This window comes from Phascolarctos cinereus, unplaced genomic scaffold, assembly GCF_003287225.1.
Source record: "Phascolarctos cinereus isolate Bilbo 61053 unplaced genomic scaffold, phaCin_HiC Scaffold_7;HRSCAF=346, whole genome shotgun sequence".
In the NCBI taxonomy this organism is placed as follows: domain Eukaryota; kingdom Metazoa; phylum Chordata; class Mammalia; order Diprotodontia; family Phascolarctidae; genus Phascolarctos; species Phascolarctos cinereus.
Genome location: NW_027556180.1, coordinates 31833466 through 31905554, shown reverse-complemented (window position 1 = coordinate 31905554; position 72089 = coordinate 31833466). Strand labels below are relative to the sequence as shown.

Genomic DNA, 72089 nt, shown 5'->3' with positions numbered 1-72089 from the left:
GAGCAGGAAAAGATGTCCAAATAAACCATAGTGGTTTCATGGTGGCTTCTGGAAAGAAGGTTTTTGAACAAATAAGTTAGAGGTAGAGTCTCAGGGATAAATATAGCTTTCAGACATCAATGTCTAACTTGTCTTCCACTGACTCAGAGGATGAAGACTTGGCTGTATAGAGACAGCATTAAGTCTTGGTATTAAGGACTTCATTGTTGTGACCAACGAAGTGCCTCATCATCATTATCATGATCATCGAGCATTTATTAAGCACCTACTGTGTGCTAAGCACCAGGGATACAAGGCAAAAACACAACCCTCAAGTTGCTTACCCCCTAATAGAGGAGATGAAATACAAACCACCACACGTATACAAGCTACATACAATGCAAATGGAAAGTAGCCTCAGAGGAACAAATATCATGACTTCAAAGACTCATAATGAAGCATGACTCCCTCCTCATTGCATAGAGGAGATGCATTCAAAGTTCGGAATGTCCCATGTATTTTCAGACATATCCAGGATATTGATTTTTTTTTTTACAAAGGAGAGCTTCTATTGGGGGCAAGAGAGGTGAGTTAGTAGAAAGTGATAGAAATACACACACATGGGGCATCTAGGTGGCGCCTAAGTTAGATACAGCACCGGCCCTAGAGTTAGGAGGACCTGAGTTCAAATCCGGCCTCAGACACATAACACTTACTAGCTGTGTGACCCTGGGCAAGTCACTTAACCCCGTTGCCTAGCCAAAAAGAAATACACACATACACACATATATGGGGTGGGAGTGTAGGGGGTGTGTGTGGGGGTGGGGGTGGGGGTGTATGAGTAAGTAGGACAGAAGCCTCGGGGGCTAAGTGGAATCCTGGCTGTGAAAGATTTAGAGTTCAGATGCTCCACGGTCACAGAAGCCTAAGGCATCACTGTTTTCCTCAGAGATCACAATGAAGTGGGGAGGAATAAATCATGCTTCCACATGTGCTTCCTCCTTCCACCAAATCAAGTCTACATGAGGGCAGCAGGAAGGTACTGGTATTGGGGCTAGGTTAGGGATCTATTGCAATTAGAAAAGAAAAGGAGAGGGAGGGAGAGAGGGAGAGAGGGGGAGAGAGAGAGAGAGAGAGAGAGAGAGAGAGAGAGAGAGAGAGAGAGAGACAGAGACAGAGAGAGACAGAGACAGAGAGAGAGAGAGATAAGGATGATGGACAGATGGATGGATAGATAGATAGATAATAGATCACTATTAAGCACTTATTATTTGCTAGACTCTGTGCTTAGTACTCAATACAAATACAAGCAAAAAGAAATAGTCTGCCTTCAAGGAGCTTACACTTTAAAAGAAGAACTCAACACACTAATCCAAATCTCTTAAAAGACAATGCACTAATCCAAAAACATATCCCCAAAGATTATAAAACCCATTTCTTTAATATATAAAATATAATTACACCAATGATTCTCTTACAATCAAGATGCAACATAGACCTCCAGCCCCACCTCTGTAATATATGCCAAAGGGCTTAATGATGTCAGGGGGTGGGGGTAGGGATGGTTTATATTAAGCTTAACTTCTTGAAATCCACAAAGGACTCTTCATGAATTGTAAACTCTTTCCAACTTGCTCAGTCTATATCTAATCCTATTCAAGCCCTTGCCTAAAGCCTATATTCCCCTACTCAATAGTCTGAACCAAACCTGAAACGCTAGGAAGCCCAGCACATACTGGATACTTCACAGTAAATACATTTATTTTACTCAGTGCTGGCAAAATGCAGTGTGATTCTTTTTGTCTACTTTAATGTGTCTTATTGCGAACACTCTTTAGAGGGTCCCAGAGGGGAAAGCTGTCTTTGAGTGTCAGGCTCAGCCTTTAAAGCAACAAATAATTTAAATGAATCAATACCAGCAAAATGGAGAAGAATGTTTCTCAAATCTGTCATGAAGCCAATTTTAATCCGAGAGTTGTGGGAATATTAATTCATCTTTTGAAAGTCAGTGCAAGACAGGAAGCTCGTTCACTTATCTGGAGCTATAATTCAAGGTAAATGCTACCAACATTTACCCCAGAACCTAAAATCAAATCAGAATTTAAGGTGTTTTTGTCCAAGTGTTTTTAAAATGCAAACCAGAGTCCACCTGTAGTAACAAACACATAAGCAGTCAATTTAGGGTTTTATCTAGATGCTTACATCACAGATGTGAAAATTTTTTTACTGTTCATTTTCATCTATCCATTGGAAAGAATTCTAAATGACAGAGTAGAATCACTGGGGCAGAAAAATCTGAATTTCAGAAGGCCAGGCATTTCTATTTTACCCTATCCCACACGAGGAAAGGAAAAAAATCCTAGAAGACCTAGGGTCCATCAAAAATGTCAAGGAAAAATACCTGTCAGTACTTTTCTCCCCACCTCAGAAAAAACTATTTGTTTTACCTTTATTACTATTATTTATTATCTTTATTTCTAGTTATGAACAACTTTGCTCTGGGCCAGTCCAAGCCCCTGTATAAGACAGACCTCATGCAATATAGAGTTTAAATATCTTGCACTTTAAATTTTGGACCAGGTTTATAATCAAGCCAGGTCTGGAAGAGAATAAGAAGAAATTGAGCAGATAAATATCTTCTAAATCACGTTTACTTAACAAATGCAAATTGTTTGCATAATTCTTCATTCAAGTCCTACTCGAATACCTCGTCGTCATGAAATGGAGCTGTACCGTAGCTCCCCAAAGCAAAAACAATCAGAGCACAGTCTTACCTCTAGAAAGGCTTTCAGAACCTTGGCACTGTGCCTTCCCTGTGAAATTACCTAGTACTGATTGACTGACTGATTGATTGATCGACATGCGCACGTGTTATCTACCACCTGCAACAAAGGAGTGTGGGGAGGTGACCTCTCCCATCTCTTCTCTGGAGTCACGTTTGTGCTTCATAACTTCACAGCGTTCAGTTTCTATTGTTCCGTGATGGTTGTTCTTTCCACTAACATTCTTGTAGTCATTGCGTACTTTCCTCCTGGCTCTGCTTACTTCACTTTGAATCAATTCATGTAAGTCATTCCATACTTCTCTATATTTATCATGCTCATTGTTTCTTACCACACAACAGCATTTCATGACATTCGTGTAACACAACTTGGTAAGCCATTCCTTAATCGATGAGCATATAACTTTGTTTCCTTTAATGGTACAAAAAGTGCTGGTAGAAATATTCTGGTGAGATTTATTTTTGTCATTGACCTATTTGGGATATTTTCCTAGCTAGCAATGGAATCTCAGTGTTAATGAGTACGAACATTTTACTTAATTTGAATTATTTCAAATTGCTTTCCAGAATGTTTCTACTGATTCATAGCTCCACTAACAATGTGTTAGTGCGTCACAACATCCCCACTATAGACTATTCCCTTCTTTTGTCATATTTTCCATTTTTTGGCCCTAAGGCATCTGAGTTATTTTGATTTGCATTTCTCTTATTATTTGTGACAAATTACTGTTAAATATGCTTGTTGATAATCCATGGTTCTTCTTTTGAAAAGTGTTTTTTCAATGGCTAATGCATAAGCACATTTTGACTGATTTCATATATATGATAAGTATCCTATTTCTTACTTTTCAATAAGTTGAGGAGTAGAGAGAGAGAGAGAGAAAATTTGGAACTGAAAATAAAAATAAGTTGTTTGTTTTTTTTAAAGAATTATTTGTTGTTATTCTTTGACCACTTCTATATAGGGGAATGACTTTTGATCTTATATTTCTGTTAGCTGTCAAAATATCCTGGATATTAAATCCTCATCAGAGATGTTTGATACAGATTTTTCCTCAGTCAACCAGGTTCCTTCTCATATGTTAATTTTGTACCTAGAAGGTTTTTCAATTAGATTTTGGGGAAAATTTTAACAATGAGAGCTACTGGAAAGTGGAATGGGAGGGGCAGCTAGGTGATGCAGTGGATAGAGCACCAGCCCTGAAGTCAGGAGGACCTGAGTTCAAATCTGGTCTCAGACCAAACACTTGACACTCACTAGCTGTGTGACCCTGGGCAAGTCACTTAACAAGGAAAGAAAGAAAGGAAGAAAGGTGGAATGTGCTGCTCCTGGAGAGCTTCAAGCACTGGTTCTAGAATATCTTGTCAGGTAAGATGCAGAGAGAATTCTTCTGGTACAGATAGGACAAGATGGCCTCTAAGGTCCCTTCCAACTCTGAGGTATGGGATGCTATGATTATTTGGGGACTTATCTCTTTCCTTCTCAAACGTTCATCAGGCATGCCCTTGACGAATGGACAAAGAATTCATCACCAGCCAACTGATATTGAGTCTATTATACTTAGCTCACAATAGTGAGCATAGTCTGTCCACGACCAGAACTCTACCAGGAGCCTTTCCAACATGACAGAGCCAAACCTTTTCAAGACTTCATGGTCTCTACCTAGCTCCTCTAAAGCATCAGAGTCAGATTTGGTGAATATTAACATAATAATTTAAAATTTAAAATAAAATTGAAAGGCAGGGCATCTGGCACTCCTTTATGAATTGTTAAGGGAACTGAATATGATATTATTGATACAAGAATTGAGATGGGAAACACTGAGCTCATTTCAGCTTGAGCTGGTCACAGAAGATGTTCCTAGAGAGGGGAACTTTTAGCTGGGTAGAAGGTGGACAGAGAAGAGTAAGAAGGCCAGGGCAAAGGGCATCCCAGGTGGGTGGACAGGATGATCAAAGAAAACTGAGACTTATCTGAGTAAAATAAATATTTGCATTACTTTCCTGGGGCTTGTTTTCATTGTTCCTGAGAAGCCAAGAAGGCAGAACATTTCACAGCTTCTCTCCCTTCCTTGTGAATGGTAACCCACTTGAAATCGGCCCCCAAACCGAAGAAAAATGATTACTAGATTTGCCCTTTTGTTGGCTACTCTAGTGGCTTCATCTCGTGCCCTGGCTGTGGGTCTGCCTCTATAAAATCAGCCTAGTTCAAGTGTTTGTACTCATGGTAGCCAAGCTTTGAGCTTGTCACATGATTCTACCGAGGTTGAAAATCAGCCTGTAACCTATGTAAATTTCCACCATTTAACAAACCAGGGAAGGTACTAAAATCTCATCATAATCACTGAAATTTTAGATACTCAAAGATTATTTCGACTGTATTTTTTCTGGATTATAAATGTTGGGAGTTCTTCTTTTTCTTTTTTAATGTGACTGGCAACTCCTGCCAATGTGATTGAAAGTGCCATCTTTAGATAGTATCTAAAGCTGTTGCTGCTGCCCACGATATCTCTTGCTGTTTTTCTCCTGGCATAATGATTTTGCTCAAAGTGACTCATGTTATTTCCAATTGCTACATGACAAGTGGTCACTGTTGCTCACATTTTTTCCAGTTTTGAAAGTCAGTGATACTAGAAGTAGTTCAATAATTCACCTATTTTGGTAATGATCAACTTATTAAGCCAGGATGGTTGTTTGCTAGCTGCTGCAGCTGTACACAATGGCATTGATGATGTTTATTTGAAAAAATAGTTCATCATGGAGAAAGTCTGGCACCCATTTCATGTGTCATAACACAAAGGTACACAATGTTTAGATGCTCACTCCTTCCTCATCTCCCACCCCCAAATAAGTGCAAGTTCAGGTCTGCCTAAACCAAGACCCCTTAAGACCATTCCCTACTAAGGCAAGTACATAAGAGTCTTCTACCTGAGAAAGCTAGCGCCTCAATCTAAGGTTTGCTTCTAAGTATGCTAATTGCCAAAGCTTGAAAGTAAAGGCTCTGAACCTTTTCTGGGTCATGAATTCCTCTGTCAGTATGGTAAATTGTATGGACCCCTTGGGGCAGCTAGGTGGCACCAGGTCCCAAGTCAAGAAGATTCATCTTCCTAAGTTCAAATCCAGCCTCAGATACTTATTAGCTGTGTGACCCTGGGCAAGTCACTTAACCCTGTTTGTCTCAGTTTCCTCATCTGTAAAATGAGCTGGAAAAGGAAATGGCAAACCACTCCAGTATCTTTGCCAAGAAAACCCCAAATGGGGTCACAAAGAGTCAAACATGACTGAAAAACAACTAACCACAAAAATGGACTCAATGTTTTTAAATGCATAAAATACATAGGATTACAAAGGAAAACAATTATATTGGAATATTACAAAATTTCTTCTCATCCAAGCCCCTGAAATCTATCCACAGATGCCCTTCCCCTGAGGGGGCCTTGCTTTGAACTGACCCCTTTGTCTTGATTCTCCACCCTTCATCCTGGATTTCTAAACTCCTGCCTACTCTGAACTCTGATTGCTGCATACATCCATAATATTGTCGGACTTCCTCAGTCTTTGAATACCATTGCTGGGGCCTAGGGGAGAATAGGGTTATGCTCTCTCAAATCCTACTATTAAAAGATTCATGTCTTTCAGTCTTGAGGCTTTCTTTAAGAGACCCCTATAAAATGCAAATACCCCTAGAAGGAATAGTATCTGAAGCCATATTAGTGGAATACATATTGAAATCAGTTCATAAATTCACTTTCTAGACCTGGCAACTATGCAAAAGTGACCTTTTTAGAGGCAGCAAACTGAAAGATAAACTCCAATTGCTTCAGTCTTGCCAAGGATCAACCAACCCTAAACAGATATGGCACATCCAACATAACACTTGCTGCCATTACATATATGGAATATATCTGCAAATATATCATGAGCAAGACACACCCTAAGGTCATGAAACTGTGCTGTGACATTCTTGGGCCAATCATCTGAAAACAATCCAGTCCAAGCCAGCACTATCTACCCCAGCTGCTTGGCTCCAATCAATGCTAATGGCTAGCTTTCCCTGTGCTTTATCTTCCTACCCAGCCTAGCCTTTCATGTCATATACCTCAGATCCTCCTACCTAGCTCAGCCTATCTCTTCCCATTGTTTCTTTTGCCTCAGCTCTGGAAACTCATTATAGTCTCAGATCTCTGTAAATACCTGTTTTATGCTTTTATGTCCTGAATTTTGGCCTCCCAGGAAACTATCTTCCATTCATAACATCATTCCTTAGAACTTATTTTCCCTTTCAAGGTTGTTTCACCTAGCATGAGGGAGGCTATACTTGCTCAATATTTCATGACTTTATGACAAACTCCTTTGTTTGGCATTTAAAGTCCTTTATGCCCTGGCTCAAACGTCACTTTGCAGCCTGCTTAGACATTACCTCCCTTCATTCACACATGGTAGTCTAGTAAAATGAGTACTCATGTTGTTCCTTATACAGTGCTGCCCATATTTTATTTCCATGATTTTGGACAGACCATGCCCCATACCTGGAATGTATTTCCTTCTCACCTAGGCCTCCTAGTTTTCTTCAAGGTTTAGTTCAAGCACTACCTTCTCTGGGAACTTTTTTCTGGTCCCCCCAGTTCCTAGTGCCTACCTTCCAAAATTGCCTTTTATCTATTCTGCATAAACCCACATAGGGACACGTTCTCTGCTTCAGAAAGACTGTAAGCATGTCCAGGGCAAGGATGGTTTCACTTTTGTATTGGTATTCCAAGGGCCCAGAATGGTGTTTGTCTATAGTGGGTGATTAATAAATGTTTGTTGATTGATTGATTGACATAGACTTGCTACCTTCAGGATAGAATTGTCTACAATAGAAGAATCCTAGAATAAAAGTCTCATCTGAAAAAATTGATTCTTTATAACCATAGACTCGACTGGCTGTAAGATGAATGAATAATTAATTGCTTTTATAAGATGAATATGCTGTCCTTAGTACACCAATGGGATCTTGAATCTATGTTCTCAAATAGAATGTTCTAGGAACAGCAATGTCTTTATTTCAGCCATTCTTTCTGTTGTTGTTGTTATTAACTAGAAAACCACCAATAAACACAAACATGTCCATATACAAAGGCAGAAAAGGGATTATATTGAATCTATTATTTACAGCTTGTTTTGACAGGTGAAACTCAAATGTGTGTTAAATTTAGCGGCATCAACATTGCTTCTCTATATCTCCTTCTGCTCTCTTTTGTGGATTTTGTAAAAATGCTGTAAACCTTAGCTTGAAAGGCCATTTGTATGGGAGTCTATCCACAATGGTAGAGTTTTTAAGAGACAGAGGAAAGATCTGCTGTCTTTCAGTGCTGAGACACATGCTCCGTTCCATCCTCTCTTCAGGTCACTGAAAGGTGGGAAAGACTCTGGAAAGAAGCTGCCATGCAGAACTTCAATGAAGTCCCTATTCCAAGCTTGCTTAATTTCTTTTTTGATATCAGATTGGATGAGTGGGTTTCTTTGCTATTTGCTATGCGATTTCATTGTGGATGGCATTGGTATATTTGGTTGGAAGGTCAAGTTTCAGGTTATAGCTTGGGGCTCACCTTACCCTGTTAAGAAATAGCAATCAGTAGCTATAGCTTGATCCTAAAGATTATATCCTCTAGACTAATAATATTTAAGGAAGCAGATAGATATAATTCTAGCCCTGAACACACACAGCTCTCCCCTAAGGACACCAGAGTGGCCAGCCTCTGATACCAAACTCTTGCTTTCCCTCCTGGCAAGAATCAGTCTCCCTTGGAGAAGAATGGGAGGAAAGAGACATTAGAAATACCTATTCTTGCTTCCCTACGAGCAACATCTAAACAGACCCTTGTAGATATGCACAACACCCCTTGCTACAGTGCCATTCATTCTTTTCAATTTCTGTGCCTGTCAGTAAGACAGCCAATGTGAAGTCCAGGGGACAATTTCCCTCTGCACAAAGTTAAATGGCTAATATGAGGATCAAACCTATTATCTTGGCCTCTTTAGCAACAAGTCCTAAATACTTCTAGTAAACCAGGCTAATAAAGAATGACTAGATGAATAGAGCATGATGCATTCCTAAGACTCGTTAAAATGAAACCCAGAACATCGTGGTGTTTTGTGAAGAGCACTACACTTGGGGTCAGAGGATCTGGGGTAGAATTGGGGCTCTGCCACCTACTGTTCACTGTACTTGTGTAAATCACATGACCTCTCTGAATCTCACTTTCTTCATTTGCAAAAGGAGAAAGCTAGACTAAACATTTATAAAGTTCTTTCCAACTTTAAATCTATGGTCCTAAGGAGGAGGAAAAGGAGGAGACAAAAGAGGAAGAAGAGAAAATTATAGTGATGATGGTGGTGGTGGTGGTGATGATGATGATGATGATGATGATGATGATTGGAAGAAGAATGTGACCCAAAGAGAAAGAAAAGAAATACTGAATAATTGGACCTGTTCAGCAAACAAATCACAGAGGCAAGATGTAGTAGTGATGAGGGAAATTTCAATTATCTAGACATCTGCTGGAACATTCTCTCTGTTAAAAGCTGAGTAGCTAATAAATTATTGGCTTGTTTCAATAATTTTATTATTTAGAAATTAAGAGAAAAAATGAGGAGAACTTCTATATTTATTCTGACCAGCAAAGAGGGAACTGGTTGCCAGAATTAAACCTTAGTAGGGGTGAGGGTGGGGGAAAGTGACCAGTTTTCTCTTAGAATTTGGGAAAGCAAAGGACAAGCATGGTAAATTTGGGAGAAGCTTTATTTAGAGTTTGAAGGAAAGGATAGGCAGGTCAGCCCAGGAGGAATGGGAAGTTCGAACTCATTAATGAAGTTCTGAATTAAAAGAGACTGACAGAGACACAGAGACAGAAAGACAGAGACACAGACAGAGAGAGAAAAACAATTACAATAAAGAAGAAAAGAGAAAGTTGCATTAAAAAAAAAAACTAGGTTACCTGTCCCAGAACCCATCTAATAACAGAAATGTTTCAAGGATATGATGATGGCGCAGAAGCTGGAAGCAAAGGTAGACAACAACAAACATAAGACCATGACGAACTCCGTCCAGGACAGTTTGGGGAATTCTAAAGCTGACAATGCACTGAAGTTAATAAGGAAAGCCAAGGAAAACAAAATAAAAAGGATGGAATGATTAGCTGTATGGGAGAGAGAGGGACATAAAGGAAGAATCAATTCACTGCTTGAGGTGGATGGGATGATGACAACAGATGAAAAAAGACAGAATTATTTATTTTCCTTCTGTTTTCTCTGTCAAAGAGACTGATTCTTGGGTGGGAAGGGATGGAAACAAAATAATTCTGAAGGAATTGAAACCTAAGAAAAGTAAAGAGCTAGGAAGGGGAAGACCTACCTGCCACGGAGGAGCTCAAGTCACGTAGCCCAAATGAACTACATTCCACGGTAATAAAAGATAGCATGATGCTGAGCCACTGCCACTCTCTGGGACATTTTAAGATCCAAGAGAATGGGAGTGGCAGCACAGAATCAGAGGAAAATGTTTGTTTTGATTTTCAAAAAAGGGAAGTGACTAGCTTACAAACTCTAGGGCAATATACTTGAGCTCTGTCTGGTGAAACTCGAGAATATTATTAAAGAAAAGGCAGTAGCTGCTGTTCAATTGTTTGTCATGTCCAAATCTTTGTGACCCCATTTGGGGTTTTCTCAGCAAAGATACTGGAATGTTTTGCCATTTCCTTCTCCAGTTCATTTTATAGATGAGGAAATTGAGGCAAACAGGGTTAAATGACCTGCCCAGGGTCACATAGCTGGATTTGAATTCAGGTCTTCCTGACACCAGGCCCAGCACTCTAACCACTGCACCAGAAAACAGAGCACTGACCAATCACAAAAAAGCCAGGATGACTTTGTCAAGAACAGATTCTGCAAGACTAACTCCATTTCCTTTTTTTTTTTTTTTTGGTGAGGCAATTGGAGTTAAGTGACTTGCCCAGACTCACACAGGTAGTAAGTGTTATGTGTCTGAGGCCAGATTTGAACTCGGGTCCTCCTGACTTCAGAGCCAGTGCTCTATTCACTGTGCCACCTAGCTGCCCCTTCATTTTCTTTTTAACAAAATTATTAGATTGATAAGTCAAGCGAATGTTGGAGCTTTAGTTTACCTAGATTTCAACAGTTGACAAAGTCCATGTTCTTCTTTTAGAAAAACAAAGAGTCATAGGCTTGAAACTAATGGAATGGCTTGACCCTCTCCCTCCTTTCTCCTCCATCCCCACCAAAGGAGCCATTCCATGGGAAGATGTCAATGGAAAGGGAGCACTCTAGTGGAGTGCCCCAGGGAGCTTGCTTGACCTTGTGCCATATAACATTTTTATCGATGATCTGATTTTGAATTTTATAAAATTTGCAAATGGCCCAAACCTGGGATGGAGAGTTAATATGGCATCTGACAGTCAGGATCCAAAAAGGTCTTGGCAGGCTTACACGATGGGTGGAATCTAAGACGATGTGATTTATGTCTCAGAGTCTGCGATTTTCATTTCATTCCCTATATCGTTATGTGACTGCAATATCCACAGTTGAGGATGATGGTAATGATCTAAAATCAGCAGGAAATGAGTCTCATGGTGCTCTTTCCAGAAGCAACAGTGGGTTGCTGGGCCATCCCCCTCCCCATTCTTTCAGAACACTTTGGTAACTTACAACGCATTTGTGAGATGAGTCGGGGTCAGTCTTGGCATTGCATTGCGTGTCCAACCTTTGTTCCATGATGTCCTAACCTAAAAAAGTTTCAAATAATGCCCTCATCCTTTGGCTACAAATGTACATTTTAATATAAAATGGAGCACATTGGCAAGAATCAGCTTTCTTGATTTACTGTAAGTTTGGTCCATATTCTGTGCTCCCGGCATATTTGTTTTTCAACCCCCATTGACACTGAATTTTCTGCAGCCCATGTGCTTATTTAGCTTTAGACAGTTGGCATTTTTATTTGAAAGCCACCAGCACCACCTGCTGCTGAAAGTACATATTGCAACTAAAATTCCCAATTAAGCCATCTGCAACAAAGGAACTAGCCTTAGTTCTGAAGTCTGAGAACCTGGGTTCACATCCCACACCTGACGCCTATTACCTGTGTGACCTCGAACAAGTCATCAAACTCCCTGGCTCAGCCTCATCAAATGTTGTAACATAAGGAGGTTAGACGAGATGAACTCTGAGGTCCCTTTCAGTCCTAGGAACCTTTACCTCCTCAACAGAGTGATCTCCAAATAAGGATCTGCTTGAGATCTGGTTAGGTTCATGATTTGAACAAATTACTCACAGGGCCAAGAATTCTTTAAGCTTTTTTTGCCAAACATCCAAGACCCTCTGCAATGTATTACCACCTTGCCTTTATAGATATCATCATCATCATCATCAAAATTTACTTCGCACTTTAAGATTTATAAAGCATTTTACATGTCAACTCATTTGCTCCTTTACTTATCTCATGTAATGTCCCTGTATGTTTTAATGAATCATTCAACAAGTACTTATGAGTTCCTTGTGGCATAGGGGAGCAATGAGAATTTTGACTCCCTTACTTTAACCGATGAGTTGGTAAGGATGAGAGAAATTGCAGCCAGTATTAAAAATACGACTAGGTAGGCAGTAGGCATTTGAAAAGTGACAAGTCTCAGTGAGATACAGAAAATTAAAAAAACAAGAAAGGAAATGGCATAAAATAAAAAGTGGTTTGTTCATCATGAAGGAGGAATTCCAGAATGCATAATGGAAAGGAAGGTCAGATCTGAAATAGGACATTGGGTAGGTAACACTGAAGGAGGAGATGGACAAGTGGAGTTAGGAGGTTTGTTTCCCTTTCACTCCTAGGCGGGAAGGATAGGTTGTTCTTGGCAACCATGGGTTCTGCATTCCTGGAATAAAGGGAGTAAGAAGGAGTCAGAATATGTTGATTATTGGGAAATGAAGTGAGGCAGAGTATCAGTGAGATCTGTTGATAAAGGAAGAAGTTTCAAGGTTTCAGCACAGCCCTCAATGGCCTTGCCTGCCATGTTGCTGCATTCTATTGGACATCAGGAACGTAGGCATGCTCAGGAGGTGAGGTGTTCTTGGCCAGAAGGTGAGATACTGTGTCCTACCTAGCACTACCTGGTGTCACCACCTGGCTGCTGAAAATATTGAAACATATGTACCATAGGTATCTGCAACTCAACATGTCCAAACCAGAACTCAATGTTTTTACCCCAAAATCCACCCCTCTTCTGAACTTCTGGATTTCTGCCTAGGGCACCACTATCCTTCCCATCCTACCTAGATTCAGAACTTTACAGTGTTCCTGGACTTCTCACTCTTCTCCCTCTACACATGCAATCAAGTCTTGTCAATTCTATCTCTATATGTCTCATGTCTGTTCCATTTTCTCCATCACACAAACACCACCCTAGTTCAGGTCCTCATCATCTCTAGACTAGACTACTGCAAGAGTCTACCGATTGTTCTCTGCTCTCCAATTCATCATCCACACAGCTGCCTAACTGATACACAGGTATGATTATGTCACTTCCCTAGTCAATAACTGAAGCAACTCCTATTGCCTTGTTTGGCATTTAAAGCCCTTTTGCAACCTCATGCACTCCATGGGACAGCCAAATTGGCTTTCTTGCTATTCCTCACAAAGGGATATGTCTTTTCACAGACTGTCAACCATGCCTAGAAGGCATTCTCTCCTCATCTCCACTTCTTAGAATTCCTAGTTTCATTAAAGATCAATTTAACCATCAACCTCTACATACATAAAGTCCTTTCTTCCTCCCTCAGGCTAAAAAAAGTACATTGCATTTATTGTGTGTGTGTGTGTGTATGTATGTAAATAATATATTTCCATGTATACATGTCATCTCCCCCAATAGAATGTAAATTTCTTAAGGAAAGAAACTGATTCACTTTTGTCTCTATATGCCCAGCACCAGCACAGTGCCTGGTATGTAATTGCTTAATAAGTGCACTTTGATGAATAGATGGATAGATTGATTAATATCCAATAACTATATAGTTCTGATCATTATGTCTGGAGGGATTTCCAGGATCTAGAAGAGCAAAGAGTTTGCAGCTGCTTAGTAAATGTTTATTATTTATAATTGTGTATCGTGTCCTTGTTATTAGGAAATATTTATTTAATCATTGCTTATTGCTAACATTAAAAACACTGTATGTGGCATCCCAGTATCCATTTTAGTGGGAACCAATTCCAATATGCCAAGATCACAATGACTATTGTTCACTGAAATACAGAATTACTAAAAAGGAAGTAATTACCCAGTGAGTGGGGGCTCATAGCTAAAATTTAATTGACAAGACACACAAATCTACACAAGCCTAGAAAAATAGTGCCATCCCACAGGGAAAGGCAGAACTAAGGGCTAGAGGTTTAAGACTCTCTAGTAACCATAGAAAGCAGCGTACTTACTAAGCACTTCTATTGTATTAAGACACATAAAAACTGCCACAATAGTGTAGGAGTCCTCCAGTGAGCAAGTCAGCACTGCCTGGTGCTTATAAAATAACAATAAAAATATACCTCAATAAAGGAAATTTGATCAAGATATGCCAACGTGAACAAAAAAAATTAAAAAATTCTTTCCCAAAGAATGCTTGAGTCAAGGCCCAAATTATAGAAATAACTGAAATTTTATATTAGACATAATGAACATAGTAATTCTACCATTTAAAATGAATGGGTTGTAGTTAAAGCAGTTGTCAGAAGTAAATTTATACCTCTGAAGAATAATATTACCAAAAAGGAAAGAGTAGATGAATAAGTACTTTAATCAACAAAAGACCTAAAGAAGAAATTACTAAAAACTAAAGGTGAAATTGACACAATTGAAAGCAAAAAAAAAAAGCCATAACAAATGCAGGAAAATTTTGACAAAACTTGTCAAGCGTGTCATCTATGTTTTCATATCTACCTGTGCCTTTACTATCTGTCTGACTACTCTTTCTTGGTGTTCTTGACCACTTCATCACTCCCTTCCCACTCACTATGTTGGTATTCCTCCAAGTTCTGTCCTACACATTCTCTCCAGTGCTTCCTTCCTCAGTAATTTCATCTGTTCTCATGGGCATCAATAATTTCATCTGTTCTTTCTTATCTCCATGTAGGTGTCTCTCAAATCTATGATATATCTAGTCTGAATCTCTTCTCTGCATATTAGTTCCACATCTCTAATAATCTGGATAGCTCCACCCAGATGACTCACTGATATTTCACATTCAACATGCCCTAAAATGAGTTCTTCCTTTTACCCCCATAACCTGTCCTTCCTTTGATTTCCCTGTTCCCTCTGATGGCAGCATCATCTTCTTAGTTACCCAACTTCACAATTTTTGCAATATTTTTGACTCCTTACTCTCATGTCTAATCCATAGTAAAGTCCTATGGGTTCTCCCTTCACATTTTTCAGCACCTTCTTCTCTCCACTACCCAGCACCTTAGTTCAGGCCATCACTTCTTCTCATATGGATCACTGCAATAACCTCTTAACTGGCTATTATGCCTCAGTCTTTCCCTCCTCCAATCTATCCATCACACAACTATAATATAGTCCTCTTAAAATGCACAGAACTGAATATACCATTGCCCTGCACAAAAATCTTCAGGGACTTCTGCTTCTAAGATAAAATAAGGATTCCTTACCCTGGTATTTGAGACCCTCCACAGTCTGGCTCTAACTTCCTTTCCTAATATTTTCACACTTTATTTCTTGTACACTATGTTCCTGCCAAACTACATTGCTGGCTGTTCCCTAAATTTCACATGCTATCACTTACCCCTGTGTATTTCCATGAGCCTCCATGCCTGGAATGCATTCTCTGCTCTCTGAATTTCAGAATTCTTCTCTTCCTTCAATGCTGTAGAGGCCACCTTTCCTGTGAAGCCCCTCTTATTCCCATTCCCATTCCCCACCCCAGCTGAACATGTTTTCTCCCTCCTCACATTTTTTTGAAGTCCTTTGTCTAGATCATTTCTGACCCCAGTGTACAGTACTTTTTAACATACTTAACTATTTTCATGTAGCATCATCCATGGTAGAATATAAACTACATGACTGTGCCATATTTCATCTTTGTATTCCCAGCACGCAAATGCCAACAGCAGCTTTTGGAGGAAGGGGTAGAGGCTGTCACAGCACACCGTTTGAGAGCCAGTATAGAGCAGTGAGCAGCAAGCTGGTCTCAGAGTCAGAAAGATTTGAGTTAAAGTTCTGACCCACATGGCTGCACAGAATCCTGGTCTCGTCCTATAACCTCTCAGTGCTGGGGGAGGAAAAGGTGTCAACCTTCATTGAGAGAGGGAGTTTCCTTACTAGGATTTCCCCATGCCAGGGAAATCACACATTTAGCAAAAAAAAAAAAAAAAAGGAACACATTGTTGACTCATAATGAGCTTTGGATAGAACCTGTGATTTCAACAGTATTAAGAACTCCAGTGAGAAAACTCCATGTACCAATGCAGATCTACACCTACTCTGCTGAAAATTCTAGTCTTATAGGGTTTGATAAACATACCTAATATGTGTGTGTATATATAAAAAACGTATATAATATGTATACTATATATTATAATGCACATGTATATTACATTATGTATATTGTAATACTATATATACATATATTATCTGTATATATGTATTGTATGTATTGTATTTAAGCAGAAAAAAAAAGAGCTGGCTAGAACACTGAAAAGTTAAGTAGCTTGTCCAGGATCACACATCCAATGTGTTCATAGGCAGGACTTGAACCCAGCTCTTCCCAATTCTTGAGGCCAGCATGACATTATTATTATCAGCCCCATCTCCCCTAAAAGCTAAGGGTTCAGACATCATGGCCTTCCTGCTCAACTGTATAAAGTAATGCTTGAATACATCTTAATAATGAAAGGAAATCAACAGGGTCCAAGATAGAAAATAAACCCAGGGAGGGGCTTTCTCGAGGTCTGCCCTTAAAACACCCCCAAGATCAGTTCCCTTCCAGTATTTGAGGACTTCCTGTCTTCCTGTGTTTGTTGATAGGCTCCTGTGAGTACCTCATACACCGTGAATTTTCTGTGAGGTGAAATAAAGGGTATCCCATACCTGGTTTTCATTTTCTACCCTTAGTGCTATCAAAGCTAGGGGCCCCCTCCGCTCACATTTGGGGAAACCTGGACGAGAGCTTTCCCCCAAGCTTTATTTTGGAAACTTCCTGGAGCAACTCTGGGTAGAACCAAAGAGAACAGAAATCGCCTACACAGGGTCAAAGGTTTGGGGCTGGGAGGGGCCTCAGAGGTCACCCGATTCACCCTTGTCATCACTGAGATGGGAAAACGCAGGCCCACAGTCTACCGTTTGCCCAAGGATAGGAATGAGAAGGCAGAGCTGAGATCTCACCAGAGTGCCTCTGACTTCAAATCCATCCTTCACTCTCTACAGCATGGCGACACTGATGGGTGAGCCCTCAGAATTGGTAAGCCAGCAGCTTTAGGGGACCCTGAGCCCTTGGAAACAATGATTTTGTATTCAGTTTGCACATATTTTGCATTTACTTATCTATGAAAATGTCGCGCCCCCCCCCATCTCCTCTCCCCCTACAAAATGTAAGCCCTCTGAGGGCAAGGACTCTCTCCTCATTCTTGTCTTTGTATTGCTAGTGCCCAACCCAGTGTCTGGCACAGAGCAGAAATGTAACAAATGGTCATTAAAAATGAGTTTAATTGAAGTGCTTTGTAAACCCTAAAGTCCTATGTAAGCCATTGTTTCCTATTTTATGAATGACCATATGGGACTTAGATGAAGACAGAGATGGCATGTTCATCAAGTACAAAACTGGACAAGATAACTAACGGTCAGATGACTGAACACACATACAAGATGAACTCAATGGACAGGAATACTAGAGTTGAAACCAAGAAGATGGAATTTAATTGGGATAAAATCCTTCATTTGAGGGTTTTTTAAAAAAATCAACTGTACAAATGCAGGAGAGGGAAGATCTTTGTAACTGATTGCTTGAAATTCTGCTTGATCCCAAACTCATTAGGAGTCACTGATGGTGCTTTCTTTTCTTGCATTGCTAAGCTAAAGGGAAGTAACAGTATCATTCTCCTGTGTATTTGTCAGAACACACCTGGAGCTTTGTGATCAGTCTTGGCTTCCACATTTTAAAAGACACATTGACAAACTACATTCTCATTGCTTTCCTCTCATTCGCTGTCACACCTACAGGTGTATTCAACGCCTTTCCTTCCACTCACTCTTAATTCTTTTCAATCTGGCTTGTACGGACACAGAACCAAATCCAATGATCCTCGTTTTCTTGACTTTTCGAACAGCTTCTGACACAGAGAGGTAGTTTATGAAGAAGTGGGGTTTGGCAGGAGCACAAAGCATGAAAAGCAATGTGTAATGAGGCTAAAAAGGTAGGCTGGAGTCAAGCTGTAAAGGCCTTGACATTCCAAAAAATTTGTTATTTGATTCTGGTGTCAACAAGGAACTGCCGTAGTTTGTTGAGCTGACATGGTCTCATCTGCACTTAAGGAAATCCACTTTGGCGGCTGTGGGGAAGTTGGACTGGAGTGGGGAGAGGCTTGAGGCAGAGTCCAATTAGGAGGCCACTGCCACAATCCTAGAGTGGTGACGACAGGCTGAGCTGAGGTGGTCATGATGCAACCATAGAGAAAGGGTCAGATTTGAGGGATACTATGGAGGTAGAAACAGCAACATCTGGGAATGGATCAAATGCATGATATGAAAGAAAGTGAAGACTAGAAAACAATGCTGGGGTCATGAACTTGGGAGACTGGCACGATGTTGGTGCCTAATCTGGAAGAGGAGCGGGCTTGGGAAGAGAGATGGTGCTCTGTGTTGGACATTTTGAATTTTGAATTCCTCAAGGACAACTCATTTGAAATGTCCAAAAAGCAACTGGTGAAGTTCAAAGGGAAGATCAGGACTGGATATCTGGGAGTCATCTGCAGAGATATGTAATTAAACCCATGGGATTACCAAGAGAGAGTGATGACGGAGAAGACTTAAGACAGAATCTTGGAGGAACAGGGAAGAATAGGGGACACAATATGGATGATGGGCTAGCAAAAGAGACTAAGGAGTGGTCACAGGTAGGCGAGCCAGGAGTACTACTATAAAAACCAAAAATCTGGTTCAACAGCGTCAAACGCAGCTGATGGTTCGAGAACAACAATCAGGCCTGAGAAAATACCGCTGGATTTGGCAATTTGGTAACTTCAGAGTTAGTGCAATAGATAGAGCACCAAGCCTGGAATCAGGAAGACCTGAGTTCAAACCTAGCCTCAAACACTTACTATCTGTATGACCCTGGGCAAATCACTTAACATCGTTTGCCTCAGTTTCCTCATCTGTAAAATGAGCTGAGGAAGGAAATGGCAAACCGCTCCCGCTCCAGTATCTTTGCCAAGAAAACCCCAAATGGGGTCATGAAGAGTTAGACATGACAAAAAACAACCTATTTCAAAGACAGCAGTTTTAGTTAAATGATGAGACAAGAAGCCAGAGTACAAAGGATTGAGGAATGAGAGGATAGGAAATGGAAGTGTTGGGTAGACAGCTTTTAAAGGCTATAGCTGAATCAAGACAATAAGCATTAATTAAGTGCCTACTATATGCCAAGCACTATGCTAAGCTCTGGGGATACAAAGAAAGGCAAAATATTGTCCCTGACCTCAAGGAGCTCACAATGAAAGGAAGGAGAGATTAGGCTCAGTCCTAGGGGACCCTATTTCCAAAGAGAGAGTTCATGTTTTTTGGTCATTGTTTTTGGCTCATTATGCCCCTGTCCCCACCACAAAACTCTGGGAACACTCTCAGGTTTGGCTCATGCCTAGGTTTTCCATCGTTGTTGCTGTTTGTCCTTCATTTTCAGAAAGGACCAGTAGCATCATGTGAATAACGTCTGGAGGTTCCAGTGAGTTGGATTTAAGTGAGGCAGAGCTGCACAAAGTCATCAGCCTCACTCTCTCCTCCAGTCATCGAAGTCCAGTGACAAGACAAAAGCGTCAGGATGACTGGTGATGGCCTGGGATGCAGTGGCTGCCTAAGCTCTAAGCCCTCCACAGTGCCTGCTTCAGCCTCCTTCCTGGCAGCTCCTGGCAGAACAGATTGTTCTCTTCTGCCCATTCCACCTGAGGAAAGTGTAGCAGACACCACCCGACTCGCTGACGTTTGAGGCCTGTCAGTTACCCTCAACCTGGGTTAGCCCATCAGTCAAGGCAGTTTTACTGAGCTGTGGCCACATGGATGAGCAGTCCTGAAAAGAGCTCAGCAAGTCTTCACACCAGAGGCTGTAGTCCTCCCGAACACCCCATCCCCCCATACACTGCAGAGCACATGTGGGAGGGAAGAGAGGGGACTGTTTGAATGCTAGAAAGGATAGCCAGAACTGCAGAGTCATTCGAGGGGAAGAGAAGAAAAGAAAGGAATAAGCATTTATATAAGCACAAATTGTGTGCCAGGCACTGTGCATTTTTTACAAATATCTCATTGGAACCTCTATATAATTGTGTGTGATCCACTATATAATTATGTGATTATTATAGAGCAATAAAATAAATCTTCCTTTTGCATAGATTGAATCATTTACTCCCTTGCTCAAACCCTTCCATGGTTCCCTTTAGACTCCCTTGCTTGCAGGTATTCAAGGGCCTCCACCATCTGCACCAGCCCCATCTTTCCAAAGTCCACCATAACTTCAGCTGAATTGGACTATTTACTCTCAAATGCAACTTAATGCTGCCTCAACTCTATACCTTACTGTGGATAATCCCCATGCCTGCACTGCCCTCTCTTCCACATCTCTGCCCGAGGAAATCCCATCCATACTTTAAATGTCATTTCAAATTCCCTTCCCTTATCCCCTTCCCCTCCCCCACCTCAGACTTCACAAAGCCCTTCTCTTACATACTCATCATGTATTATTTCATATTATGGTTACCATAGTGGTCTGAGGCTGCCTTTCCCCCACAAAATGTGAATTGAACAAAACCCAGATGTGGCTATATAATCAACTATTTTTATCCTTTCTGAGGGCTCTTAAATTAGTGGTGTACCCTATGTTCAGGAGTAACCAGCATTTGGACCTATGTGGTATATGTATACCACATTTCCCCACAAGATTGTGAGCTTCATGATAGCAATAATAACTGACATGAGGTGTATGGGGTGTTCAGGAAGGACTAGCATGTCTGGTGCGAGGGCTGCTCATCCACCTTTGGTGCCCACCTTCATTTGGCTCTCACCTGTGGCTCCAGAAAACCTGTCTTAGGAGACAGACTAAACCAGGCTGAGGGTAACCAACATGCCTCAAACCTATCAGTGATTTGAGGGATGTCTGCTCTAAGCTTGTGAAGACTTCCCCAGCAGAATGAGTGGATGAGAACAATTTGTTCCAAAGGCCATGAAGGCGGCTGAAGCTGGCTCCGTGAAGAGCTTAGTGCTTGGTCAGACATGGAAGACACCAAGGTCATCGACCGCATCCCAGGTCATTGCCAGTCATCCTGACTTTTGTCTTGCCACTGGACTTCAATGACTCTGGAGGAGAGGGTGAGGCAGATGACTGTGTACAATTCTGCCTCACTTAAATCCAATTTATGGCAAGTCATCACCTCATTATGTCATCCATCCTCTTCAAAAGGAAGGACAAAGAACAATAACAGACACATTGTGCTTTAAGGTTTGCAAAGCACTTCACATCCATAATCTCGTTTTATCCTCACAACCACCAGGGAGGTATATACTACAGACATTATTACCGCTCTTTTGCAGATGAGATAACGAAACACAGAGAGGCTGAGACTTTCTTTGCCTTGGGACACTTAATTAAGATGGTGAAACAAGTAAAAACAGTTGAAGTGGTAGAGTTTAGCCTGGAGAAGAAAAGGTGAACTAAGAGAGAGGCATGATTGATGTCCTATAAGATTTGAAGGATAATTTTTCCTTGATGTTCCAGAAGACAGAATTTTTTAGCACCAATTGTTGAAAGTTATATGACAACATATATGGGTCAATATAAGGAAGAATATGTAGTCAGAGCTCTCCAACAATAGAACGGGAGTTCCTCCAGAAGTAGCGAGCTCCCTATCCCCTTCAGTCCCTAGTTGAGACTGAATGACCCAAATAGGTAGGTATATTGTAGAAAGGGATCCCTGCATTGAGGTCTTACCACAAAGGTCACTTGAAGTTCTAAGAGAAGATGCTCCCAATCATAGAGAAAAGCCTGCTACCACATTCTGAAGTCACTAGAATTTCCTATTCCAATGCCTCCTCCAGCACCTTCCATCTACTCTGTACAGAGCTTTTACCTATTCACACATATTCATGTTGTCTCAGTCATCAGAATATAAGTTCCTTGAGGGCCAGGACAATTTTTCACCTTTCTTTGTATCCTCACTGCTTAGCACAGTGCATGATACCTGGTGAGCCCCTACTAAATGCTTGGTAACTGAATGCACATAGTAAATGATTAATTGCAAATAATTACTATTACTTTTTTTTGAATTCTTCCATCAATGATAGAAAATTGAGAATCCTGCCTCTGTACTGCAGAGATATACCATATTTGGGTCATAATGTACTTCTGTAACATTATATGAAATTAAGTTGATTTTAAGTATTTAGGTATCATACTTTGTGCCAGGGACTGGAAGAGACAAAAACCAGATAGACAGACCTTGTCTTCATGGAGATCAGTCTGGTGGGGTGAGGGGGTGAGGGGGAAAAGGTTCCCAGATAATTAAATACAAAATGAGCCCGAAGTAATTTGAGGGAGAAGGATGCTTAAAACTGGGTAACAAAAGCTGAGGGACAAGAAAGTTCTCTCCTGGGAGGCAGCATTGAGCTACTAAGCCTTGAATGGAGCTAGGGGGTTCCAAAAGAAAAATGAGGAAGGAGAGTATTCCAGATCGGCCAAAGGCAAAGAGCAAAAGTCAGAGATGCAATGTCGGGCGGGAGAGTTACATGGAGAACATAGCTAGATATCGAGTATTAGCTATGTGCCAAGCATCGTGCTAAACCGCCAGGTATATAAATACACAAAAGCAAGCCAGTCAGGGCCCCTTACGTGAGCACCTTCTTTATGAGATTCCAAGTTATCTTGCACGGATCTGGTACATACATAGTTGTTCGAATGTCGACACCCCATTTGACTGTTAGCTCTTCGAGATCTGGGATTAGTCTTGCCTTTCTTTGTAGCTCCAGATCTTGTACTGTGCCTGGCACATAATGACAGCTGGGTAAATTTGTGCTAATTCAAGGACTCCTAATGGGGAATGACTACGGTTAACCAGGACTAGAAAGGGAGGAGGCTGGGGAAGGGAAGGGAAGGGACCGCTGAGGGCAATGCCACAGGTAAGGTGAAGGTGAACGAAACATTTTTAATAATCTACAAGCAACTATGTTAAGCACCAGGGATCCGAAGAAAGGCAAAATTTTACAGTTTCTGCCCTGAAGGGATTCCCCAGTCTAGTGGGGAAGACAGCATGCCAACAAGTAAGTGTAGGATAAACTGCAGGTAATCTACAGAAGGAACGAGCTAGCCTGGAGGGGGACTGGAAAAGGTAGGATGTTAGTTGGGACTAGGAAAGTCGGGGAGGAAGAGAAGGAGGAAGAAGGGAGGGGGAGGGGAGAAGAAGGGAGAGGGGAGAAGAGGAAGAAGGGAGGAGGAAAGGGAGAATGGAGTAGGAGGAAGAGGAGGACAAGGAAAGGGTGGGGAGGGGGAGAAGAAGGGAAGGGGAAGGGAGATGGAGAGAAGAGGGAAAGAGAGGAGGAGGAAGAGAAAGAAGACGGGAAGGGGAGGGCAGGGGAGGGGAGGGGAGGGAAGGTGGTGGTAGAGGTATGACGGCCAGCAAGCGCAACGTCTTGTGCAAACGCCACGAAACCTGTATCGGGGGTGTCCAGATAACGTGGGTAGGAAGACTGGGTAAGGCTTATATTTGAGCCCCTGTACGTTATTGAGTAGGGGGGCGCCAGGACTTAGTCGGACGCACTGCCCTTTAAGAGGATCGCTCCGACGGACCACCGAGGCACCTCCAGACCACCTAGCCACCTCCACACCACCTAGCCCCGGCGCTCGCCGCTCCCATGGCAACAGTCCGCTCCGTCCCCCCCAACAAGCGCGTCGTCACGTGCCGCGAACCCTACCCCTCCAGGGGGCGTGGCTTCCTCGAGGAACGGTTGACAGACCAGGAAGGCGGTGGAAAGTGCGTGGCGCGGGACCTTGGAGGAGTCGGGTGGGTAGCGGCCTAAGAAGTCACCTGGACCTACGGGGGCGTAGGAGTCCGGCCCCCGGGCTGGAAACGTGCTGTTTGTAGGCACGTGGGGTTGCCAAGCTTTCTTCACGTGACTGGGCGGGGCTGGGGTCCCCGCAGCCAATGGAGGCCCTGGGAGGCGGTGCCTGTGACGCGGCGGGGACCTATCAGGGAAAGGGGGCGTGCTGTGCGGGCTGGGGAGGAGAAGAGAGGGCTGGCCTGGGGGGGAGGAGGGTGTGGAAAGTGCTTGCCGGGCCCCGCCCCGTCTCCTGAAGCAGCCTAGCATCCACGGCCGCCGCCGCTGCCGCCGCCGCAGTGGGTCATCGGGCGCGTTGAGCGCGGGGTGACGCTCCGCGACTGCCTGGAAGGTGAGCGCTGGGAGCCCAGCGGGGACTCGGGGGGGGGCGCTGACGGAGCATCTCGGGGCAGGGGAGGCCGAGGAGCGGGAGGGTCTGGCCAGCGGAGGGCGGCTGCCGGCTCCCTGCGGCGTGCCCCCCCCCCCAGTCTCGCGCCAGGTAGCTGCGGGGGGAGGGGGGAGCCACGCGCGCTCCAGGACCGGCACATCGGGGCATGCGCGCCCCCGCGGGGGGGGAGAACGGAGCGCGCCCCGGGCAGAGGGAGGGGACAGCGCGCTCGCAGGGGGGTGGGGGGACAGTGCGAGCCCGTGGGGGGAGGGAGGGGTGTCTCCTGTCTCTGGCAGCCCCCGGCCGGGGGAGGGGGCAGGTGGGCAGGCCCGAGACACCCCGCAGGGGGAGCGCGGGCCGGGGGCGGTGCCCGGGATAGGAAAGTTTGTGCGGGTCCCCGGGGTGGGGCTGAGCGGAGCCCCCCCACCGCCCCTCCCCCCCGCCCAGTTCCCGCTGCAGAAGGACCACCGCCCCGACTCACCATGGCCGACGAGATCGACTTCACCACCGGAGACGCCGGGGCTTCCAGCACGTACCCGATGCAGTGCTCGGCCCTGCGCAAGAACGGCTTCGTGGTGCTCAAGGGCCGGCCCTGCAAGATCGTGGAAATGTCAACTTCGAAGACGGGCAAGCATGGCCATGCCAAGGTGACCGCGGCCCCTGGAGCGCCCCCTCCCCAGCCGGGGCTCCTGGTCCTCAGAACCCTGGGGCAGCCCCAGTGGTCTCCCAGGACCCCCGAGAGAAGCTGCCTCAGGCCGGGCTGGGCTGCTCCCCAGCCGCCTGCAGCGCTGTGGAGGGTCGGTGATGTTGGGAACCGATGCACTATAATTCCATTCCTTTAGACGGGACTTTCTTTGTCCATCCGTGCTGCATGCAGGCATTTGGGTTGTAGTTTGCCGTAGTTGGGAATCTTGGGCACACATCCCTGGCTTGGACCATTGTGATGCTTTTTGCGGGATGGAGTCAGAGGACCGTTATTGATTGAGCGGCTACTCTATTTCAGGCTGTGCTAAGCACTGGTGGGGTTACAAAGAAAGAAAAAAACAGCCCCTGCCCTCCAGGAGCATTGTGCAAACAACTCTGTACTAACAAGAATCCTATCTGTATGAGCTCAGGCAAGCCGCTTGTACTGCCTGTGTCTAAATCTCTGAAATGAGGGGGTTTGGGTTAAAGGGTCTCCCAGTACCCTTTCAGCTCTAAATCTGGCACCCTCATTGGTATCCCTACCTCACATCTTTCCCCGCATCTATCTAATCTGCTCTCCAGAAAGTGCCAGAGTGATCTTCCAAAATCATAAGCCTGACATTGTCACTTACTACTTAGTAAGCACCCCCAGGATCAAACACAAGGCCTGATGCCCACCAACCCTTTGAGCTTTCTCATCCTTGAGATTCTTTCCAGCATTCCTGAGGTCTACCCTAGCCAGCTTTCCTGCTGCTCCTCTCATGCTAGGCCATCTCTCTGCCCTTTGCACAGTCTGCTCCCCTGCCTCTTTGCTCACTTTTACCTCTTCCTTCACCATCTTTGAAGCTTCAGAGTTCAACTCAGGAAGTCATCTCCAACAGGAGGCCTTCTCCTAACCCACCCTACCCCCACCCCATCTGCCAGTGCCTGTCCTCCAAGATTAGCTTGTATTTCTTTTGTATTTACTGTATCCTCTGATGGAACTTAAACTCCTTGAGTGCCAGGACAGTTGCATTTTTGTCGTAGTATCTTCATTGCCCAGCTGGGGGTTGGCAGGTGGGGGCTCTCATTTTTTTCCTTAAAGACAAGAACATATCTCCTCTTTGAGAGAGGAGAATTTCAAACAGTAAAATTGATATTTTGCTCTTGAAGTAAATTAGGTGTTAGACTGAGCAAAAATTAAACTGGCTTCCTTTTATGTGTTAGGTTCACCTGGTTGGAATTGATATTTTCACGGGCAAAAAATATGAAGATATTTGCCCTTCTACTCACAACATGGATGTTCCAAATATCAAGAGAAATGATTATCAAGTAAGTAATTTCCTCTCAGTAGATTTTTTTCATTAAATATACATGGTTTGTTACAAGTTATATAAGCCAGAGTACTTTTATTTATCTCTTGCTTCTAAACAAGAAGGGAATATAAGGAAAGTATCCACTTTCCACTGTAGACACTTGAAGGGAAAGTGATTTTCATCTTTCTGCAATAGAGTTAATATTAGATATTTTTCAAAATTATTTTCACTTCGTAGAAAGTTGAACTGTCATTTTAAAACATTATGTAGTGATCTATAGAACAGGTGCTGATTGCACATGAAATGGTTTCTTGAAGTGAGTCTAAAGTTTCATACAGTTAATGAAACTGCCACTTTGTGCTTGCTACAAAAAGTCCAAATTTCAGAGAACAAGGTATTTCCCTTCTACTTGAGATGCTTTATTTTTCATCTGGTTGGCTAATCACAAATGCAAATCTTCAAGTAGAAGTTGGCCTCACATTGGGCTAAGTTTCATGCCAGCCAAGGTTATATATTAACACAAATGGATGTTTTATACTTAGCAAGATGAAAAAAATTTAGAACCTTGTAAAACATAAAGTTGGAAGAAGTAGTCACCAAAAACCCATAGGTACAAAAATATTTATAGCAGCTCTTTTCATGATGGCAAAGTGTTGGAAACTAAGGGGGGAAGCCTGGCAGTGGGGGAATAGCTGAGCCAGTTATGGCATATGAGTGTGAACGGAGTACTCTGATGCTTTAGAAATGACAAAAAGGATCAGAAAAACCAGGGAAGACTTATCTGAACTGATGCAAAACAAAGTGAGCACAGCTAGAACATTGTATGCACAGTGACCCCAGTATTGTAAAGATAACCAACTCTGAATGACTTAGCTACTGTGACCAATACAAAGATCCACAGCAATCCCAAAGGACTCATAAAGAAACATGCTGTCCAGCCTCCAGAGAGAACTGATGAACTCAGAGCAGGTGGAAGCATACTCTTTTCCTTTTTCTTAGTATTTTTTTTCTTTTGGAATATGACTAATGCAAAAATATGTTGTGTGTGACTTCATATGTATAATGAGTATTACTTTTACTTCTCAATGGATGGGGGAAGGAGGGAGAGAGGGAAAGAATTTGAAACAGAAAATTTTTTAAAAATTGAATTTTAAAAAAGGAAGAAGCTATACAATTAATAAATTTTCCTAAAAGTTGGTAAAGACTAGATCATTGTGTTTTCATATTGCCTTTTTTATGTGAAAAGATTATTTTAAAAAAAAAGTCTCAGAGGGTGAAAGGGAATGAAGACAGTAGCTTAACCGCATCATTTAATTTGAGTCTTTGCCCCATGCTATTCATTGACCATTTTGTGACTGGTAACATGAACAGTTATGCTCTTGGGTTTCAATCCCAGTTACACATTTAATTCTAACCCTTAGTCCTAGTGTTTGCTTCTTTGGGAAACATTAAAAGCCAAACATAACTGCCCTAAAAGGATGCATACTTGGTCAGAGTGCTTTATATATAGTCTTTTTCAGCCTGTGCTTCCTCGAGAGTTTTTAAATACCACACACGGCCATGTAGATGTTACTTCACTTTCCTATTAGTGAATATCAAAGAGGGAGATAGACATATAAGAATACTGATTATATTGCACAGAGGGAAATCTAAATTCAGATTGTTTGATTCACTGACTTCCACTTCAGATGTAATTGCTTGGTATATCTTTCCATGGTATCATTATGCACACATGCGTATTTAGAGTGAGAAGGACATAATCTAGAAAAGAACACTAAAAGCAGAAGAAAGTTTCTTTTCTTTACCAAGCTTTGTCATTCATCCCTCTGGTTCACCCGTAAATGGTGATGACAGTGGTGTGTGCATTTTGCCTTTATTTCACATGAGGTCAGTTCAACAGATTTACAAGCTTCTGCTGCATGAGGAGAGAGGACTGTGCAGGTGCTTGGGTTAGGACGACGTAAAGTTAGATTACACGTGGTGCTTACTTACCCTTTCAAAGCTTGCAGTCCAGGGTGGGAGGGGCAACGTGAAGGGGGGAGAAGGAGATAAGGTGTGGCCACAGATAGAGATGATGTCAATGTCTAATAAAAAATATTACATGGCGGCATATTGGGAACAAAGCAAAGAGCTCTTCGAAGACCAAGGCAGGGTCTGGTTCAAGAATAGGGGAATGGGGAAGAAAGAGTTTGTTAAGGAGGCCACATAACTCGAGTGGACATTTAGAAGGGAACAGCTATTTGCTTGTTTATGCATTGTTAGAGTTGGGTGGGGAGAGGAGAATGAATAGCATTAGTACAGGCTGCTAGTAATGAGCAGAATCCTCCAGTCGCTGAGGAGAAAGACCAAAGATGAACAGAGTTTAGTACAGGTTGTGTTGGTGTTTATCGGTAGGACAGTGTCGGATGCTCCTTTCTGTTACTTTACATCCATTCTGGAGCTAAATGGGAGACACTGATCTTTAGAGGTCCTTCTGCCTTGATCAACAGGCGTTCAGCCGCACTGTCTTCATTAACCCAGGGTTCACTTTTTTTTTTTCCTGGCTAGGCAGTGGGGTTAAGTGACTTGCCCAGAGTCACACAGCTAGTAAGTAAGTAATCTGAGGCCAGATTTGAACTCAGGTGTTCCTGACTCCAGGGCCGGGGCTCTATCCACTGCGCCACCCAGCTGCCCCCATGGTTCACTTTCACAGGAAGTCCTTGGAACACATTCGGTTAAAAATCTCAGCCCCGGTGTTGTAGTTTAGTTGAAAATGAGGAATCTTGTTCTTCCTGTGCACTCCTACTGAAGCCTACAAAATTCTAAGCTTCCTTACCAGAGGACTGCATTTTGTATCTAATCTATCTTGATATTTTCCTCAGTGGTTAGTGCAGGCCTTTGCATGTGGCTGTGCCATCAGTATTTGTTGAGTTAACGATATCTTTATACTCTCTCTACAAAGGAAGAAATATCTGTCCATTTCAGTAATTGAAAAGTAGATTTAAGCTTCGCATTTACTGTAATGTCCTTTGCCTGTTCTTCCTTCTGTTGGTCCGAAGCTACCATGGGAAAAGATTGCTAGTTGCTTTGAATTCTCTTTTTAAGACATAGATCTTATTCATATATTTTGTTTTTGTGTAGCTCTTGGTATCCTTGCTACCCTCCCAGGGAGCCATTACTTATAACAAGTAATTTTTTTTTTAAAGGAAGAAGAGGTTAACAAAAACCACAGAACCATTCAGCATGTAGAAACAGTCTGTTATAAACAATGTACCACATGTGGATCCCCAACTCTGCAGAAAAGCAGAGGACATCTTTTCTTACAGCTCTTTGGGGAGCCGTTTAGTCATTATAATTTGACAAAATTTGGTTTCAGTCATTTTGCTGTTCTTTCTACGTATGTTGTGTTAGTCATTGCATATTGTTTTCTGATTCTGCTTACTTCACTTTGCATCAGGTTGTAGAAGTCTTTTCATATTCTTCTCTTTTCATCCCATTCGTTGTTTCTTATGGCACAGTTATATTCTATTACATTCAGAAACTGCAGTTTATTAATCTATTCCACAATTGATGGGTGACTAGTTTCTTTCCGGTTTTTTACTACCCCAAAAGTGATGCTGTTAATATTTTGGTGTAGAGGGAGCCTTCCTTTTTGTGAGTGACCTCCTTATTGTGCTGTGGGGTCTCTGGGTCAACAGATAGGAACATTTTAGTAATTTTATTTGCGCCATTCTAAAGTGCTTTCTAGAATGGTTTCTACCAGTTCACAACCCCATCAGTAATGCAGGAGTGTGTCTGTCTTTCCTCAACTCCTCAAGCATTTGATCTTTATGCTATCTTAATCAGTTTGTTGGAGGTGAGGTAAAACCTCAGGGTTGTTTCAGTGTCCATTTCTTTTATTAGTAATGTTGAGCATCATTTGATATATGTATATATGTTGTTTGTAGCTTGTTATTTTTCTGATGATAATTGTTCATGTTCTTTGACTACTTCTATATTGGTAAAATGGCTTTTGATCTTTCTCTTAGATGTAAAAACATATTATATGAGGGGCAACTAGGTGGCACAGTGGATAGAGTACTGGCCCTGAAGTCAGGAGGACCTGAGTTCAAATTCAGCCTCAGACCAATCACTTGACACTTACTAGCTGTGTGACCCTGGGCAAGTCACTTAACCCCAATTGCCTAAAAATAAAAAAATAAAAATAAAACAGATAATATGTTTCTGCTGTATGTCTTGGATACCAAACCTGTTCATATATATATTTGATACAAAGATTTTTTTCCCAGTCAACCATTTTTCCTTATCCTAGATATGTTAATATTGTTTCTGCAAAAGCTTTTTAATTTCACATAATCAAATCATCTGCTTTATTTTTTGTAATTACCTGTATCCATTGTTTGGTTAAAAATTCACTCCATAAATATGAAAAGTATATGATCTTTTTGATGTAATAAATTAATTATATGATGGATCTGTTTTGAATTCCTGCTATAACATGTTGGCCTAAGGGTAATTTCTACCAGATTGCTGTCTAATTTTCTGGTTTATCAAATGGGTTATTGAGTTCAGTTATTTATAATTCTTCCTTGTTTAATTTGTTCCAGTGATCTGCTTTTCTCTTTTTTTGTGTCAAATGATTTTGATGATTTCTACTTTATGATATTGTTTGAGGTCTGGAAGTGCTTATTCTTCCTTCATTCCTATCTTTTCACCCAATATATCCCATGATGCTAGAGTTTTTGTTCCCCCAAATAAATTGTGTTATTATTTTGTCTAGCTCTGTGAAGTCTTCCTTTGGTAGTATGCATAATTAACGGATTAATGGAAGGTAGCTCTTCTACTAGCTTGTATAACTTGGAAGAGAATTGCTAATTGCTGTGGATTTTCTGGAATGTAGAAATGATATAAAATGTAGCACAATGTTCAAATCTAAAAACTGTCCCTGTGGCCTTGGACAAGTTATTTAATCTATCTAAGTCTCAGTTCTTTCATCTGAGGATGAGTGTAGTGAGCTGGTCACCTCCAAACCAGCATCCTTCTCTCTTACTATTAGAGTGGCCCATGGTCCATTCTCATCTGTTGTGGCATCCTGATTCTAAATAGATTTAAGAGTCAGCCATGTCATTTTTATATTGTGCTATTATGTGTGTTGGGTATTTTGTGTGTTTCCAAACTTCGTTGTTGGAGCTATTTTTTTTAATCACTGTGACTTATTGAATTATACTACAAGTTAATCGTGTTTAGGCCTTGAAGCTTTACCTGATGACTTCTTGTGACCTAGTCATCTAGGTTTAACGATGTGCTCATGGAAGGGGAACAGCACAGAAGTAGAGAAAAAGTGATTCTCTTTAAATTATGTGTAGTCGTTTTTTGTTAGGGAAAGCTCTTGATGGATTGATGATCAAGAAGGGCATCAAAGTCAATGTCACCTTTCTATACTCCAAGGTTTGGTCATGTAGCTCTGTGTTCTGTAGCTCAGTATTACTTTTGATCAGGCTCCAGGAAAACTGGCTCAAACCTACAAGACTAATTTGTATCCGAAAGTTCATTAGTAGCTGAGACAGCCAATTTAATGGTTCACAATGGAAAACAGCACTTTCTAATAAAGAAGTGTGCTTAAGCAAACAAATGAAGAGGGCCAGGCTGCTTGAGAGCTGAACGAATGTGGGGCATGTGGGGATTGTCTCCATACTTGCTCCCAACGCTTTGGACTGTCAGCCCTTTCCCACCAGAGAGATTCTGCCTCCGGTTTGATCCTCACAATTCTCCCTTGTTCTCTCATTCTTCAGATTGCATCAAGGAGAAAGGCTCTTGCAGAAGTGGGTGTTTTCTTTTAAATTTTTTAATAAAATACTTTATCTCCCGAAGCTGTTGGCCAGGGTAGGAAGATATATTGCCACCTCCCAAACGTGATTTCCTTTCTCCTCCAACTGTAAGCCAGGTTTTCACAGCTCATTGTGCCGCCTGACCATAAGAGGCCTGAAATTCTTGAATAGACTAAAGCAGCCAGAAGGCCTGCAGACAGCAAGGGCCTCTCTCCCGGAGCATCCAGCCCCTGGTGTTTGGCCTTGCTTTTCATTCCCCTGCAGGAGCTATTCAGAGGTGTATCAAGCACCCAGTTGTAGACTCTTTGGAAGGCTGGTGTGGTGGAAAGCCCCCACCACCGTTGCCTCCTTTTGAAAATGTGCTGGTTTTTGTTACGGGAGGGTAAGGACAGGCAGCTTAGGTCACATCATTGCCTGTGGGCATTCCCTGCTCCTGCGCTGTGTACAGTGCTCATTGGGGTAGATTGTTCTCTCTGTCCCTGCAGGAGGAGCTGGGCTTCTCCCCAGCGTTTGCCTCCTCCATCGGGTCAGTCTGCTGGCTCAGCTATTTTTTGTGGCAGCCAACCTCTAGGCTGAAATTTATACTTGCTAGCAGTAATATGGAGACTATAAAAGATGACTCAGGTCATGCTTGTAGTTTTTGCCTCTTTCTTCACAATTTAAGAACTTGAAAGTGGGGAGGGAGATGATTTTTCCCTTAGAAATAATAAAGTGCCACCACCTTTATTACAGCTGATTTGCATTCAGGATGGTTACCTATCCCTACTGACAGAAACTGGTGAAGTTCGTGAGGATCTTAAGGTTCCAGAAGGTGAACTGGGCAAAGAAATCGAAGGAAAATACAATGCAGGTGAAGATGTGCAGGTAAAGATATAATGGAGTAATATTTTTGTGAGGTTTTTGAAACGAGGGTTTTCTTTTTTTAAGGCAATACAAACTGACTGTAAGGGTTGGTGTATTCTTGGTTTATTTGTATTAAAAAAGTCTTTTAGTCTTCAGTAACCTGAAGTTCTCCACTGCAGTCCTCCTCAGCTGTCTGATTTTTGCGTGGAGGTCATCCTAGGGCATGCTCATACTGCTTCTGTAGAGAGATGGCCTTAGAGGGTCTTGAAACAGACCATTCTGGCTAAGACAAGGAGGTTCTTCATTAGAAGCAAGGTTAGCCACCTGGGGACAAAACTTTTGACTCTAGGACCTTAGGAAGATTGTGTCCTGGGGTGCTGACATGAAAAAGTCTTGCAGTGTAATTTGATATGATGTGGTTATGAAGCTTCATTTTTTTCTCAATATTTTTATTATTTTTCCTGAAAATTAAATGAGTCTCTGGAAAACACCTTGCTTTCAATCTCTTTAGAAACAAGCTGGCTATTCGTTGCTGTGCCCTATTTCAGGTACCTCTTTGCCAGAAGGCTTTTAAAACCTGGATAGTTTGCTGCCAAATACAAAACACAGTTTGGAGCTTTGTATATCTAATTGGTTTTAGGGACTGGAAGAGAATGTGCTTTAAGCTTCAAAATGACTGGTTCTCCCTCGAATTTAGTCTCAGATATCAAGATTCTGAGGTGGAAGGGACCACCCATCATTTTACAACTGAGGAAACTGATCCCTCAAAAAGTGGAACGACTTGTTCTAACTTACCCCCAAAGTATCTGGTGGATCCTTCTGCCCAGTCCCCGCCTCTTAGCAGCTCTTCACTTGAAAGCTTGGGACTGCCTTGAAAAATCTCCTAGGAGGAAGACACCATTTCTGCAGCTTACTTCTCTGAAGTCAGTTCTTGGGGGTGGAAAATGATCGATTCCCAAGTACTCTTAGCTGTTTTGTTGGTGACAGTTGACCGAGGTTCACTGTTACTTCACAAACCACCAGCAGCTCTGACCTGCCTGTGTTTCTGTCTTTCCAGGTGTCTGTCATGTGTGCAATGAGTGAAGAGTGTGCTGTAGCCATAAAGCCCTGCAAATAAAGGAACCCTCAGGCTCGAGCAGACTGCTCAGGGCTGGCTAACCCAGGTCTTCCCTTTGGTTCTTACTGTCACCAAAGCTCTGGCCTTCCCAGCAGCCTCATGCCTTTTGTTGGTTTGGATTGTTTTGTTTTGTTTTGTTTTTCCAGAATAGTGCTGGATTCTAGATTAGTTTTGAAGACAACTGGCAATTTTTAAAAAATCACTTAGATTTGTATTCTCCACGTATTTTGTAGATCTGTTTCCTTCAACATTCCTGATAGCTGTTAGTTTATGGGTCCAAGAAACTCAGTAAGATTCTTTTCAGCAGGCATATTGTAATTTGCTTGAGCAAATAGTTTGAGCTTTAGTTTGATGAAAGATAAACCAAGGTTAGAAATGAAATGTTGTAGTGTTGAAATATCAGATGTTGGTGAAATTAATGCAGCCTAATTCCAGACTTATTAACTTAAAATAAGAAAATCTTACAGAATGAAATCATCACAGTTTTAGAACCATGTGTGCCAAGCACAGTTATTAAGAGACAAAAAATTACAGTGATTCCAAATTGCCGGTTGCCTTTCAAAAGTTCAAATGGCCATGTGCAACTAACTGTATTACCTCTGTTCTACTCTTCTTTGCCACCTTTTTGGCCTACTTCTTATAATCCTACTCTGTTGTATCAAAGCCCTGCTTATGGTCAAGGAGGCACATTCAGAATATTGGGTAAATGTCGTTACAAAGCTGGGTTATAAAAAGGGGGCGGAGGGAGTAATTAAAGCTGGAGATTTTCACACGAGGCCTTTGTCTTCAGAATGAAAAGTAGAAAAATGCCATTAGAGTTGGCTTTTTTCTTTTAGCTCTTTTTTTCTGGAAATGTTATTAAAAGGGGCAGCCAGCTCCCTAAGATAATGTTTGCAGAACTCATGCATTCAGTAAATGCTTGACTTCTAACAGAATTTTGAGCACTTTAAAACAGAATTTTTGGCATGCTAACTTTTGTCAAACAAGATGCCAGAACTTGTTTTAAACTTAATATGAAAAAATTGTCTTCTGCTACTGACATTTTGCACATTTCTCCAAACAAAATCAGATTCATGGATCAAATGTAGATTTTCATATGTTAATTTTTTAATGCAATCATACCATATATGTTCTAGTTTGCTATATCTACCACTTCTGTAGTGACTTTTTTTTTACTGATTGCTGTGTGATTTCACTCGGAAATAGGTCAAAAACCTAACTAGGAAAGAGCTGTAGGACTAGCAAAATGGTTTAGCTTAAGGTAAGATGATTTACCTTGTGCCACATTGCCTTAGTGTCCATTGGTTTAGTTTTGGACTTGTTGCCAGAATTTGGGACTCTTTTTAGAGATGACTGGGGAGAGGGAGGCCAGGGGAATTAAATTCACGAGCGATTTGTAAATCAGAGTTCATCTTCAAGACTGATTCTGTGACATCCCTCCTCTCCTGTGCCCTTGTTCTGTCCTCACCCTCTTTCCTCCCCCCAGAAACCCTGTTTTTGTCCTTTAGCGTCTGCATAGGCTCTGCTGCTGCTTCATCTGACCCGAGAAACTATGGGAAAAAGCAGTAAGATCAATCAGCGCTAAGAGATTCCATTTCAGATGAAGCTATTTTCCAAATTGTTTGAGGCATGTAATTTCCATTTCACTTGCTTCGTTTTGCATACTTCTAAAAAATCCTCTTCATGAATTCTGCCCATCCTTTTTCAAGACACAGCAAGCAGAAAGTTAGCAGACGTGCAGAGAAGGAAGCTGGATGGCCCCAAGGCATCTTGAACCTTGTGGCCCACACCGAATGGGAGCTTCAGTTTGTTTCCCTGGCCAAGGCACACCTAAGTGTTGCTGCTTATTTCTTCCTGGTGTTCTGTTTTCAGCACTTCAACACCCACTCTGTGCTTCTGTCTACAACTTTATCAATTTGCTGCTAGTTTGCATGGTTGTTCACTGTAGAGAAAACCGGTAAGTGATCAAACATGCTCAGTCAGTGTAGAAAATCAACTAGTTTAGCATAAATTCTAAACTGGCATGCCCTAGTTTTTTCTGACATCTTAAACTTCACATAAGTGTATTCCTAATTGCAATGTAAGGGTGAAAAAATCACACCCCCTTGTATTCCTAACTTAGTATCTTGAATGGCGAAAGCTCTATTTATGCAGCTAATATTTAGTTTTTAATATAATGCTTCCTTGAAGTATTCTCTCTAAAGTCTAAATACTTTTTAGCGTTTTTGTGTATAATCTGTGAAGGCATTAGGACTATCTATTTCCATGTATCCCTTGATAGAGAAGAGACTATAAAGCAGGTATTTCGTTATTTGATGAAGTTGCCTCTGTTTGAAAGAGGGCAGGGACCATGACTTTTAACTTAAGGAGCAGAAGTGACTGTCTTTCTTTGAAATGAGAAATATATTGATGAGAGTTCTTAATTCTGCTTAGTATTGTTGCACTATTGGCAGCATGTGGTTGAAAATCTCATTTTCCCACGTGCAGAATATCGAATGCCATGTTGACAGTTTACACAGTGTGTGGTATAGCCTATGTGTCTCTACATGTTTTATCAGTTTGTTTTGCAGTATTAACCAATGAGCTCAGTAAATTTAAGATGAATGTTTCCTCATGTAGCAAACTAGGTGATAACTTTTTTTAATCGTATTTTATTATTTGCTTAAAATGTTTATAGGATTACCTGTAGAGCAGTTGAAACTATTGCTATCCAATGTAGCATTTGCATCATAAACATCATGGTGATGCCTCTTTCTCCCACTCCCAAGAGCATCAGTCCAAATCCAAGATTGTTACTAACACAACATTTTTTTTATTTGTAGCACTAATTTTTGAATGAACACTCGACACTCCCAATCAGCTGTTGTGAGATAAAATGTTAATAGATGCTGCAATAAAGCAAGATTGTGTAGGCTATAAAGTTATGGATATATTGTCCTTTTGAAAGTTGCCATTTTTATGGCCCAATATATGTGTGTGGATACATTCACACACATAGCCTTGTGTATTTTGTTCTTTTTGAAGTCTTTCCAACTCTCTAAAGTACTGTAGTCTGTTAGTGCCTCAATGTTGGTAAATTTTCCTTTGTAGCCTTTCCAGTTCTTGTCTCTGTCTTGGGTCTTGATGGTTTATCAGCTGGAATATTTCTGGTTGGAGCTTATGTGGAATGCATTGTTCTCAGGGCTCTTTTTGCTAAGTTGAAATTAGCTAATGGTTAGTCATTTTATAATAACTGCAGGTACATTGCAAAATTTCCCTAAATCAAAATCTCTTTTGTTTGTTCATGGTGTGCTGTAAGTATTTGCCCTTAGTAGGCCATAAACTTCATTCCACAATAGAAAGGAATCCCATTTGGGACGGTGGCAGTCACCGTACTGGAACCTCATCTCTAGTAGTGTTTACTCTAGAATGGAATTCAATACAAGGGAATTCTGTCTTGGACCCTCTCCAGGGAAGTTTACTCAGTAAAATATCTAGAGTGCTTAACTATGAGGGAAATCCATCTGTAGTGTAGATTCCAAAGCTCTTGTGTTAAGTGACTTTGAGATTAGAGCTGTTGGATTGAGGTATGATTTAGAAAGCAGCCTCTAAATTTAGCTTGTTCTTCTCAGGATAAGTAAAACAATAGCATTATCCTGCAGTATTTTTAGGAGATACTTATAACCTATCAAGGCAAATTTTTAAGTGCCTCAAAAATGCTGTGCTTTCTAATGAGCACGTTTCCCATCGTGTGGAGGATGCACATAGCTCTGAGCTCGGTTTGTGTCCACTGTGAGTGGCTGAAAAGATGTGCTAGTTTGCCAGAGTGCATTTTCCCCCTTGGTGAGAGAAACACATTACATGTACTAGAAATGAAGGTTCTCTCGCTCACACAGAGTTCCCAAAGCTTTGCTTTCGTATTGGGGAGCTTAGATCTCAGGCAGGATTTTGAGGGCATCACTGGGAATATCATGTGTGGAGACTGCCTTGCCTTATAAAGCTATTAAGTTCATTCATGAATTTTCTTATTAACAACTGTGTTTGGAGCTGCTAAGGGTGGTTCTGTGGGTTGTGGTTAATATCCACCATAAATAAGATGCACTCAGGTTAAGAACAGAATGCTTGCTATAAATCTGTACTAATAAGATAGTTTCATGTTTGAATTATTCATTCTGTTTCATCATGTATTCATAAATGTAATTTACAGAGGCAGAAGGAGATACTACTTAAAAGGACTGAATAAGTACAGTAACATTTTGCTAGTAACAAACAGTTGTTTGTCTTAGAAGAAATGAATCTTGGCTTTGAACTGGATGCATCAATGTGTTTTAGATACTCAAGGTCATCAGGATGAAGATCATCATTGTGAATTTTATGTTCCACCAATAATTACAAATGTTAGTGTTTTTGTTAAACTCACAAAAATTGTTGAAATCCTTTGAAATATATAGGTGGTGAACTCATTAACTATCATTTTATATCTATCTGTACTGTTGTTCCATTTTTACTTTTTTAAGTTATGACAAGTTAAAAATAAAGCAAAATTGAAGGTTTGTTTTCTTGGTGTATACTTTGTTCCTTCTTGGTTAATATGTACCTCCCAACTTTAAAACTGTTCAAACTAAGGGCTGGTTATAGAAGTTGAAATGAATTAATGCTTACGTCATTGTCAAATAGTAAAACTCAAGCTCAGAGCACATATTTTACACTGACTTTCAGATGCTATTTTCACTTTATGGCCATACTTGAAGGTGTCCTTGCAGTTATAAATGGATCTCCTGAACTGCCCTTCCTCTTTTTAGAATCCTTGAGCTCCTCCATGGCCCAGGCAGCTCTGGTGTGCCCTTCAGCATGAGACCTTTCCTGATGTCCCCAACATTGTTAGTGCTCACCCCTCAACAGGTCGTCACTTACACACTTTACCTGTCTTGTGCTGAGTGGGCTTGTCAGGCCAGATCTCTGTATGACGTCACTAACGCTGAACAAATAGGGATGTTTTCCCTGAACAACTTTTCCTGCAGCTATAATGGTGGCTATGTTAACTTATTTAATGCTTGACAAAAGATACATATACTGAAAAGGGATGTGATGCTATAATTGTAAGCTTCAGGCATAATCTTTAGCTTGAACTTTGTCTCCCATCCAGTGGACATGTTATGTGTTTTCTGGCAACTTTAGCCAAACAACATGTTGATCAGTTACTTAGATAAATCATATACACTCTAAACAAAACTATTTGTCCATAAACTCTTTGCCAATTTCCAAGCTTTGACAAAAGTGTTGTCAAAAGTGATCTTATAGAGAAAGTTAAAAATATTTATAAGATACTGCATTTCACAATGGTGGATGAAAAATCTGAGCATCAATGTGCAGTATATTTGTTGGATAAAACCCTTCCTTACAAAAGGGAGGGCAGGAAGAGTGGAGTCTTCAAAATGGCAGTTTCTAAGAAAACTGAAAAAGGATTTAGTTCTAATATGACTGTCAGCATCATAAGTACCCACCATTCCCAAAAGTGTTCTAAATCTACTGATTCTGGAGTTTATATAAGCCCAAAAAGACCTTCTGAAATGAGCACTCCAAGTTTAGTTGCATTTTGTTTGTGATCTAACTGTGGTCTTTGGGAAGGACCTCTCCATGCCAGCCTGTTGTCACCTGCTTGACAATGAGATAATCTTAGGGTAAATTTATGTTTGCTAAAAAAAAAAAAATGTAGCAGCCTAATGCAGTTACACCTAATTCAGTTTTCTGCAAGATTGGACTACTAACAGGTTTCTTTCATATATCTGTTGGATTGTTTAAATTTATTTCACATTTTGAAACTAAAAAAATAGATTAGGTAATTTATAAACTCAGAAAATCCTGTGTCTTTTGCAATATTGACCATTCAAAAAGTAATTTTTCGTTAAAAGGTAAGCAGTGTGCTTCAATTAGTTGAGCAAAGCTTAGAAAGAATTTAGTCTCTTATTTATAAAGTATTAATACAGTTAATAAATGACTCCTCAGAAAGTTAGAAAGCTAAAACGATTTGCTCTTCTATTCATCGCTGTTTTTAGAGCATAGTTTCAACTTAGAGCATTTAGAAAAATAAAATAAGTATTTAAACTTATGTATAGAATTCTGTGGTGGATTATTTCCTTTCATTATGTGTATATAGCTCCCCATTTAAAATTTTTGGCAGTTTTTTAATATATGGATTTTTCCATTCACCAACTGTTAATTCGTAGCACACAATAATTACAGAAAAGTAACTGGTTCCTATTTGTTTTATACTGAAGATAAAACCACTCCTGAGGAAATTAACATATTGAATTTTAATGCTTCTTAAAATTTCGAAATGTGATCCTCTTAAGGCTGAGTGAGATCTTTAGAGTAGTCTGGGAAAAACCTGGAATCAAAGGTGAAGATTCTGGCTCTCTTCTTTATAACTCTAAGGCCCCAAAAAGTAGAGGTTGGGTGTGGTCAAAGCAGCAGTGATTGAAAGCAAAAATAAACTTCTTTGACAGCGTCATTAGGCATCAAGTGGGCAGCGTGCTGCCTGCCAGCAGAGGAACTGCAGAGTCAAAGAAGCCACGCCAGGCCCGAATGATATCGGGGATATCAAGAGGGGAGAGGAGATGGGCAGGTTTGGCAAACATTGTGAAGAACAGAGGCTAATGACACACTAACAGAGACTAGCAAAGTCAGCCTGGCAGTACTGAATGCAGATTGGCATTGGGAATTAAAGCCAGGAACAAGTGGAAAATCAAGTAGTCTATGGAGATGGCTTTTCCAGGGAGCTCATTTATATAGCGGTTTTCCACTGTCGTAGATGCCTAGGTCCAGGAACAGATGTGGAGGGAAGGTAATGCTGTTCTGTGCCATGTTTAAGTTTCTGCTGGTGTCATTTTGTAAATTGCCTGTTCTAGGGCACTAAGTAGTTCATGGGCGCTCTGAAAGAACTAAATATAATGGGTTGCCTAAATCTAGTTGTTGGATATTAAGTTGTCCACCAAGCATCTATTGGAAAGTCTGTGAAACTACCCGTGCTTTAGAAAACATCAAGTTGTGCTCACCGATGTGGGTTAATACAAAAATAATATCTACTAGGGAAATTGGCAGCAATTGAGGGAGGAAAAAAAAGGACTGCTTAAAAGTTAAAATACTTACATTTTAAAAGTTTATTAGGAATAGGCAACAACAGAATTTAACTTGATTATTTGGAAATGTAGTATGCAACCTCTCTGTCTATACTGAGGTATAACTATAAATTCTTTTTAACTCAGTCATTTGGCATGTAGTAAGTACATGGTAGTTGGCCCAAAGACACTTACTTTGGCCCATTTAGTAATGGAAGAAAATAGAATACTCTTATCTATGTTCAAATTCTTACTGCTAGCTCTTAAAACATTCTGTTTTCCTACGTAGGTACTCACATATAACTAGTTCTTAACTGACTACAAGAGTGGGTGTAGCTACTTAGCTAGCAAAAAAATGGCAGGTGGTGTTCTCAAGTAAACAGCTGTTGCTGGATCTTGAACGGTGCCTCAGGGGAAATTGAAGTCTCACTGTCACCCAGCAATGGCTCTTTTTTTCTGCCTAAACCCAGGGTGGCCTAGTATTAGTTTACAAACTGTGGCAGATCCTTATCCTCAGAATAGAATATCAGACTGGAAACTCATTTGTTCTTTGTTTCAGTACCAAAGCTTTTATATGGCTTAGGAAATGTACTTATGAGTCCCTCGTTCCATGCCAACATGTTACTGCCCCCCTTACAAGCTAAGTGTGGTGGTATATATATGCATGCTTGCATGTATGCTAGCAGGGGTCCAGACAAGCCCTTAATAATGAAAAGTTTTATTCTTGACCCAGTATATATTATTTGAAAAACATGCTATATTCTGTTTCCTTCTGGGCACTGGATGCATATCATTCTAAAAGCATTAAGAAATTCTGATCTCAGCACGCTGAGTCTCTGGAACTGTGAACACAGGGGAACATGAACTGAAAGAAGATAGGGTGTAGATGGGTTAGGGATTCACAAGCTATGTACAAGCCAAAAATATTAAATACTCTGAGTAATAATCCATTTCTCACACACCTCCGCCACTACCACCAGTGAGTTTAGTGGGTAGGGTGGAGGTGGGATAGAATGAGAATAGTAAGGGTTTGCAGCTTGAGCAACCTTTAGGGTGGCCAGTGATGATACTACAGCCTCTTAGGAAGACCCTGTTACCTGGTGGGCAACTCAGATGCTGTACTTCTTGCTGGATATTTAATATAGTGACATCCTGTTATTACCATATAGGATTAAATAGAGAAGCACTTGAGCTATATGACTTAAGGGTATGACTTAAAGATCCTAGGTTGGGGGTTATGGGAGGTCAGACAACAAAGGACAACAACTCCCTATGGGAATGGGAATATTGAGCAGGAGTGGTGATATATATGGTAGAAATTAAATTCAAATTGAGCATGTTTCAGTGTTAAAGAAACAACTACAAATGTAGATCCGAAGAAAACGGAAGACAATGAAATATGTGAACATCACCTCAGATCCTAGCTGATGATCTCAAGCACAGTACGTGACAATGTTTCCTGAGCGCATGATTAGCCAGGGATGTACAATGCTGTGATACTTGCACATTTACTTAAAAGCTCCCATTCTGCCCAGATGAGATCACAGGTGGAGTCTTGTGTTCTCAGGACACATTTTAGGAAAAGGCAAGAGAAGAAGAGTGTGGAAGTAGGCAGCAAGGATGATGAAGGGCCACAGTTTGATACTTTATGAGAATCAATGGAAGGAACTGAGGATGTTGAACCTGGGGAAGGGAACGCCAGCCATATTCAAGTATTTTCGGGACTGTTGAATGAAAGAGGGATTCAACTTGATTTGTTTGGCCCCCGAGGATAGAACTATAAGCAGGAAAAGTTGCAAAAGGAAAGGAAAAGCTTTCTAACAATTAGAATTGAAGGTCTCAGGGGTGGGCTGGAGTGGGAGGCAGGGGTCACTTTTCCCAGAGAGATGAACAACAAATTTTGTGACATTCACAATGTTTTCTAAAAGTATAAAGACAAAATAAAACAAAAGCATAAAGACATCTATGCCATCTATCTAAAAGAACATCATGGTCCAAGTTCCTAACTGGAAAAAGTGAGATTTCCACAGAAGAATAATAGCATAAAAAACTGGAATTAAAATGTGGCCAAAGGTGCTTGTATCTAGAGGATGGGGAATATATTTTTAGGAGTAGCACCAGGAAAACCTGATTATGAACTTTCATGTAGAGCTGACTTATAGTTCAGTCATTTTTCAGTTCTGTCAAACTCTTTGTGACTCCTTTTGGGGTTTTGTTTTGTTTTGGCTAGGCAATGGGATTAAGTGATTTGCCCAGGGTCACACAGCTAGTAAGTGTTATGTGTCTGAGGACACATTTGAACTCGAGTCCTCCTGAATCCTGGGCCGGTGCTCTATCCACTGCACCACCTAGCTGCCCCCTTTGGGAGTTTTCTTGGCAAAGATACTTGGAGAGGTCTGCCATTTCCTTCTCCAGCTCATTGTACAGACAAGGAAACTGAAGCAGAGTTAGATGACTTGCTCAGAGTCACACAGCTAGTAAGTGTCTGAGGCCAGATTTGAACTCAGGAAGATGTCTTCCTGGCTCCAGGCCTGGCAATCTATGCACTGTGCCACCTACCTGAAGCCATGTATCCCTCACTTATGCCATGCATAACATCACAACTCAGAGATAAATAAATCAGGAATTTTGTCTCCCTGCTCTTTAGTAATGTCACAGGGCTGTCCAGGGAACTCACCAGCCTTCCAAGGGGTGATATGCCATAGAAACACATTTTCTACAAGTCTTTAAGATCTTTGGGGGTAAATTTTTTTTCATGAAATGCATTTTATGGATAGGTGAAGCATTTAAGACTGAATAGATATTGTATGCAGCATTCTGATACAAAAACTTTCTATTTTAAAGTTGGAAGGAGGTTCCCCAGGGGAGAAAGACTTTAGCCAAGCCCCAAAGTAATGTGAAGTGATTTGAAGGGAGAACACTCAAAAAGTTTAACATATGAAAATCTTCTTACAGTCCCCAGGCTCTGGCTTGGGTACACAGGACCCTAGCAAAGTCAGTGTTCGGGTTACTATCCTAAATTACCAGTAGGAAAACTAAGAAAAGGATTATTCCTAGTATCTTTCTTCATGCCTCTAATTTGGGGTGTATTAAAGCCATTCTTTTTTTTATTTTCACATTAGTCATGTTGTAAAGAAGAATTAGAACCAATAGGAGGAAACACAAGAAAGAAGAAACAAAACAGAAGAAGAAAAAAGAGCAAATGGTATGCTTCAATCTACATTCAAACTCCATAGTTCTTTCTCTGGATGTGGATAGCATTTTCCATCAAGGGACTTTTGGAGACGTCTTAGATCCTTGCATTGCTGAGAAGACCTAAGTCTATCAAAGTTAGTCATCATACAGTGTGGCTGTTACTGTGTACAATATTCTCCTGGTTCTGCTCACTTCACTCAGCATCAGTCCAAACAAGTCCTTCCAGGTTTTTCTGAAGTCTGCTTGCTCATCATTTCTTATAGTACAATAGTATTCCATTGCGTTCATATACCACAACTTATTCAGCCATTCCCCAATTGATAGGCATCCCCTCAATTTCCAATTCTTTGCCACCACAGAAAGAAGTGCTATAAATATTTTTGTACATATGGGTCCTTTCCCCATTTTTATGATCCCTTTGGGATACAGACCTAGACATGGTATTGCTAAGTCAAAGGGTAAGCACATTTTTATAGCCCTTTGGGGATAGTTCCAAATTGCTCTCCAAAATGGTTGGATCATTTCACAACTCCACCAACAATGCATTGGTGTTCCAAGTTTCCCACATTCTCCAACATTTATCACTTTCTTGTTTTGTCATGTTGGCCAATCTGATAGGTATGATGTGGTATGTTTTGATTTGCATTTCTCTAATCAATAGTGATTTAGAGCATTTTTTTTCATATGACTATAGATGGCTTTAATTTCTTCATCTGAGAACTGCCTGTTTATATCCTTTGACCATTTATCAATTGGGGAATAAAGCCATTCTTATTTAGTGTCCTCCTTATTTCGGGTCCTCCCTGCCCTTTGGAGCAAGTTCATCCATCCTAAGCCCCCATGTGCTTGCTTGGAATGCTAGCTGAGCATGTCCCCTTCCCAAGGAGTTATATTTATCTGCATTTTAAATCATAGCATAAATTCTCAAGTTGTTAGTAATGTGATTTCTTAAGATTCTCATAGTTTACAAACTGTCACTATACTTTAAATTGTTGAAGAGTTTTGTTGGGTTCCTAATTTTTATGACACTAAATTAAACTATTTCTTCAAGTTTTATTGGTCTTTTCCAAGTCCAAAATGCTGTGCTTATAGCCCAGCCCCTGTCACCTCATACTAAAGTATGGAAGTCTACATCCACCCCCTCAGGATTCTAGGGATATAGCTAAGATGGTAGATTACAGGCAGTGACCCAGCTGAACTCTCTCAATATTCCCCTCCAAAACTTTAAAAATAATGCCTCAAATCAAATTTTGGAACAGCAGAGCCAACCAGGGGTCAAAGTGAGACATTTTTCCAGCCTAAGGAGGTCAGCAGGAGAGATCTGTGGCTGGGTGCCAGCCTGGAGCACATAGAGGAATAGCAGCAGCTTCAGAAGATCTCAGCCCAGAGCTGGTCAGGAGGGTCAGATAACTGATCAGAAAGAGATTACAGAGGACCCTTTGATGGCATTGGGTGAAGCTGGCACTGATTGGCAATTCCATTGCACATAAACAGTTCTAGGTCATAGTCTCAGGGTGGAGAAGAGCACTTGTGGTTGGTCACAAGGGAGGAGGGGCCTTGGTTGCAGTTCCAAAGCAGAAAGAAGTTCTATGCTTGTGGCTGCAGCAGAGCTGAGGATCTGATCACAGTTCCAGCATCTAGGGGAGCTTGAGACAGTGCTTCCCCACTCCCAGATGAGCAAAGCCCAATTTTAACATAAAAAATTCAAAGTCAAGAAATAGACTGGGAAAATGAGCAAACAATAAAGATCTCCTGTGGTGACAGGGAAGACAGACGAAGACAACCGTGTAAACAACTACAAGCAAAGTCTCAAAGAAAAATGTTAATTGGACCCAAGCTCAACAAGAATTCTGGAAGCATTATAGAAAAAGATAAAAGTGATTGAGGAAAAATGGGAAAAGAAATGAGAGTGATGCAAGAAAACTATGAAAAGAGAATTAATGGTTTAGTAAAAGAGACCCAAAAATAATACTGAAGAAAATAACACCTTAAAAAATAGAATTGGCTTAATGGTAAAAGAGGCACAAAAATTCACTGAAGAAAAGAATCCCTTAAAAAGCAGAATAGGCCAAATGGAAAAGGAGGTACAAAAGCTCACTGAAGAAAATAATTCCAGAAACAATAAAACAAAGTCAAAAGAATGAAAAAAATAGAAGAAAATGTAAACTCTTTAACTAGAAAAAGAACTGACCTGGAAAATAGATTAAGGAGTGAAATTTATGAATCATTGTACTACCTGAAAGCTGATTAAAAAAAAAGCCTAGACAACATACTTCAAGGAATTATCAAGGAAAACTGCCCTGATATCTTACATCTAGAAGGTAAAATAGAAATTGAAACAATCCACTGATCACCTCCTGAAAGAGATCTCAAAATGAAAACTTCAGGAATATTATAGCCAAATTTGCAGAGCTTCCAGGTTAAGAAGAAAGCATTGCAAGTAGCCAAAAAGAAGCCACTCAAGTACTGTGGAGCCACAGTCAGGATTGGCAGCTAGATGGCACAGTGGATGGAGCCCAGAACCTTGAGTCAGGAAGACCTGACTTCAAATCTGTCTACACTTACTAGCCGTGTGACCCTGGGCAAGTCACTTACCCCCTATTTACTTCAGTTCCTCATCCATAAAATGGGGATAGGAGAAGGAAATGGCAAACCACTGTAGTATCTTTGTTTGGTTTTCGGCAACTGGGGTTAAGTGATTTGCCCAGGGTCACACAGCTAGTAAGTGTCAAGTGTTTGGTCTGAGGCCACTGTAGTATCTTTGCCAAGAGAACCCATGGACATGTTTATGGGATGACTAAGAGTTGGACGTGCCTGAACAACAACAGAGTCAGGATTACACAAGATTTAGCAGCTTCCATGTTAAAGTAACAGAGAGCTTGGAATATGATATTCTAAAGGCAAAGAAGATAGGATTACAATCAAGAATAACCCACCCAGCACAACAGTATAATCCTTCAAGGAGAAAAATTAATATTTAATTAAATAGAGGACTTTGAAACATTCCAATGAAAAGATCAGAGATGAACAGAAAATTTTACATTCCAACACAAGACACAAGAGGAGCATAAAAAGTTAAACATGAAAGAGTAATCATAAGAGGCTCTATAAAGCTAAACTTTTTACATTCCTATATGAGAAAATGTTACACGTAACTCCTAAGAACTTTATCACTATTAGGGCAGTTAGAAAGAGTCTACATAGAGAGCATGAGTATGAGTGTGAGTTGATTATGTTGGGATTATCTAAAAAAAATGAAGGGATGAGAAAGATATACTTGGAAGAAGAGGAAAGAGAGAGGTAAAATGAGAGAATTTTTCTCACATAAAAGAGGCACGCAAAGAAGAGCTTGTATAGTGAAGGGGAAATGGGGGAGGGGAGGCAGGTGAGACTTCAATCTTACTTTCATCAGAATTGGTTCAAAGAGGAAAGAATATATATAAATAGTTGGGTACAGAAATCAATCTTACCCAATAGGGAAATAGGAGAGGAAGGGGATAAGAAATAGAGGGGTGGGATGGAAGAATGATAAAAGGAAGGCAGTGGTCAGAAGCAAAACAGACTTTACAGGAGGGATGGGATAAAAAGAGAGAGAGAAGAATAAATAAAGAAAAATAGAATGGAGAGAAATATACAGTTAATCATTACCGTGAATGTGAATGGGATGAGCTCACCTCCAAATGGAAACAGATAGATCAGCAACCAGAATCCAATGATATGTTATTTATAAGCAACACACTTGAACCAGAATGATACACACAGAGTTAAAGGACTGGAACACAATCTATTCTGCTTCAGATAAAGTTTTTAAAAAAAAGGGCAGGGGTGGCACTCATGATCTCAGACAAAGCAAAAGCAAAATCAGACCTAATTAAAAAAGATAATCAGGGAAACTACATTTTGCTAAAAGATACCACAGACAATGAAGCAATATCAAAAATGTTTACAATAAATTTCTCTGCTAAAAGCCTCATTTCTCGAATATATAGGGAACTGAGTCAGATTTATAAAAAATAAGAGCCACTTCCCAATTGATAAATGGTCAAAGGATATGAACAGGCAGTTTTCAGAAGAAGAAATCAAGGCTATCTATAATTATATGGGGAGGGGAATGCTCTAAATCACTATTGATTAGAGAAAGACAAATTAAAACAACTCTGAGATACCACCTCAGACCTATTAGAAATGACAAATGTTGGAGGAGATGAGAGAAAATAAGTAGACTAATAAACAGCTGGTGGAGTAGCAAACTGGTTCAACCATTAGGGAAAACAATTTGTATTGTTTTTGTTTATTCATTATTTATTTATTTATTTGTTGGGTTTAGGGGTGTAGGGACCCCAAAATACCAAGGTTCAGGGAAGAGTTGTAGAAAGAATTCATGGACTCAAGCAGTCTTCCAATTAAGTGGCAAAAAATTTATTACAACACTGATAAAGGTGGGCAGAGCTCTTTTACAGAACTTGCAACCTAACAAGAGTGATGCTAAAGCTTATATAGGAAAGATTCAGTGAGTGATGTTCCAAGTATGCTAATTAGGTGGTAAACATATAGTTTCTATACCTTAGGCACAGGTGTCATTCACTACTGGCATGGCCTGGGCAGGTGAGGGGGATACCTAAGGGGTCTGTATGTCTGTACATCTGTCTATAATAAGATAGACTTTGGAGTTGACATCTATGACTTGACCTCTGGATTGTATATGGTAACTGTGGGAATCAGTATGTGATAGTTCTGCTGGTACAAGATAATCTTGTTCATACAAAGGAAATTCTACAGAGGTCATCTTGTTCCTATAGCAGGGAGAGATAGTTTGCCTCACTGGGCCCACTCATGAGTTATTGCCAAAGATAGGGTCTTTGGGCTGGGGAGAGGTATGGTCCTAGGACTGGGGTCTAAGCACAAGAACCCCATCAGAATCATGACCCCCTTGTTTTGGCTGGGTAGTATCTTCCAAATGCACCCTAGTTCTTGCTGTGCAGCCAATGAACCAACCATAATATGATTAACAGACTGGAACCTACCACAAAAATGCATGTGCATACTCCAAATCAGAGAGAAAGCCACTTGCATTACTTATCATCATGTCTTTCTAGAAACAAGGAATCCCCTTCCCACCCTGCCCATCACCCCTGGTTTATTGCAGTAGCCTCCTTTCTGCTCTCCCAGCCTCCAATATTTCCTTCCTCTAATCCTCTAATCTGCTTCAAGAACTAATCTTCCTAAAGTATCACTTCATTCCCCTTATTCCAAGCTCTTCAATAATTCCCTTAGCTACAGAATAAACTCTAGACACCTTAGTGAGGAGTTTAAGTCTCACAGTCTGGTCCCTACCTTTCTTTCCAACTTCCCAAATGGAACTCTGTTCCAGCTGGAACAGTCCATTAATTGCTACTGCACACATTTTCATTCCTACTCTGGTGCCTTTTTTTCTTCTGAGCTGCCTGCCTAACACAGGGCCTGCATATAGCGCTTATTCTTACACCTTTGAATCAGTTCCCTATATATCTTAGAAATTAATTACTGCAAAGATTTTTCCCCATTTACCTGTTTTTCTTCTAATTTTAGCTGCAAAAACTTTAATTTTATGCAAACTGTCCATTTTGCTTTCTGTGACCCTATCTCTTGTTTCATCACAATTTTTTTCTCTCCATAGATTCAGCAAGCAATTTCTTTCTTTCTTCACTAATTTGTGTGTGATGTCACCCTTGATGTGTAAGTCATGAAGCTCATCTGAGTATATGATGATAGTAAAGGATATAGTTGGTCTATGCCTAATTTCTGCCAGACTGCTTTCCAGCTCTCCCAATAGCTTTTTTTCAAAAGTGAGCTTGTACCACTGAAGCTGGGATCTTTGGGCTTATCTCGCACTAGGCAACTGTGCTCATTTGATTCTATAAATTATGTACCTCATCTGTTATATTCATTACTCTATTTCTTACCCAATACCAAATGGTTTCAATGATTATGGTTTTTGTAATGTAGTTTGAGATCTGAAACTCAATCAAGTAAGAGCTAGAAACTCTTCCTTCCTACTTTCCCCCATTAACTTCCTCTGAGATTCTTGGTCTTCTGTTCCTCTAGATTGTTATTTTTTTTCTAGTTCTATAGAGTAATTATTTGAGAGTTTGATTGGTATGGCACTGAATGAGTCAAAGAATTTAGGTAGTATTTTTATTTTTACTATATTGGCTTGGACTACCCATGAGTAATTAATATTTCTCCAATTATTAGATCTGTTTTTAATTTAGGCTAGGGCCTCCTTCAGCACTGTTTTGTATTTATCATAAGTTATGCATACTTTAGTATTCTATTTTATTCTACTTCCTACATGTTACTTTCATCTCCCAAACTAGATTATAAGCTACTTTTAAAAAAAGACTATGTCTTATTCTTTTGATGTATTCTTCACAGCTGCTAATAGAGAGACTAATAAAACGTGTGACTGGTTTTCAGTAAATACGTTTGGATTGGTAGAGTAAAGGAGAAGTGATTTCTTGCCTCCCTAGTCATTTCTTCACAAACATGCCACCTTTTTCCCTTTGTTTGAATGGTGGTGCACACAGTGCTCAGCACCACATTTTGTCCCCCAAAACTTGGAATTCCCCTATGGTTGCCCTTTTGCCATTTTTTCCTCGCTGTGTTACATCTGACGTCATAATGTGCCTCATGAGGATCACAGTCGAATGCAATAAATATTTGTTAAGCCATTGAATGAATGAAGGTTTTGTAAATGGGAAAAAATGTCATTTTTAACTTTAAAAAGAAAAAGAAAAATAGGAAAGAAATATGTTAAATGCAATCCAATCAAAAGCTATCATTTATTAACTACTTAGTATCTGCAAGACACTAGTAATTGCTGAGAATTGAAAGACAAAAATAAGAAAGTTCCTGTCCTCAAGAAGCTTACTTTCTGGAATATACCAGGTAAACAGATAAGGCATAGTAATAAGGAAGTAATAGAGAGCTTTAGAGTTTCCATAGTACATGACACTTGTTATTTGAGCTGCACAGCTCTCTGAAATAGGTGCTATTTATAATCCCCATTTTACAGATAAGGAAAATGAGGCTCAGTGACTTGCCCAAGGTCATAGCTAGTAGGTGTCTTGGGTGAGATTTTGAACCCCACACTTTCCTGATTCCAAGTCGACTCTCTCCACTAAGCATAACAACTATGGGATCAAAAAAGATTTCCCAAAAGAGATGACACAAACTGAGCCTTGAATAGAGCTAGGAATTCTAGGGAGTGGAGACAAGGAAGGAGTACTTTCCAGGCAAAAGAAATGGAGGGCCAAGTGGAATTAGGTCAGTCTGAGATAAAAAGAATTACAGAACCAAGTAAAACATGTTTTTATACAATAGAATACGTTATGGTCAAAATTAAGGTCTTGTCTCCTTTGTAAGCAGCAGAAAAACAGTGGTCTGTTGAATACAACCAGTCCAAAGAGGATATTTATTCATTTCATAATTGCCTTAAATTTAGCACGTTCTGAGTTCAGAGGGGAACCAAGGGACAAGTGAAAGCAGGTGTCTGGGTATGGGCCTAGGATGTCTCTGAGGAACGCTGAATTCATGCAGTGCCTCCTGAAGCTCACAGTGATTAGAGAGTCTGCTTCAGACTAATGAAATTAGTGCCTGAAGGTGCTCTGATTAATATCTGCTGACAGGAAAGTCCTTGAGTTATTCTACAAGCTTGTAAGCATTGCCCTGTAATGGACCTATTGTCTACAAAAAGCCTGGATTTTAAGTCAGAGGATCTAGGATAAAACCCAACCCTGGAAGTTCCCAGCTGTGTGACCTTGCACTAAGTCACTTTCCTCGTCTGAGCTTCACTTTCTTCACCTGCAAAATGGGGGAGAGGGAGTGGTAAGAGGCTCAAACATTTAGAGCTGAAAGAAAACTTGGTCATCCTTTCCATCCTCTTACTTTACAGATGGAGAAACTGGGCCTCAGAGAGTTAATTGACTTTCCCAAAGTCATACACATGGCAAAGCCAGGGTTCTAACCCAGGTCCTCTGACTCAAAATCCAGCCCTCTTTTTAGAATTTGACTTAACTATCTTGAAAGTTCTTTCTCGATCTAACCATAGGATCTGGGATCCAGTAAAGTATCTTGGAGAGGACCACAATGCCCCTTCCAGTTTGAGGGGTATCAAGTGTGCCCCTCATAGCCTGAGGAATTTAATGCTCAAGACACCAAAGGAGATGAAGAAGTTTCTATGCTAAAAGAGATTTGTCTTTGAGAGATCATCCCTCCTATCCAGCCTTCCCTAAACAAACCCTTGGGTTCTAAGTCAAGCTAAAATTTAGTTGGAATTGTCAGAGGAAAATATACGACCCCTTCAGATATATTCTACAAGATCCTAAATCAGATAGCTTTATGTGTGGCCCTATCAATGAACTTCCCAGAGTTTAAATTGTGTTCCAACTAAGTTGTTCCATCAACTATCTAATGGATAAGAAAAGAGGAAGAGGAAGAACAAGGATGCATTTTCTCAAGGAGATTTTTCTTACTGAGTCATTGGAAACTTGAGTGAGGAATTGGTGAACCACAAAGAGGTAGATAGATAATGACTAAGATTGGGGTGGTATGGGAAGGAGCAAGAGAATCTCCAAAATCATGCTGAATTGAACTTTTATTCCAAATTATTTTCTTATATATCCCTATTAAAATGTAGTAATACTGATGTAAATGTGGGGATTGAGTTAATCAATAGCCCAATTACCCTTGCCTAAAGTAACTAACAAGTTTCTATGCCTTGATACCTTAACCAGGTGAGGACACCAATAGTGAATCAAATGAGTTTAGATTAGGTACAACCAGTCCGTGGTTAAGTTAGAAGTATTTGAAAGCTATTGAATAGAATGAAATGATGTTGCACGAGAGTACATTTGGATTGGTGGAAGAGGGTTTTTGTGAGAATCAAATGAAATATTTGTAAGGCACTTAGCATAGTGCCTGGAACATAGTAGATACTATATAAATGATAGCTATTATAATGATGATGGATGATGATGACGATGATGATGATGATGATGACGATGACGATGATGATGATGATGATGATGCCTTACAGGGCTTATATAAAACCAGCAAGTTACTTTAGAATCAGGGATTTGAGTTTCTAATAGCACAGAGGGCTGTAGCAGCTAAATCCCTGAAGGGGAATGGATTTTTTGAAGGGGGAGGAAATGAGTCTCCTCTTCCCCTCAGTTGGCTGGAAGATGGCCTTGTGGGCTTGGAAGTATCAGAGGGTTTGTCATTTTTATCAGATTTGTAGCAGCATCTGTAGGACAACAGGTACACTGAGGAAAGTCAGCTTCACAACTCTACAAGAAGCCCAATAAAAATGCTACACTATGCCTAAGGAGTACTTCATTAGTACCCTTATGAAGGGAAGAAAAAGATTTCTGGCAATTGGCCGCATGTGCACTCTGCCCTTCAGCCCACTTACTCCTGGACTCTGTATGTACTGGTGGTGAGGAACTGTGTCACAGACTTTTGGGGGAATGCTGTGTGCCAACTTTGTGCCAACTCTTACCATACTCTCTTAGTAAATAATCCTTTCTAAAAGTTGGTTTTTTTAAATCTGGCTGCTAACAAGGCATAATCAGAAGGAGCACACCAGTGGGGGCTCATAAACTATAGTACTAGAAAATCAGTGAGTCCTGTGGATCATAGACATTATTACCCTCATTTTACATTGAGGGGCCTGAGATGCAGAGAAGTAAGTTGTCCAATGGTACATAGCTAAACTGTATCAAAGATGATTTCTAAAACTTTAGTCCTTCCTGTTTCCACTCATGTCAAGGGGATGTTGTGAAGATCAAATGAGCTAATATATTTAAAATATAGATATACAAATGTTGTTATTATTATTATTATTATTAATTGCCAACTTGCTCTCTTATGAGAATGATAATAAACCATACTATAAAATTTAGCCAACACACTTACTGATCTTCCCAAATTAACTCCAAAAGAATCTGTCATGCTGCAAGCATATCCTCTCTTCCATGAACAATATATTTGAGTTTTGAAAAAGAATCTTCAGACAAGTTGTGCTTGACTTGAGCATCTTTGAAAGTTCCTACCTCCTAAATAAGAATCTTGCAGGGTTTCCTGGTTATTTGGAAATCTTTCTTAAACTGCTTTTAGATCTCCCTTTTTCAAACAGCTTCATCAGGTAGTAAGTTACTTCATCAGGTGGTAACTTGTCACGGCCTGGAGAGTCCACCAATAGCAAGCACCTTAAGCTTCTGTGCTAAAAGGACCCTTAAGGGTCATTTAGTCCAATATCCATATTTTGCAGGTGAAGAAACTGAAGTCCGAAGAAGAGAGTGAGTCACTTGTTCAAAGTCACACAAAAATAATAAGTAATTGAGCCCAGATTCTAGCCCAGGTTCTCTGACTTCAAGATCTAACAAGCATTCCAATCTTGCTGCCTAATGGCTGTATGGACTATATTGCTAGGCTCCATTGTCCCTAGTGACAGCATAAGGAAATAGAGTTTATCACTTCTCCACAGACAAGCCCAAGGTTTTGAAAAAAGTCAATAGTTTTAGGAGGTACAAAAATCTTCCAATTTTATACAAACTTTGAGAAGTCTCTATCCCTCTTTAGATTCCTGCCTTCAATTCACCTTTGTTGAAATTAGCCTAATTTAGTGGGTTAGACAGAGCAAAAAGATCTTCCACGGGAAACTAGGTTCTCTATTGTGTCCCAGGTCAGTGATTTCTTGGCCTTCTGGATGGAAGTCAGGTGACTCAGCTTAGCTCCAGTTCATTGTGAAACACAGATGAAAAGAGCCAGGACTAAATTTTTATAATTGTTAGAAAGTGAGACAGACTGAGAATGTGAGTGCCTGGCTTTTTTCACCATTATGCTGATGATGATGCTAATAGCATTTATATAGCATTTTTAAGGTTTGCAAACTTGTTACCTCAACTGAACCTCACAACAACCTTGTGATGTAGGTGCTATTATTCCCTTTTACAGATGAGAAAACTGAGTCAAAGAAAGGTTGAGTGACTTGCACAGTTAAGCTTTAAGAGCAGTTAATAGGTTAAGTACCTAGTGATACAGCTAGTAAATATCTAGAAGGGGATTTGTCCTCTGAGAGCCTTCCAGGTTCACTGAGGCCTGGTCTTTGCCTGTGCGGCCTTTGTGGCCCACGCTGAACTGCGTTCCTCTCCCAGCCCGGCGCAATAGACCTTCCCAATCAACCATCCAGGTTGTATTGGACTGGAAATTTGTTTCAATCTCTCTTTTTGTGGGTTCTGCTGCTCTAGAATTTTGTTTAGAGCCATTTTTTACAGGTATTTGGAGGGAGAGCTCAAATAAGACACTGCTTTTATTCCGACATCTTGGCTTCACCTCTCTAGAAGGGGATTTGAACTCAGTTGTTCTTGACTCCATGTCCAACACTCTATCCACTACACATAAAAGCTCTAGAATAATAAGGGAGTTCAGAAGCCATCCAGCCCAGCCTTAGCTGTCTCCCCCAACTAAATAACTTGCCCAAGATGGAACAAACAGGCAAAGTGCATTTATTAAGCACCACTTATGTTCCAGGCATTATGCTAAATGCTAGAGATACAAAGAGAGTCAAAAGGCATTTCTTGCCCTCTAGAAGCTTATGATCTAATGGCAGAGGAAACATATGGGGACTAAACAGGAAACAATTAGCAGAGAGAAGGCCCTAGAATTAAGAGGGATTGGGAGAGCCTTCCTGGAGAAGGTAGGATTTGGGCTTTAGTTGGTGACCCCAAGTATTCTGACACCAGAGAACCAGTGTGGTCTAGCCATTGTGCTATGCTGCCTCCTTATTTGAGAGAAGTGGTTTGTCTTTGTCACAAGAACGAGTTGACAGCAGAATGTGGAAGAGAAGAGACATTTTGCACGACTGTGATCATCCATCTACGAAGTGCTCCTATCTATGCTGGAGGTGGGGGAAGAGAAAGGGGAAGAAGAGACGCAGAATGAGAATCTTGCTCCTGCCTTCAATAAGCATAAGTTTTCCGATACTCATTCCTATTCTGTCTGTACAGCTTTTGACCCTAAACTATATAGAAAAATCTGTTTCATCGCATGCCAAAATTGAGGGATTTCTATGTTAGCCAGGATGCACACTAGATTTGGGCATGGGACTTGGGGTCCGGACCCAAAAACCTGGACAAAAATCACTTAACCTCTTCCAGCTTCCACTGCCTTATCTGTAAAAAGGGGATCATCACAGCCCCCAATTCTTGCTCAAAGACCTAGGACCTAGGAAAACAGCTCAGCCAGTTTCACAGCTGAGGACGCCGCCGACTCCTCCCACTCCAGGCCACGCCCTCGTCTCCTTGGTTACCAACTTACGCCTCCTAGATCCTCGTCTCCTGGCTTTACGTCACCCTGTGCGTGCGTTGGCGTACGCCGCGGTATAAAAAGAAAGCGCGCAAGCGCGGCTCCCTCTTTCCGTGACGAGTGTGTCCAAGATGGCGCCGGTAAGCCGGGGCGGCGGCAGCAGCGCTAGTGACTGGGAGCCTGGGGGCCTGAGGGCCTGGGGGCCTGGGGGCCTGGGGGCCTGGGGGCCTGGGGATGCGGTGGGAGCCCCGAGGGTGTGCGCGTGAGTGTGCGCATGTCTGTGCGCGTGTCTGTTCGCGTGTGGGCGGGTGAGGCGCCCAGCGTCGGGCCTGGCCGGGCACTTCCGGTCCCCTCCCCGACTCCTTCCTTTCCCCCCCCACGAGGGCTTGGGGGACGCCGGGCTGGACTCCCCGCTGAGCCCGGAGGGGCCTCGTCACCCGCCCCGGGCCTCGGTCTCCCCGCTGCCAAGCCCGAGGGCGGGGGGGCTGCGAGGTCGGGGGCGGGTCAGCGGGGTCTGGGGTCTCCCCTTAGGGATTTCACAGCGCCAGTGTTTGTACGCTTTCCGATTTACGTCTTCATGTAATTTATGTGCGTATTCAGGTTTGTTTTTGTGAAATTATAATAACAATAATATAGTCAGCACTTAGTCTGCGCCTGCTGTCTACCAGCTTCGTGCTGAAGGCCCGTTTGCTGTTCACAACAGGCTTGGTGGGGGGCGTGTCGGTGCTTTTACATCCATTTTACAGATGAGAGAGGGAATAAGTAGCCTACTGTGTACCAGGCTCTCTGCCAGGCTCCGTTTACAGATATCTCCTTTGTGGCTCACGGCAGCTCAGGGATGGATACTACTATTATCCTCATCTTATAAATGAGAGAAGGAATAAGCATCTATGTAGCGCCTACTGTGTACCACGCTCTCTGCTAGGCTCCGTTTACAAATGTCTCCGTTGAGGCTCACAACAGCTCAGAGGTCAATGCTGTTATCCCTGTTTTATAAATGAGAGAGGGAATAAGCATTTATGGTAGAACTACTGTGTACCAGGCTCTGTTTACAAATATTTGATGCTGTATCATCCCCATTTTATAAATGAGAGGGAATCGGCATGTGTGTAACTCCTGATGTGTGACAGGTTCTGTGCTAAGCCATTTTACATTTATCTCATTTTATGCTCAAAATAACTCTGGGAGGTGTCTGTTCTGTTATTCCAGTTTTATAGATTGGGGGGGAATAAGCATTTATGTATTACCTGCTGTGTACCAGTCCTTGTGCTAAGTTTTTACAGTGATCTCATTTGATGCTCTTAACAACTCTGGGAGAGGTAGGTGCTCTTAGGATTTCCATGTTATAGTTGAGGGAACTGAGCAGACAGGGTTAAGTGACTTGCCCAGGGTGTCACACAGCTGGTCAAGAAATGTTTGAGGCCAAATTTGAACTCATCTACTCTGGGTCCAGTGCTCTGTTCTCTGTGCCCACTGTATAGGGTAGATTTGGAGCTGGAAAGGACCTTAGAAGTCCCCCACAACTCCCTCCTATGATAGAAGGACTGGGGCCCAAGGAGGTGGCTCAGCTGGTCTTGGGCAATCTTCTCCCACAAGTGGTAGCTGTCAGAGGTAGGATGTGACAGGTCCTCAGGTCATCTACTGATTGAAATCTTTTGGAGAGCAAAGATCATTTAACAACTGGATCTCAACCACAAAGCACCTCTCCAAATCAGGCACCACTTCCAGTGTTCCCATCAAATTAGCAAACATTTATTAAGCTCCTACTAGGAGACAGGCCCTGTTGCTAAGCTCTGGGGTAGGGATACAAAAAGAGGAAAAAGATAGTCCCTGCCCTTTAGGAACTTACAGGCTAATGGGGGATATAGCATGCCAGCAAATAAATACAAACCGTATATGCAGGATAAATAGGAGATAGTTAATGGAGAGCACTGAGGTAAGAGGGGTTGTGAAAGGCATTCTTTAAAAGATGGGACTTAATGGAAACTTGAGATGGGGAGGGAGCATTCCAGTGGGGGGACAGCCAGAGAAAATGTTATGTAAAAAAGAGTGATTGACTAAGTTCACATTTCTGTAACATTTGGAAAGTTGTATACAAGTGTTTCTTGTTTCGTATCCTGTAAGATACATTGGAACAGTGAACAATGCTGGATTTGGAAGGAAGAAGATCTCACAATCCCTGTTCTGCTACATAGTATTTGTGTTATCCCAGTAACTGCACTTGACCTCTGATGTCAAACATGGGAACTTTAGACGCCGTGAGTTATGGTGTAGACCTTGGCAGTAATCCAGGATGTTGTACAGTGTTGAGTAGCCCCTTTTCAGACCTGTGGGGCATAGCCACGCCTACCATGTGCTAACAACTGAACCTGATTTTGATGTGTAGTCAAAATTTTTCAGGAGAAATGATTTTGTCTAATCTCAGTGACTTGCCCCTGTCCCAGGGGTGAACAGGTAATGGACGTCTCAAGTAATATCATTGAAATCTTTTAGATTAACCGTCCTTCCCAGGTTCTTTGGCATCATGGGGCCTTAGGAACCACCCCTATTTTGAGGCTCGCTCTTCAGCTATGATAATTCACCTCTTAATGTGTATCAGGCACCAAATCTTGTTAATTTAACTGTTAAGAGGCTCTTTAAAGACAAACCCTTTTTTCTTTATTATGGAATTAGGAATAGATGAACCTGCAGTAATTATGGCTAGTGGGCCTGTAAAACACTTTTTTTTTAAATTCAATCTCTCAATTGAAAAAAAACTTTTCTTACTAAATAATTTAAAATTTGGAGAAAATAGCGAAAAACCAAGGAATCGAAATTCCATTTTTGCAGCTGTAGTTGAACTTAGTTTTAGAATTAACTGCTTCCTTACAAAAATTATACAGAAATTTTTTTAAAAAATTAATTCTCTAAACCTTCAAACTTTTGATGCTTTCCCCAGCTTGTTAGGGGAAACTTTTGCACTTTTCCCTGTGTGTTTGGAAAACAGAGAAGAGCTTAACTTAATGGAATTCAAAAAAATTTCTTGTTCTGGATTCTTGCTAAAACTAAGCAAATAATGTGGAAATTATTTATTATATAATAATAATAATATATTATATAAATATAATTATTTAGAAGAAAAGTTTTTTTTAATTGAGAGATTGAATTTTTTAAAAAAAAAAGTGTTTTACAGGCCCACTAGTCATAATTACTGCAGGTTCATCTATTCCTAATTCCATAATAAAGAAAAAAGGGTTTGTCTTTAAAGAGCCTCTTAACAGTTAAATTAACAAGATTTGGTGCCTGACACACATTAAGAGGTGAATTATCATAGCTGAAGAGCAAGCCTCAAAATAATGTGGAAATCTCTACTTAAATTAGGTTTTGTTTTATGAAAGGAGCCACAATGGAATATTCACTGAATTATTTTTTTCCTATAATGTATTTAAAATTCTTTCTTGGCAAACTTCTGCATGTACTGTGGTTTAAGAACAGTGTAGAATATAAGGCATATTCTGAGGCTCATATTTTCTAATAGATCTACTGCATTTTGTAGGATAGAGTAATATTAATTTTAGAATAACTATTGATAAGTCTGTTTGCTTTTTTTTTTTTAAGCCAAAAGATAAGAAGGCTAAGAGATCAACTTGGAAGTTTAACCTTGACCTTACTCATCCAGTTGAAGATGGAATCTTTGATTCTGGAAATTTTGTAAGTAGCAGTTTATTTACATACATCCTTGGAGGTTTTGAATTTGTAGTACTAGAATTTAGCTAATCTATAAATGAGAATATGATTTTAACCTAAGCTGTATTCCTAGGGTGCCTTCCCTAGTGTTGTATTCTTTCTGTATTTTTCAAAATAGGAGCAATTCTTGAAGGAGAAAGTTAAAGTCAATGGAAAAACGGGGAACCTAGGGAATGTTGTTCATATTGAACGCTTCAAGAATAAGATCACCGTTGTGTCTGAGAAGCAGTTCTCTAAACGGTAAGAGCGTAATCTCATTTTTCTTTATTTATCTAGCTTGACATCGTGGAAAGGGGTGCTTTAAAAGGCAGCCTGTTGTGCTGTATGTCATTGCTACCTTAAAATGGCTTCACTGTGGGCAAGGGACGGGGGAAAGGCCACATGCCAACATTACGGTTGTGGTTCAAATATTGACTGACTTTCCCTGGCCCTTGTCCCTGTCTCTTGATTAATGCGTACGTGTTTGAATGTTCGAGTGGGAGTGTAGTAGTAATTCATTCTGTTTCTCCAAAGCCACTAAGAATTCCAAATCTGGAAAGTGCCCTGGGGACATGGATGCTAATGGACCACATCATTATTTAATTCCGTCTGATTTTTAAAGATACAGATATAAACGTTTTTTTCTCCCCACAGATACTTAAAATATCTTACCAAGAAATATCTTAAGAAGAACAATCTTCGTGATTGGCTTCGTGTGGTTGCGTCTGACAAGGAGACTTACGAACTACGTTATTTCCAGATTAGTCAAGATGAGGAAGGTTCTGAATCTGAAGATTAAATGGGAACCTGAGCCCTTTCTTGGGGGCTTTGAATTTTAAAACTGTTCAAAAGAATAAAACATTATAAATACACTTTAATTTATTGGCATATAAAACTTACAACGATGTTAAGACCTTGTTGTGTTTCAAGGTCTTAAGATTAAAACAACACCATATTTACATTTGATTTTTATTTATGGTCATTCTTATTGACTAAAATTTCCTAGGTAGAACTTTGAGAAGAAGTATCTAAGCTTTTTAGGTGGGTTGAGGGAAAGGGTACTCAGAAGGTACCTTGTTTTCCTTTCATTTCCTTGAGCTGTACAAGTCTTTATGGCTGATAATTTTAAAGAGATGGAAGGACTGCCTTCCAAGTGTGAAGAGGAAGGGAAGCCCGGGCAGAGCTCAGGAGGGGAGAGAGTGTGCAGGACAACCCTCAGGAGGTAGGCAGCTTGACTGAAATTTTGTAAAAGAGGCTGGAACCAACCTTATAGCTTGGAACCCAGAAACTAGGTGGCAAAGTGGATAGAGCACCAGGCCTAGAGTCACAAAAACTCTTCCTGAGTTCAAATCTGGTCAGATACTCTCTCTCTGAACCTGGGCAAGTAACTTAACCCTGGTTGCCTCAGTTTCCATGTCATCTGTAAACTGAGCTGGAGAAGGAAATAGCAAACCGCTCCGGTATCTTTATGTAGAAAACCCCAAATAGGATCACAAAAAGGGCTGAAATGAAAAGATTAACTGGAAGCTTGTATCTTCATTTGGGCTTCATTCTAGTTCATTTGAATTTTTGAGGTGAAGAGTCATGTTTTGTACAGAGGGCAAAGGCACCGTGAATGCTTGTGGGATTGCAAGTTGAGCTTTTACAGACCCATCAATTTATAAAAAGTGGCTGAAATTTTAGAGAATTTTATTTGACATTTAGATATGTCCAACACATTTTCCTTCCCCCCACCTTTCCCTATTAGTCTAGAAGGCAATGCCGTCCTTGGAACTATCAGGAGACCTGAGGCCCAACTCCCAATGATCTGTTTCTGCTGATGATTCAATTCAAATATACTTTTCCTGCCTCCGTCTCTACAGATCTACAACCTCGCTTCTCCAGCTGCATGTCTTTTTAAACTGGGTGTCCAGTAGATGCCATAAAATCAACCCAAATAGAACTCACACTTGCCCCTTTAACTCCACCTTTTAGCTTCCATATTACATAGAGAGCAGCAGCACCATCTTCCCGGCTCCCCAGGCTCACAACCTAGGGGTCATCCTGGATTCCTCGCTATGTCAACCCACATAGCCAAGCTGTAGCCACAGCCTGTTAATTTCACCTCGGCAACATCTCCCCCCTGTCACGATGCCCCTGACCCTGGTGCAAACCCTCAGCCCTTCATGCATTAGTCTCCTGGTCTGTCAGCATGTTGAAAATCTCTTTCCTGCTTCAATCCATTCTCCATTTGGCCACTAAAGTGGTTTTCCTAAAATACAGGTCTGAGTATGTCATACTCACCCTCCCCTCCCACTCAGTGAACTCCAGTGGCTTCCTATTGCATCCAGCAGCAAATACAAAAAAAAAAAACCACTGCTTTGTTTGGTATTCAAATCTCTTTGTGACCTAGCTCCCTCCTACCTTTCCAGTTTTGTTGCGCCTGACTCCTTGACAGGTGCTCTTTGATCCAGTGACTTTGGCCTCCTGGCTGTTCCATAAACAAAATGGGCCATCTCAGCTCTGGGCATTTTCTCCGGCTGTCTCCCAGGCCTGGAATGCACCTCTTCTGCTTCGACTGCTGCTCTCCCTGGCTTCCTTTAAATCCCAACTAATATCCCACCTACAGGCAACCTTCCCCAACTGCTCTTAATTCCAGTGCCTTGCATGTTCTTTCCTATTCATCCTGTAAGTGGCTTACTTTATGTTTGTTTGCATGTTGTCTCTCCCATTGGATTGTAAGCTCCTTGAGTGTAGGGACTGTCTTTCACCCGCTTTTATGTCCCTATGACTTAGCACGGTGTGTGGCACATAGTAGGTATTTAATACATATTTATTGATTATTACTAGGGATGTATTTTAGAAGCTTAGACTGTACGTTGTTCGGTCATTTTCAGCAATATCCCACTCTTTGTGACGCCATTTGGATTTTTTTTGAGGTGAATAATATGCTTTATTAATAGTCCTCTGAAATTCTAGTTGCTTGTTGCATTGATCCAATTTCTTATGTTTTTTGGTCATTTTTCCCTTTTTAAAAAAATTTATTTTTAGTTTTCAACAGTCACTTCCATAAGATTTTGAATTCCAAATTTTCTCCCCATTTCTCCCCTCCCCCCACTCCAAGACAGCATGCATTCAGCATGCCCCATTTGGGGTTTTCGCGGCAGATACTAGAGTGATTTGTCATTTCCTGCTGCAGCTCATTTTACAGATGTGAACACTGAGGCAAACAGGGTTAAATGACTTGCCCAAAGTCAGCTAGTAGGTGCCTGAAGCCAGAGTTGAACTCGGGGAGATGAGTCTTCTGACTCTAGGCCAGGCGCTCTGTCTACTACAACACCTAGTAGCCCTTAAATTGTATGTGGACTCTTGTAACTTGTCCACTTTTAATTCTTAACTTTTAGTCGTGTTTATAAAGGTGAACGTGGAGATGTGTTGCAAATGCTCATATTTGCTATTCTATGAATGGATATGAATTCTATAGTGTAAGATAACTAGGAAAGGAAACAACCTTCTGAGTATATCCTTTGAATACACACACACACACACACACACACACACACACACACACACACACACAGCCAAAACAAAAAAAAATACAACAATCACTTTCCTAGAGTAAAGAGGTATTTTTTTCTAAAGTATTTAGAAAACTTTGCAGGTAGGGAGATAAAAATTACACGATCTTAGAAAATCAAATAGAATTAACATCGGCACATTAGGCTTTTAGGATCTCATGTCTCAATGGATTTTTGCCAGGAGGACATCATTTCAAATTCTGGTTCTATTACTAGTAACTTGGAGTGAACTTCTGAATATAGAATATATATTATTCTACCTACATCAGCAGCCTGACTGGTTCCTAGCCTTAGTCTCTTAAGTATGCTGTTTATACATTTAATATCTAAAGTTGAAGACAGTCATACATACCAGATGTAAACAGTATTTGGCACTTGAGAACCTTCCAAATGGAAATAAACATTGTCTAGTTGCATTTGGTGTTTAGAAAGTGGCTTGTAACTTGTAAATCAAATGACAGGCATTAATCACTGTCATCCAAGCACTACTAATGGCTAGGGACGAAGAAAGAAAAAGCATAGTCCCTGACATCAGCTCTCACATTCTAATGGAGGAGACAACATGTACATTAATGTGCATACAAGATATGTTTGTTGTTCAGTCGTGACCAGTCTTCATGATCCCATTTGGTGTTTGCTTGGCAGAGACACTGGAGTCGTGTACCATTTCCTTGGCCAGCTCATTTTGCAGGTGAGGAAACTGAAGCAAACAAGGTTAAATGATTTGCTCAGGGTATCTTAGCTAGTGTGTGTCTGAGACTGGATTTCAACTCAGGTTTTCTTGAGTCCAGATTCTATCCTAGGCTATTTCTCTCACTTCCAGAAAGCCTTTTCTTTAAATTTTCTCTCATAAATTTTCAATCCTTCCCTTGGGTTTCCCCAGCCTACAGATAGGTTCAATCTCCACCCCAAATAAGCTAGACCATGACTTCAAGTTATCCTTATATCTTTCTTTTCCCTTTCGTCAGTAAACCATTAGAAAGAATGTGTTCTGTCAGAAGCACATTCCGTGCCTTTGCTGTCTTAGCTCTTTTTATCTGCCTTTTGTCCCCAGTATGTTACTAAAATAACTTTCTTCAAGGCCACTTATAACTTGTTTTTAATCACCCAATCTAATGCCTTTTCCCATCTTCATCCTTCTTCATCTTTCTGTGTGATGTAACATTGTAGACTACCTCTTCAACTAAATTTTTTTTTGTTTTTATATCACCTTTATTTCTGAATATATCACCATCCGTCGTCCCCCTTCCCCAGCAAGTGATTTCCTGTAACAGAGAAAGGGGATGGGGGAAGGGAAACGGTTCAGCCAAACCAACCCACATATCAACAGATATGATAATACAGACCACGTTCCACACCGGTGGTCTACCACCACCTCTGTAGAAAATATAGATTCAAACCCGGTTCTTTCAACTTTCTCAGTCTATCAGTTCTGCCAGCATAGTCATTGCGAACCCTATTGTCTCTTCCAAGTTTCCATTAGGTCTTGATTTGTATTCAGAACTCCTGGGTCCAAATCCCAGCGCAGCTATTCACTCCCTGTTAAGTCATTTATCCTCACTGGTCCTCAATTTCTCTTCTTTAAAATGAGGTTGACCTCATTTTGTTGTTCATCAAATTAATCAATATTCATTACTCATTAAAAGGTGACCTCTCAGATTCTTGCCGGTTCTACATTTTATGTCACTGATTGATCAAATGGTATTTTAAAAACTTAACCTATTCCAAAGATATAATATTACTTCTTAAAATTGGTTAACTGAAAATAAAAATATGATTGAAGGTCACATAATCATTAATCAGTTTAAAAAATCGTATCCTAATGCGGTATGTTTCTTTTTAGCTTTTCTGCAAACTGCTTAGCACAAGCGTACCAAGCACCTTCAGACATTAAGCTGTACTCGCGGGGCCTAACTCCACAGACGCGGTCCGGCAACACCTGCCAAACGCTTTAGTTTGATATTCCCTGCCTGAGGCTTTGAAAAAGATGTCATTACTTCATGCCCTAATTGCGGATTTGGACCACTGAGGACATTTTGGACTCCTCTAACTGCTGTGAATGCAGGGAACCTTTTGCTTGTCACATGAGTTCCTGACACTAGATTTTATAGCTCCAATAGATGAAATGCCACAAATTGCTTTTGATTCCTTGAACAAATAAAATAGTCTCATCGACCCAGTATAGAATCCAAAATGCATTGAGAGAAATATCCTGGCATGTTGGTATAGGTTGTTTTCAGCAAGGCTCATGATTTGGCTATCTTGGTTTCTCTGTCCACAAAATGGAAACACATGTATTGTGGAATAAATTAATTGGCCAATCCTAGCTCTTGGCAACAGAATTTGGGAAGTGCAATTCTTGGGAAGCATTGGAGAGAATTCTTGTAAAATGTTAGCTCTCTGCTCAGTAAGTGCCAAGCAAAAGGTGGTTTTGTGTCAAGTCAATTCAATCTAAGAATCACTGACTGAGCACCTACTAGGTGCTGGGATACAAAAATAAGTATCAATGGGCTCTGCTTAAGGAGCACACATTCTATGGTTGATTACAAAATGCAAAAAGAAATTAAATAAAAAATTTATGCAAAGCAATTAATTAATGGGGGAAGAGCATTAACCACTAATGTGAGATGGAGGCAAAGGTCGCTCCCTCCCCCAAGTCTCCCTCTATGCCCAGGGAAGCCTACTGGGGAATCAGGGAAAGCCTTTTGAAACAGATAGCCCTTGAGTTTGAGCTTTGAAAGGAGTCAGGGAGTTAAAGTAGAGATATCTGCACAGTGACTTAAGGGCACTTTAAGGGTATTTTTGTAGTGGCCTTTGGCCAGAATTCACTATCCCTATTGGCTATATCCAAGGAAAGGAGAGATGGAGTTGATAGTGGTTCTGGAGCTGGGGGTTGTGGTAAACCCATTACTATAACCACTGCTATGCACATATTTAAAAGATATTAGCAACATTTATCAACTAAATAATAATAATAACAGCTGTCACTTTTATGAGCACTCTAAGGTTTGTGAAGGACTTTCTGTACATGATATGTGAGATTTACATGTTGACTTCACGCTCCACCATACCCAGATTCTTTGTAATTTTCAACATGTGAAATTTAACTTTGGGACTTAACAAATACAAACAAGTTTGGTACCATATTGTTTTGTGTCTTTCAGTACATCATTTATTTCCTTGTACCTGAAAGGTACAAGGCTAATCTAGGGGAGTGGCTGTTTGGTTGGAGGAAAGAGGATAGGGCTCAGGGATGTTGTGGAGGAAGAATTGACGAGACTTGGCCACCAGTTGGATATGGGGGTTGAGGCAGTGGAGGAAGATGACAGAGTCCATCACAACCTTAACTAGCCAGGTGAACCTATGGGTCCTAAGCTGTTTCTTCTGTCCTACTCCTCTCTAGTGAAATAGCTGTATGATTCTAGATTTCCAAGAGATGAAAGAACTAAAGAGAATTGAATTAAATGTTTTAATCAAACCCTTAGCCTCTATCCTTTTTCAACACTGTATATTGTCCCTGGACTACATTTTATTTAATCACGATGGGCAGATTTTTTTTCCTACATGAATTCTTTGTTTATCAAACTGGGCAATTTTTTTTTATGTTTTGACAGCATTTCCCCTACTCCAGGCTCCTTCCTCTGTTTTATATATCCAGTGTTTGTTTTGGAATTTTCCTTCATTAAAAATTTCATGGGTTCCAAATAATACAAATTATACTGAATAAAAACTTGAGTCAGTTTCTGATGGCTTACTCAGAACTACATTGGGTCTGTCAAGGTTGGTATGAGGCTAGATACACCTTGACTTAACCAGATGAAATAATAATACTGATTACATTAAACTGACTTTAAAAAGTCAGTTAGCCCCAACCCACCACCAACAAAAAGCAAAATTCAGTCTTTCATTTCATTTTTTAAAAATCTATTATTTTTTTAATATTCTTTTCCTTTTAAATTGAGTTCCAAATTTTCTCTCTCCCTCCCCTCTCCTCCCATCCCTCACCTACCTACTGAGAAGGCAAACAAAATATTAATCGTACATGTAAAATCATGCAAAACATTTCCATATTAGCCATATCACAAAAAACAAAGCTAAAAAAAGTGAGAAAATTATCCTTCAGTTTGCACTCAGAGTTCATCAGTTCTCTTCCTTGGAGGTAGGCAGCATTTTTCATCATGAGTCCTTTGGAATTGTCTTGGATCATTGTATTGATCACAGCAGCTAAGTCTTTCACAGCTGATCATCACGACAATGTTGCTGTTACTGTGCACGATAATCTCCCAGTTCTTCTCACTTCACTTTCCAATCAGTTCATATAGGTCTTGCCATGTTTTTTGTTTTGTTTTGTGTTGTTTTTCTGAAACTATCTTCCTCCTTGTCATTTCTTACAGCGCAATAGTATTCCATCATAACTATTTGCCACAACTTGTTCAAGCATTCCCCAACCAATGAGCATCCCTTAAATTTCCAATTCTTTGCCACCACAAAAAAAGAGCTGTTATGAATATTTTTATACATATGGGTCATTTTCCTTTTCCTTTAATCTCTTTGGGATACAGACCTAGTAGTGGTATTGCTGGGACAAAAGACATGCACAGTTTGATAGCCCTTTGGACCTAGTTCCAAATTGTTCTCCAGAGTGGTTGGACCAGTTCACCAATCTACTACCAGTAGGTCAATTCTGTTTTTTAAGGTATTATTTTTTTTGTGCCTCTTTTATCCAGCTATTATTTATCTTTTCATAATTTTCTTGTATGACTCTCATTTCTCTCCCCAATATGCCCTCTTATAGTTTTCTTTAACTATTCCAAAGAATTTTGTTGAGCTTAGGTCCAATTAGTATTTCTCTTTGAGGCTTTGCTTGCAGCTGTTTTCACATTATTGTTTTCTTTTGAGTTTATATCTTGGTCTTCCCTGACACTGTAGTTGATTTTTTATGGTGAAGTCCTTTTTTTGTTGTTTGCTCATTTTCCTAGCCTACTTCTTGACTTTGAACTTTATGTTAAAGTTGGGCTCTGCTCACCTGGATGTAGGGAGGCACTGTGCCAAGCTTCAGGCTTTTTCACACTGCTGTTTTCAGAGCTAGTTCTGGGGGGTCTTCAAGTTTTAGGTGCTTCCAAAGTAGCGTGACCCTGGAAGAGGTGTGATCATTGCTCTCCTGGTCTGGGCTCTGGTCTTTACTCAGGACGGGCTACTGCTGTTTGGTAGCCACAAGCTCTAATGCTCCTCTTGGCCATGGAACTGTGACCAGGTCCCCTGCTCCCCTGCAGCCATAAGCACCAGTGCTCCTCTGCCTTGTAACTGTGACCAGGGCTCCTGGTCCCTTGTGACTGACCACAAGTGATCCTTTCCTCCCTGGAACTGTGACCCAGAACTAAATATGGACAATAGAGTTGCCAGTCAGTTTCAATTGCTTCTGGTGCCAGCAAAGGGTCCCCTGTAATTTCTTTCTGACTAGTTGTCTGATCCCTTTACTGTCTGTGGGCTGAGAGTTCCTGAAGCTGCCACTGCCACTGCCATTCTCACAGCTGCCTCCAAGTCCCATGAAAGGGACTGCATTTGTGCTGTTGATGGCTGGTGCCTACCCCAGTGTCACAAACCTCTCCTGTCAACTTTCTAAGTCATCTTAAGCAGGAAAAATATCTCACCCTGACCTTTTGTTGGCTCTGCCACTCCAAAATTTGATTTGAGGAGTGAGAGAAATGATTGTTTCTCTCTTGTATTAATAACTAATTATGGGATCAGGATCAAGGTTTTTTTGTTTTTGTTTTTTAATTTCCACTTTTGTACTTCCTCATCCAGAAGTCAATCAGTGTGGGAAATCTTTCTCAAAGATTTATTCAGTAAAAGAAATTTTAAATTTGGGCTAATGGGTGGATTCCTGCTCACTGTATTTACTCAGACAGGTCTGGGGAAATGTGGATTCTCCCTTTTGTCAGACAGGTGATATGGAAATTGTTAAGTCTCTTTGACCAAGATGTGGATGATTCAAGTACTCTCGACCCTCATTAGAATGAGCCCACATCTCACTGTAATATTCATTTTCTCATTAATTATTAACCACTCAGAGTTGATTACTACTCTCAGGAACACCCACTCTTCCAAGGGAATATAAACTGTGAGCCCAATGCCATGAGGGGTCTTTGCATTTGAGAGTGCCATTGACCTCTTTTATTAATAACACGCTAGTATTATTAATAAAATGATTAAATTACCCAGAAACTATGTCTCTTGAACTTTTTAAATGCCATAGGAGTTATTTTTAAATTCTTTAGAGGGGAATGTTCAGAGAGTTTAGCTGGGCGACTGCTTGTACTTTGCCATCTTGATTCTCCCTTCCCTATCACTTAATTTTAATTTTTTAATTTTAATAATTTTAATAAATATTTATTAAGCACTAGTGAAGCACAAGACCCATGCTAGGGGCAGAATATACAAAGACAAAAATGTAAATGTAAATTTTACTATGAACATATGACATGTACAATATCATTTCCTTGCTCAGTAAATGAATCCATTAAATCTTGGCATTTTAGAACTGAATGAAATTAGCTAGGGCAAACTCCTTATTCTGAAGATCAAGCAACCGAGGTATAAAGGCAAGACGGAACAGTAGTGAGTGGTGGCTGCTTGGGGCAGAGCTGCGAGAGCTGTTTCATCAACCACACAACTCTAGAAACATCAGTTGAAAGGCAGTATTATATTGAACTAAGAACATGGCAAATTAGTCAGCTGTAGCTAATTGCTTCCAAATATGAAAAAAAAAACGTTTTGGCCACCTTCACCTTTAAAATAGAATTGGTCACAGGAACACATTTTAAAATCTCTGTATGCAATTCATAGCTGAACACATTGCGGGGAAAATATTTTCCACCTTTAAGGAGCACAGTCAGATAGGGTAGAGTGAGGTATGAGAAGTGTGGCTGAAAAATGCAATTTATTTGTAAAGTGTTTGGGATTTCATGCTATTTCTATTAATTCCTATAGGAGAAAGATATTTCGGAACTATAATAGTTGTGTTCAGTTCTTAGAATAAGCAGAAAGCCACATAACAAATCCTGCCAGACCACCTAGCCCACCGTTAAAGTTTGAGCATATGGTGAAGTGGAATTCCTTGAAGCAGGACAAGGTAGGGTGAGGAAAATAATGTGAATGACAGTTTTGACTGGCAGTTCGTGCAACCGGACCAAGTTTATTTAGGGGTAGGGACACAGACAGATACAATCCACCCCGCTTGGATCTAGTTCCATAGGTTGGTAGTGGGAGGCAGGGGCTAGTAGCCCATGTCTAGGGTTTATCACCCTTAAGATGTGTTCATTGGGCATAAGAGGGTATGATGCCAAGCTGGCAGATCAGCAGGCCAGAAGGAAGTATGCTTCCTGAGTGTTGGTGTTCTGAGACAACGCCTTGGTTTATTGTTGTTGTACGGTCCTTTTCAGTCATAGCTGACTCCTCATGACCCTATTCTGGGTTTTCTTTGCAAAAATACTGAGGTGGTTTGCCATTTCCTTCTCTAGCTCATTTTATAGATGAAGAAACTGAGGCAAACAGGGTTAAGTGACTTGCCCAAGGTGATATAGCTAGTAAACATCTAAGGCCAGATTTGAAATCAGGAAGATGAGTCTTCCTGACTCCAGGCCTGGTGCTCTATGCACTATGGCATCCCCTAGATGCCCTGGTTTCCCCACCCCCATCCCTAGAATGTGAGTTTATAGGAGACTATCACCAGCCATCCCATCCCACCCCATATGTGAAAAAAATCTCCACTATAACATCTATGAAAAATGGTCATCTAGCCTCTGCTTGAAGACCTAATAGCTCTAATTTGTACAGTTATTCCTGATATTAAACCTAAATTTACTTCTTTGTAGCTGCTAGTTCTTTTTCTTTTTTCCTTCCTTCCTTCTTTCTTTTTTTTCTTCCTTTCTTCCTTCCTTTCCTTCATTCC

The 72089-nt window shown here is 40.8% G+C and overlaps 2 protein-coding genes across 2 annotated transcripts; both read left to right on the top strand.

The window, feature by feature from the left end:
- The first annotated feature begins 23989 nt into the window (after positions 1–23989).
- On the top strand, positions 23990–38768 carry EIF5A2 (eukaryotic translation initiation factor 5A2). Its single transcript, XM_020980370.2, has 6 exons — positions 23990–24068; positions 24365–24454; positions 24938–25137; positions 26381–26485; positions 33009–33140; positions 34177–38768. The coding sequence occupies exons 3-6, from the start codon at positions 24973–24975 to the stop codon at positions 34234–34236; spliced, it is 462 nt and encodes a 153-aa protein (XP_020836029.1). The 5' UTR covers positions 23990–24068; positions 24365–24454; positions 24938–24972; the 3' UTR covers positions 34237–38768.
- Positions 38769–56914: 18146 nt separating this feature from the next.
- RPL22L1 (ribosomal protein L22 like 1) lies at positions 56915–61459 on the top strand. Its single transcript, XM_020980366.2, has 4 exons — positions 56915–57016; positions 60474–60566; positions 60721–60842; positions 61236–61459. Exons 1-4 carry the CDS (start codon positions 57008–57010, stop codon positions 61378–61380), a joined length of 369 nt encoding a protein of 122 aa, XP_020836025.1. The 5' UTR covers positions 56915–57007; the 3' UTR covers positions 61381–61459.
- The last annotated feature ends 10630 nt before the right edge of the window (positions 61460–72089 follow it).

Bases quoted from the DNA above. Each gene is read 5' to 3' on its own strand.
- EIF5A2 (XM_020980370.2), top strand. From the start codon at position 24,973: ATGGCCGACGAGATCGACTTCACCACCGGAGACGCCGGGGCTTCCAGC. The intron at 26,486-33,008 runs GTAAGTAATTTC...CCTTTATTACAG, and splicing joins TCAAGAGAAATGATTATCAA to CTGATTTGCATTCAGGATGG. The intron at 33,141-34,176 runs GTAAAGATATAA...CTGTCTTTCCAG, and splicing joins ATGCAGGTGAAGATGTGCAG to GTGTCTGTCATGTGTGCAAT.
- RPL22L1 (XM_020980366.2), top strand. The intron at 60,567-60,720 runs GTAAGTAGCAGT...TTTTCAAAATAG, and splicing joins TCTTTGATTCTGGAAATTTT to GAGCAATTCTTGAAGGAGAA. The intron at 60,843-61,235 runs GTAAGAGCGTAA...TTCTCCCCACAG, and splicing joins GAGAAGCAGTTCTCTAAACG to ATACTTAAAATATCTTACCA.